Genomic DNA, 55520 nt, shown 5'->3' with positions numbered 1-55520 from the left:
TTAAATATTTTTCTATATATACTGTAAATGAAGACCTAAAATGCTGCACTTTGACTTGAATCAGATAATTTTTTGTATCAGTTCATATACATTGTACATAAACCGCCCATATGAATTGATTTACTAAAATGAATCAGACTCTCCAATGCTATATATGAAAGATTGGTCAGTTTAGGAGAGCGCACATGATAACTGCTTCTGTTCCATAAAAAATGTGACAGTAAATCGCGATTCATGATATACTATAGGCTATACAGTGATATAGGGCTCTATTTACGTGAGTGTGCAAAGCGTAACACTACCACCGTCCGCAACATCTTATCCAATTTTAGTGAAAGCGCTAATTCTAAGTGCAATTTTCGTGCCAGCGCCAAACACAAATGGCCGTGGGTGGGAGTTTTTGCGCAATCTGTGGGTCAGTGCTAGAGAAACACCTTTGTCGTGTGGTAATTTAATTACCGTCCGAATCCACATCTCTGAGTTTATAATACAAAAGCAGTTTTGGAAATCCTTTTTGACCACTGCTAAGTGCCGTACGTTTGCGCTGCGCATGGTAACAGCTCTGGCAGTAATGAACATTTGTGAAAGTTGGAGAATTGTGTAAGACATTTTTGAAATAATTCACAATAATCAAATTACATTGTTGCTCCACCACAGTGAGTGGGAACTCTTAAGTAGAAGGGAAAGAAAAACAAGAGCCAGATCACATAAACATTTGAAATGGTCCATTATTATGGCAGCAATGTAATAAAATTGTAATATATCACATTTAAAGTAAAAACGTTTACTAAATACATTTATACATAGGTCTTGCATGACTACTCATTTACATGGGTCGAGCAGTCCCAGAAAAGTTGCAAGGTTAATGTCTATCTTATTTAAAAGGTTTAATTTCCACCTCCACTTTTTAAACACTGACAGATAATTCCAAATTATGTCCATCATTTTGACAAATAAAACATAAGAAAACCATTTTTTACCATAGCTCCTCAAATTTAATTTTAACTATCTTTACTGTCATTGATGAGTGTGGCTTCTATATCTCCTTGCAGGTGCATAGGAGTGAGCGCACAAGTGGCGCAACTGAGGCGATGTGGGTGATGAAACATGCGTACCCCCACTGACAGATTTATTTGATAAACAGTCTTGTCCATGCAGTTTCTTGATACGTTTAATTGCTCTTTGCAAGAATTTTGGCTTCTCCATATGTACAAATGTACACTGTAAATGTCCGCTGCACTTTACTGCGTGGTTCCCTCATGCTTTAAAAAATGTTGTTTCACTTTAGCGTAATTCCAAACATATATAAATGCAAATACAGAGGACACAGTTTGTGGATTGATGAATTGTCCATATAACAAGCACAACTGCAATCATGTGATCGACAAAAAGTCTCGCTCGTCCCCCGTGATTTAATTGTCATCCGAACGCATGAGTTTTATCACAGAGGAGCCGTGAAAATGTAATTTTACAGGCGTCACCCTGAGAAACAATTGCCGTCCGAATAGGGCAATAGAGTGATTTTTAAGTCACTGTAAAAGGGCCCGGGGGAAGAAGTTGGAGAGTGTAACATTTTAGGATTTGGCATGATTTTTTTGACCACTTCATTATTTTGAATATATTTTTGTTTTGTTTGAAGTGTAATTTGAATTCAGAAATATCTTCGGTTTAATTTTTTCGTGTTTCAATAAATGAAGTTAATTTTTCAAAATCAAAATCCACTAAGTGAAGTGCATGCCGATACATCACTGTTAATACTAGCCATGATGTGTGTGTCAGTAGATGAAAATGAATGTAATTTTCAATTCTCCTAATTCATTGCATACAGTCCATTTACATGGCCAACTTCTTATGAATGTGCTGTCTTTGTTTATATTGCTGGTGCTTGACAGGGAATGGACTATATAAAATAACCGGAGAAAACCTCAAATTCCACTTGACCCAGCCCATTAGCGCGTTGCGCGCACGATTTCACTGGACCCACTTGCGTCTAGACTTAGCGCATGCTTGCACGAAAATATCAAAACTTTATTGCCCTGCCCACAGACTTTGGGCATATGACTTTTGGCATAGCACTGCACTTGCGCTCTTAAAATAGGGCCCATAGCGTTTTGTCACGCTACACTGCCCTTTTTAGAAAAAGTTACTTTTTCTTTAAAAGCTACACTATTTCGAAAACAACTGAGCTACTGTCATGCTACTTAAAAATGTAATTAGCAGCTTTGCTACTTTCTGTAAATTACTCCCAACTCTGGTTATAAACTGAGACTCACAAACGCCGCCAGTTGCAAAAGAGTTAAAGATCTGTTGTATGCTCAGTGCAAAGTGAATAACCTTTGTGAATTATTTAGTTTATTGAGCTCTGAACGGTCGTTTCCTGCTGGCAGAGAGAGCAACAGCTGGTTTTAAGGTGACACACTCAAGGTTGCACATTTCACTTCGGTTTATAATGCATTTGTCAGTTGGTGTGGATGAGGGTAACAAATCGTTCACTTGATTAGCACTACCAATAAGGTCTGGCAAAGACAATAAAAAAACACAGCGCGCGCGCGCACACACACACACACACACACACACACAATTCTTGTTTTATTGTTCAGAGATGAAGGTTAAAATGGCCGAAGAACCTGGGCGCAGGAGACTGGCTGTGTTGGATCGAGGCAATTCGAGGCAACACTTAGTTTTGACTACATTTGGGACATACCTGTCACGATTTTACAGGGTTTCTCCCGATTTTCCACCCCTCCTCCCTCTGTACTCCCGATTTACAATTTCTTCCGATAAATTATTTTCTGCACCCACACTTCGCACATACGGGATCGTCCCTTATTTAAATATGAAATGCTACATCCCGTATCGAATCAATACGGGACGCGATGTGTCCCGTAAGCTGGTCAGATGGAGTCACGGCGAAATCGTTGCAGATCGTTTATTTAACAATGGTATTAGTTGGATTTAAGGGGTCATCTGAAAAGTCCACACATTGTGCTGAAAGGTGCTAATTCTGTGGAATGTGTGGTAAGGGACCGTCTGAAAAGTCCACATATTGTGCTAAAACTGGATTTAAAAACAAACAAACAGAAGGTTCAATATACACTACTGGTCAAAAGTTTTGAAACACTTACTCATTCTTTATATATATATATATATATATATGTATGTATTTGTTTTTTCTTCACATTTTAGAATAATAGTAAAGTCATCAAAACTATGGAATAACATAAATGGAACTATGGGAATTATGTTGTGACTACACAAAATCCAAAATAAATCAAAACTGTGTTATATTTTAGCATCTTCAAAGTAGTCACCCTTTGCCTAGAATTTGCAGACATGTACTCGACATTTTCTCAACCAACTTCTTGAGGTATCACCCTGGGATGCTTTTTAATCAGTATTGAAGGAGTTCCCATCTATATGCTGTGCACTTATTGGCTGCTTTTCTTTATTATTTGGTCCAAGACATCAATTTCAAAAACTTTTTTTTTTAATTAAATTTTTGTTTTATAATGAAATAAATTAATATGGTGGCACAATTATATTTTGTCTACAAAACTCATTTCAAACATTTAAGCATACGCCTTCAGATAAAACTAATTTTAAGATCACGAGAAACATTTCAGTCAAGTTTTTCAAAACTTTTGACCGGTAGTGAAAATATTTAATAAGATGTACAAAATTACACAGATCCAACAATGTATGAATACAATCACTGAGTCATAAAGACAAGAAGTACAGGTGAATAAAATAAAAATAAAAAGTAAAAGAAATAATAACAAATTACATTAAAAAAAATACATATAAACCAACACAGATGTATACATAAATAAGATAAAGAAGACAATTAATCACAGAAAATATTATTTATAAGTCATGGGTCAGAAAAGTTCTCAGCATATAAGAAAGGATATACACTTTTTATTATTAATAACCCAAAAAGCATTTATTGCTAAAACTGTGAAGGATGTGGTAAGGGACCATCTGAATACAAGGTCAATTTCTTGGTATTATTATTCATCTTCAATATAGTATTACTGACTGGTACTGTTGCTTCCTATATGTCTGCGTGGTTTATCTATTCCCTCCGGTGGCACCATCTTACACTAGGGGGGCACCAAAAACTCCACCAGCTGCTGGGGCGCCACAGGGGCTCTGTGCCTCTCAGAGGGGTGAAAGTGGTGCTAATTCCTGACCAAGCTGTCACACATAATCATGGAAGAAAGCTATGAGCCTTATTAGCACCAATATTTTGGCATGATGAGGTGCTGCTTTGAGAGAAAGCCTGGATGAATAATAAATGCATAAGGAGGAGATTGAGGGCCATTGCAGTGGGTTTTGTAATTAGGCTGTTAGCCTAGATGGGATTGACATGTCATAATGGACAGATTAAATCTTTAAGACCTTTCAAAATTCAAAGAGTTTTATTATTGATTGCATTATATTAAACACTAATAATGGAAAATCTATGCTGTGCAGAGCAATAAGAGTGTCTGTCCTCTGTATGCTGGGCTTGATCTGCAAAGGTTATAGCAAGGTCATATACAGAACATCAGCTAATGAGATGATAACGATCATCACACACATAAACACCAACATGTAAAAGTCATTTGTGCCGTTAACCCTGAGCCTTCTCCTGAGAAACTAAGAGAGCCAAGAGGGTTGAAAATGACCTGAATGATTTTTATAAACTGTCTATGGACATTAATGATACCTCAAATCACCTGGTGGACACTAAAAGTGTAAAAAAAACATAGACTAACAAATAAGTAGAAACTTGAGCAATATCTAGCTAAATATCTCTCTAAAAACCACCCAGAACACCTTAGCAAACACATAGCAATGCCTTGGCAACCAGTCGCAACACCCAAGTGGCATCTCTAGGAAATGTAAAAATCTAATTGAGTTGAGTTGAATTGATTTGCGTAGTCATCTCCGCCTTATAAACTCATTGCACACAGACTCTTGATGGATCTCTTGAGGGAAGCAGATCCAGTCTCGACATGGGGCATGCAGTAAAGGTCACTCAGCTGGAGAATGAGCTCTTACCGTGAGCTGAACTCGACTGCAGTTTGATTCATGAGCTCACTGAGACATTTGATTTATTTGGGAGAAGACCTTTACAGAATGTAGAATTATTATTTTAATATATTCAATTTTTATGGGCTCCAATGTTTAATTGTACCGTCAAATTGGCAATACTTTCTTAATAAATGTGCCCGGTTTCATTGTGCATGATTCATCTTTTCTGAGGAAAACAAAAATATTTGTCTTCACAAACTTTATCAAAATGTAATGACTTTCTATAGCTCTGACATTACCTTTCTTTTTTGCTGATGCAACCAAGACGGTGTGTGTGAGGAAAAATTATTTTAACTAAAAATATCATAGCCCACTTTTTTATGATCCAATCAAATACAGATGGATAAAATCAAGTCCGGCCCTACAAAATTTCCCACTACATTTTCAATTTCTTTAGTAAATATGTAGTATTTTGCAAGTTACATGCATTGCAAATTCAGTTTCTTGTTGTCTTGTTATCAGATAATTCCTTTAACCTTTGTTGCCTGAAACATAGGGCAGCTGCTAATAACTGGCCATGCGAACCAAACCATTTCCAGCACAAATACAGACTTAGAGAACAGTAAATGTGCACTAAACAGTTTTTAGTAGTGTCTATAATGATTGTGTTGAATCTTCAGAGCTTCCTTGAGTGCAGAAGACAGCTGTAATGGAAACTGTTGACCTTTATTAAACTAAACTTCTGCAGGTTGCTCTGCTTCGACATGTTTTTCCAAGCAACTCTGTCTCAGACCTCATTTGCAACCAGACAGCCTATTCTAATAGCAAAGAAAACTGTATTGATTTTGCCACTAACAGTGTGGTGACTCCCATTGATCAGGATTAAACACTTATTATTCAAGCTGACACAGACTGCATGTCTCACTTATGGGGTCTGACTAGTAGGGCTGAGTTTCGATACAGATTTCCCACTTTTATTAGATTTTGATTTCAGTATGATTTGATTAGATTCTGATTCATTTGGGTATATTTTCACTTGAATGTCCATTTTGCATACATATAAAATTACAGTTAATGCTGTAAATTAAACAGGAAACATTCTAACTTGGTACATTAAGAAAATATTAATTAAAAAATTAATAACAGGGCCCACATTATGCTATTTAGTTAACTGATATGATAATCAACGCAAATAAAAAACTGAAGTAAACTTTAAAGTTAAAGATCGATCTTGGGATTTTAAGAATCAATATCAGGATCGTTCAAATAAAGATTAAGATTAATCAGAGAATCTACTGTATATTTTCCCAGTGCTACTGACCAACCCTAGGAGGAAACTAAAGAACAGTTGTGAATAATTAATAATGTCTTTAAGCTGCACTACGCAACTTTGTGCTCTCTAGTGACATCTGTGGTTGAAATGTAAAACTGCAAGCAATTTGTGGAAGAAAACTTTACATCCGTCGTGTTTGGACACTGCTGTTCTGGCGGATGATTCTCATGATTTGGAAGTACCTGAACATCGCCTGTGTGTGATCATGACTGGAAGAAATTCAGAGCCGAAGTCATAATGTGCTATTTTCATGTTGATATTATTATGATATACGATTAAACATTTAAAAATGAAATATTACTTGCTTTTAATTTTAAACTATAAAGATTTACCGTACTTTTAAAAGTTTTATTCAACATTAATATTAGACCTTTCTCACCTACATTTGTGATGAGACAGGAGAGGAATGAGGATCTAAAAGCAGCTTTTTAATAAAACAAAAGTAAACCATAACAAAACAAAACAAAACACAGGGAACAAAGCACAGTATAATACAGATGAAAACTGACAAAGAAACCAGGGGAAAACAAGGGCTTAAATACACAAGGGAAAACAAGGGAATGAGGAACACCTGGGGAAACAATCAGGGGAAAACCAATCATGAAAAGAAACTACAAAAGGACTACAAAACTAACAGGAAACAGGAACAGGGAACTAAACCAGAATTTCAACATAAAAGTCAAGACAAAAACAGGGAATATGTGGCAGAGCCCCCCTTTTAAGAAACAAAACAAAAACAAATTGTCCATGGGGTGTGGGGGAAAACAGGTACTTCAAGGGGGCACAAGGGGCAAGGGGAGCAGAGGAACAAGGCAAAGTCATGGAGGCTTGAAACCAAGGCGGAGCCGGAAGGATGGAGAGCAGGCTCGGAGGACCAAGTAGACCAGAGCAAATCAGGCGGATGGCCAGGAGACCAGGGAGACCAGAGCAGATATGGCAGACGGCCAGGAGAACAGGGAGACCAGAGCAGATCAGGTGGACGGCCAGGAGACCAAGAAGACCAGAGCAGATCTGGCAGACAGCCAGGAGACCTGGGAGACCAGAGCAGATCAGGCGGACGGCCAGGAGACCAGGGAGACCAGAGCAGATCTGGTGGACAGCCAGGAGACCAGGGAGACCAGAGCAGATCTGGCGGACAGCCAGGAGACCAGGGAGACCAGAGCAGATTAGGCAGACGGCCAGGAGACCAAGGAGACCAGAGCAGATCAGGCGGACGGCCAGGAGACCAGAGCAGATCAGGCAGATGGCCAGGAGACCAGAGCAGATCAGGCAGACGGCCAGGAGACCAAGGAGATGACCTCAAGGTGGGGACTTGGTCAGGAGGCCTGGGAGGTGGCCGCAGGGCCGAGACAGGGTCAGGAGGCCTGGGAGGCGGCCACAGGACAGGGACAGGATCAGGCGGCGGAGCCGCTGTAGGAGGAGTCTCTGGGGGAGTGGGCGGAGCCGCAGGAGGAATAGTCTCTGGGGGAGGAGTCGTGGAAGACTCTGGGCGTGGAGCCGTGGGAGGCTCGAGGGACCAAGCCGTGGAAGGCGGAGCCATGGAAGGCTCGAGGCAAAGAGTCCTGGATGAATGGGAAATGACCTCCATGGTCACGAACATGGGAAGAGACTCGGGAATGACCTCTGTGGTCATGGGCATGGGCAGAGACTTGGAAATGACCTCCGTGGTTATGAACATGGGATGAAACTTGGGAATGACCTCTGTAGTCACGGGCATGGACAGAAACTTGGAAATGACCTCCGTGGTCGTGAACAGGGGCAGAGACTCAGGAACGACCTCCGTGGTCGTGGGCATAGGCAGAGACTCGGAAACAACCTCTGTGGTCGTGAACATGGGATGAGACTCGGGAACGACCTCTGTGGTCGTGGGCATGGACAGAGACTCAGAAACGACCTCCGTTGTTGTGTACATGGGAAGAGACTTGGGAACGACCTCTATGGTCGTGGGCATGGGAGGAGACTCGGAAATGACCTCCATGGTCGTGTACATGGGATGAGACTTGGGAACGACCTCTGTGGTCGTGGGCATGGGCAGAGATTTGGAAACACCCTCCGTGGTCATGAACATGGGATGAGACTCGGGAACGACCTCCGTAGTCGTGGGCATGGACAGAGACTTGGAAACGACCTTCGTGGTCGTGTACATGGGAAGAGACTTGGGAACGACCTCTGTGGTCGTGAACATGGGCAGAGACTCGGGAATGACCTCCGTGGTCGTGGGCATGGGCAGAGACTCGGAAACGACCTCCATGGTCGTGAACATGGGATGAGACTCGGGAACGACCTCCGTGGTTGTGGGCATGGGCAGAGACTCAGAAACGACCTCCATGTTCGTGTCCATGGGATGAGACTCGGGAACGACCTCTGTGGTTATCCACTTACTCTGAGTAAACTTATCTGGGTAAGTCGCTTAACCTGCTTTCTGGAATACCCCCCACCCCCCGGTATTTTTTCCTGTGTTTACAGACATGATATAATGATGCAAGGAGGAACGACATAAGCCAGCGATTTCGTGCCAAATCCGTCCCGACAGCTCAAGATACAAATAATTTTTTAGACTTATCGAAGTGAATCAGGGTAAGGTAAGGACATTGTTTTGAATACTGATTGTTTATGTACTTAATCAGTAATGGCAATTTGGTCATTTTTAAACAAATCTTACAGAGTGCAGCTTTAATGATAATGGAAAGAGGGATAGGAAATGTAATTAACAACATACAACACAATATTTAAACAATAGAAGTCATTTTAAAATCTGCTCCATAATAAAAAATAATAATAAATTTTTTTTTGTACAAAAATGTATGTATGTGATAAATATAAAATATTCCAAGGGTTTCTCCTGTCCAACTTCAGTACTCTGTTGGTCAGCTGATTATTTCTGCCAACAGTGTGCTTGCAAGCAACAAAATCAATGTGCCAGAGTAAAATCACTCTGTGGAATACATGAGACAGCCTCAGGCCCTCGAGCTTACCTGAGCTCCATTTCATGCATCAGCAGCCTTAACACAAACATAGGTAACTTACACACGCACACACACAGCCTCAACAACACTGGCAGAGTTCTCTACAGCTGTGACCAGTTCTGGCCTGGAGGGAATCTCCCAGTGCACACAAGAGCAGCAGGAAGTTGAGTTATCCTCACACACACACACACACACACACACACACAGACTCTCATATGCAAAGCATTTTATTGACAGTCAACTCTTGTCTCAGATTGTCCTGCAAACAAACACAAAAAAGTGCTGTCTGTTCCACACCGCTCTCTCTGACCGCCCAGTGTCAGCTGTGCAAGGACTATACAGGAAGCCAATGAGACAACAGCAATAAAACCATCCAAATAAGGCATAAACCTAGACCTAGATTAATCCCTTAAATGACAGACTGATCTCACTGTGAATTTGGCAACAGTAGGTTTGAAAGTTCTTCAGCTAATCTTATTCTGTGCTTATCAAAATTTGAACCACTGCCCCCCGTGGCCGAAGCGGGTAGTGCTTTTGGTAACACTTCACAAAAAGGTTCCATTTGTCCTTTCATTAGTTAAACATTATTAGTTCAAGGTGCGCTCAGTAATTTTTTCCTCATTAAAAAAGTTTTACTCCTAAAAAAAAACTTAAATTTTGAAACATATATATAAAATCATGAGCACTCCAGTCACATCAGTTACCTTACAAAAGCAGTTTTATTCTACATGGGGAGGGTCTCCTCATGGGGGCTGCCATGTTAGAAGCACATGACCAGCCAAACTCTACTCACTTAATCTCAGTAACCGCCCTGTTATTGGACACACCACTCTTGTATTAAATGAATCATGGCTGACTGTGAACAGTAAATGTCTAAAATGCCATCTGTAATCGAAAACTATTGATTTTGAATGATGCTGCATCCACACTGCTAGGTGTCAGTGGATGACCAAGATGACAAAAACACAAAAGTTACTGAGTGCACCTTTAACATGAACTAACAATGAACAATACCTTTACAACATTTATTCATATTGGTTAATGTTAACTTCACCATGTACTAATACATTTTTAAAATCAAAAGTTTTATGTGTTAACATAAGTTAATGCACCATGAACTAACATGAACGAACAATTGTGTTTTTACTAAATGTCCTATTAAGTTCAGTTAGGTAACTCTTCATGGTGCAGACCGATAAGTTCAGTTTCCGACACGCCTCTAGGTAAACCAGTCAGACAATTACACCCTTCTCTCAAAATGTTTAAAAGTGGTACTCACCTCAACGGCTTTGACTCAAGTTCAGCAGCGCAGCTTTGCATAGCTTTGGCCCTATTACTACCCAGCTCCACATGTCAAGATCTGCTTTACGTAGGGGATTAAATTATTTTGTTCAGTATCAGCAGAATGTCTCTCATCTCAGATGAAGCATGTTTCCAACAGCAGCAGCATATTGACTTACGGTATGTCAAGCAGCAGCATGTGTAAAGCAGATCTAGTCCACCAAGACCAAACCTACTCTCATTTACATTTATAAAATATTTTGTAAACTACTCCAAGGGTTGTCCTAACTCATTTAACATTAAAAAAGATTAATAAATGCTGTAATATATATATATATATATATATATATATATATTGTCATTGTTTTTTCATGAGACCTAATACATTCAAGGAATAGCCTAGTTCACCCAAAGATGAAAATGTTCTCATCATTTACTCACCCTCATATCATCCCAGATGTGTATGACTTTCTTTCTTTTGCTAAACATAAAAGAATCTCCAAAAAGCACATGAAGTCAGCATAAAAATAAATCCATATGACTCTAGTGGTTAAATCCATGTCTCTAGAAGCGATATGATAGGTGTGGTTGAGAAATAGATTAACATTTAAGTAATTTTTTACTATAAATTCTCCTCCCTGCTCAGTAGGTGGTGATACGCATGAAGAACGTGAATCGCCAAAAACAAAAGAAGAAGAATGTGGACGTGAAAGTGGACATTTATAGTAAAACTTAAATATTTATCTGTTTCTCACCCACACCTATCATATTGCTTTTGAAGACATGGATTTAACCACTGGAGTCATATGGATTTATTTTTATGCTGACTTCTTGTGCTTTTTGTAGATTCAGGTTTCTGGTCACCATTCACTTGCATTGTATGGAACTACCGAGCTGAAATATTCTTCTAAAAATCAAACACGTCTGCAATGGCATGAGAGTGAATAAATGAGAGAATTAAAATTTTTGGGTGAGCTCCAGTTTCCAGGTAAAATGTCCACAAAGGAGTTCCAAATGTTAGTTGTAATGTGAGTGGTTTTTAGTTGTAAAGGATGTGATACAGTAAAGAGAAAAACATATTTTATTAACTCTACCCCCAAAACCAAACCCCAACCCTAAACCTAACCATCACTGGGCTCAAAATATTATTTTAGAGTGAAAAATGGAACCAATGCACCAACTCGTCATTGATTATGTGAACACGATTACTTCCTGGTTTCAGCATGGGAGGAAAATACATGTCTCTGAGGCTGTTGTTGTCAGGGTACTGGAACATTTGGTAGCAACATGTCAACTTCCTGTGTGATCATGTTGCACGTGACTATCTCTGCCAGTGTTGGATATACAAAAACTCAATCATCTCCACTTTAGAGTCAAACACAATGAGTCTTATTCACTAACTGTACGTATGCACATATTTGTGCGTAAAACCTGTGCAAACATTTTCACATTATAGTTTTTGTTTTTCTAAATTTAGGGTCAAATTTAGAGCCAAAGCAAATACAATTCACAGACTCCTGGTGGCTTTAGAAACGTGGAATTTATTTAGCCAATTTTTTTAAATGTATAATTATTATAATTAGAGATTGAATTTTGCATCCCCATGATAAGTGTTATTTCAAAGTGACAAAAATGGTTATGCTTTAAAGTTGCATCTGGGATAGGTTCTGTATAGAAATGCAGCAGATCTTGTGTTGTTTAGGCCTGAATAATATATATATATATATATATATATATATATATATATATATATATATATATATATATATATATATATATATAATATATATGTTTGCTAAGAGTGACGAATAGCTGACAGCTGAGGTTGGCAGGAAAGCCCTTATATAAGCCCTTGCAACCACCATAGACATTGACACCAATATTCAGATTAGTGGTCAACCAATATTTGTTTTTCAATGGTTGATTTTTAAATTATTACATCCTCCCAATCCTGATTATGTGGTCACATTCTTGTCCAATAACATGTCAGTTAGGGAGAAGAAAAAAATCACAAATGAGATATCTCAATTGCTTTTCCTAGAGAGAAATGACATTAAATGGATAACAAACTGAGACTTCAGTTTTACCTTTTAACTGAGAAGGACTAGTCAGATATACACTATATTGCCAAAGGTATTCGCTCATCTGCCTTTAGACGCATATGAACTTAAGTGACATCCCATTCTTAATCCATAGGGTTTAATATGATGTCGGCCCACCCTTTGCAGCTATAACAGCTTCAACTCTTCTGGGAAGGCTTTCCACAAGGTTTAGGAGTGTGTTTATGGGAATCTTTGACCATTCTTCCAGAAGCGCATTTGTGAGGTCAGACACTGATGTTGGACGAGAAGGCCTGGCTCGCAGTCTTCGCTCTAATTCATCCCAAAGGTGCTCTATCGGGTTGAGGTCAGGACTCTGTGCAGGCCAGTCAAGTTCTTCCACACCAAACTCGCTCATCCATGTCTTTATGGACCTTGCTTTGTGCACTGGTGCACAGTCATGTTGGAACAGGAAGGGGCCATCCCCAAACTGTTCCCACAAAGTTGGGAGCATGGAATTGTCCAAAATCTCTTGGTATGCTGAAGCATTCAGAGTTCCTTTCATTGGAACTAAGGGGCCAAGCCCAGCTCCTGAAAAACAACCCCACACCATAATCCCCCTCCACCAAACTTCACAGTTGGCACAATGCAGTCAGACAAGTACCGTTCTCCTGGCAACCGCCAAACCCAGACTCATCCATCAGATTGCCAGATGGAGAAGCGTGATTCGTCACTCCAGAGAACACGTCTCCAGTGCTCTAGAGTCCAGTGGCGGCGTGCTTTACACCACTGCATCCGACGCTTTGCATTGCACTTGGTGATGTATGGCTTGGATGCAGCTGCTCGGCCATGGAAACCCATTCCATGAAGCTCTCTACGCACTGTTCTTGAGCTAATCTGAAGGCCACATGAACTTTGGAGGTCTGTAGCGATTGACTCTGCAGAAAGTTGACGACATCTGCGCACTATGCGCCTCAGCATCCGCTGACCCCGCTCTGTCATTTTACGTGGCCTACCACTTTGTGGCTGAGTTGCTGTCATTCCCAATCACTTCCACTTTGTTATAATACCACTGACAGTTGACTGTGGAATATTTAGTAGCGAGGAAATTTCACGACTGGACTTGTTGCACAGGTGGCATCCTATCACAGTACCACGCTGGAATTCACTAGCTGAGCGGCCCATTCTTTCACAAATGTTTGTAGAAGCAGTCTGCATGCCTAGGTGCTTCATTTTATACACCTGTGGCCATGGAAGTGATTGGAACACCTGAATTCAATTATTTGGATGGGTGAGCGAATACTTTTGGCTATATAGTGTATGTCTTAAGAAAAAGTATCTCCTCTCAAATTTCAAAAGCGATCTTAACAATATCTCAAACTATGCTGTTCAGTTTTGCCAAGATACTAATGTAAGCCTTCGAAAGTCAGATATTTCAATATGAAATCATTTTCCTTACCAAAACCAGATTATCTGGGTAGGGGCTGAGCATACCCTAAATGAAATCCTACTTGGAGGCCCCCTGCAATAACCCCCCCCCCCCCCCCCATTTCATTACATCCATGCTTATACCACTTACTAGAAACGGCCTGTATCTCGGCTAAGCAATATACATACTGTAAATTTTATAGCAACCTCTGAGCAATCGAATTTTCAGCAGTTGAGGAGAGGAATCCACTTTGCTTTACATTCTAAACAGAGTCCTTTTCAAATATTTAAATTCTCTCTAATGATTTATGGAAAATAATGTCTTGACTCATTTGAACTTCCCCTCTAAATTTACCTGTGAATTATCTGCTCGAGACAGACGAGTAAAATCGAGTTTAATGAGACAAAGCGATTCATTTACATGAACTATTAGTAAGCCACAGTGTCCTTAACTCAACAACAGTGTATATGTACTTCTGTCTGTCTGTCTGTCTGTCTGTCTGTCTATCTATCTATCTGTCTGTCTGTATTAATGATATGAATCTCACAGATGTAGAATTTGTATATCTGTTGTTTCTCTCCAGTATAGGTAGGAACAAACCCCTTCATGCCTGGCCACAGCTGTGTGAGTTCATGTGTGTGTTGGGGTCACAGTAGGGGATAATAGCCTGCCACGGGTGGCTATTTGTTAGCCAATTGTAAAATGCAAATGCATGTATTCTCACAAGCACTGTACTAACAAAAGACCCATGTGAGAGGTCATCCATGCTGTCAGGGAGAGGGCAGCAAGCTCTGTTTTTAAGAAAGCATAGATGCCATTGTAACCTATCAACTGGCAGAAACATCACCTGTTTTGATTATAGAGACACAGTTTTATGAGCCCAGTATGGAACATCAGTTACTGCTAGGCCCATTTTCTGAGCTGATTTTAAAAAAGAAGGCAAGAAAATGAGCAACCATTTGAGGTAGAATAAAAAAAAGTCTTTCTCTGAGCAGATTTAGAGGTTTTCATTGAATATCGGACAGAGCGAGCTTTTCAAAGACATTCTCTTCAGAATGTTAGCGTGTCCGTGTTTGTCAGAGTGGATCTGACACCATGCCCGACTGCTGACCGCAAAGATTACAAGGTGACCTGGTTTCCTTTCTCTTGGTTTTTGGCAAGAGATGTTTCTGTGCGGCACAGGGTCACTCTGATCTTTGACAAGTTTCTCTCCTCCTTCTTTGTCTTCTCCTCCCTCCTCCTCGGCTGTGTTTGTGTTCTCTTATCTCTCTCCGGCTCTGCTGTCCCCTGAAGCTGTCTAAGCCATCGCTTTGTCCTTGTGCTGCCAAAAAGAAAGCTGAAGGATTGGCTGGCACTTTTTACTGTCTGCAAAACTCCTACAATGGTAAGTAGGACACTGACCAATGGCATCTGATAATGTCTGATTATGAACTGGAGCTTCACCATTATAACCACCTCAGTTGTTTGTGAAATGACAATAAAAATAAGAGAGATAAATCATAATTAGGTGAAAAGATTCATTTTTAAGGCTCTTGAAGGAAGTCAGTTCAATAAAAGTTTATGTTCCTTTACATGCATGAATGAATCACTCCTTTGTGATAGTTCTTATTAATGATTTGGTTGAACTGATTTGCAAAGAGTTAGTGAATTACTCAAATTACATTGAACTTTATTTGAAAACATATTGTTCAAACAGGACTAAAAAATGTTATTTATCTGAAACGAAAATCAGATTCTCAATTGTGATGACTAGGGCTGGGCGATGTACCGGTTAAATTGATATACAGGTAGAAATGTTTCAACCGATATCGTGGTTATGCAAAATGTCACCGAATGGTAGGGAATGCGCATTCCAATCAGAGGTTGCACTACAAATTCAGTTGTGGCCAAAAATATTGGCACCCTTGGTTAATATAAGAAGGCTGTATCCTTTTGGTCTTTCATTCAAAATATTTACAAAAATATATCCTTAAATAGATATCAAACAATTCCAAACACAACACAAGTTTTATCAAAAAACAAATATTTTTGTAAAATATATTTGTGACACAATTATTGGCACCCTTGTATTCAATACTTTGTGCAACCTCCCTTTGCCAAGCTAGCAGCTCTGAGTCTTCTCCTATAATGCCTAATGAGATTGGAGAACACATGGCAAATGATCTGAGACCATTCCTCCATACCAAATCTCTCCAGATCCTTCAGATTCAGAGGTCCACACTGGTGGTCTCGTCTCTTTAGTTCACCCCACAGGTTTTCTATGGGGTTCAGGCCAGGGGACTGGGATGGCCATGGCAGAACCTTGATTTTGTGGTCAGTGAACTATTTTTGTGTTGATTCTTATGTGTGTTTTGGATCATTGTCCTGCTGGAAGATCCAACCACAGCCCATTTTAAGATTTCTGGCAGAGGCAATCAGGTTTTGATTTTTTATCAGATGGTATTTGATAGAGTCCATGATGCCATGTATCTGAACAAGATGTCCAGGACCTCTAGCATAAAAAGAGCCCCACAACATTAAAGATCCACCACCATATTTAACCGTGGGCATGAGGTACTTTTCCAAATGTCTACCTCTCTGTGTGCACCAAATTCATCTCTGGTATTTACTGCCAAAAAGCTCTGTTTTTATTTTATCCGACCATAAACCCATCCCATTTGAAGTTCCAGTAGTGTCTGGCAAACTGAAGATGCTTGAGTTTGTTGTTGGATGAGAGCAGAGGCTTTTTTCTTGAAACCCTCCCAAACAACATTATGTGTGATGTAGGTGACGTCTGATTGTAGTTTGAGACTTTCTGAACCCAAGACCCAACTAATTCCTACAATTCTCCAGCTGTGATCCTTGGAGAATTTTTGCTCATTCTAACCATCCTCCTTACCGTGCGTGGAGACAATATAGACACAAGTTCTCTTTCAGGCCAATTCGTAACATCTCCAGTTGATTGGCACTTCTTAATTATTGCCATGATGGTGGAAATGAGTATTTTCAATGCTTTAGCTATTTTCTTATAGCCACTTCCCTTTTTGTGAAGCTCAACAACATTTTGCTGCATATCATAACTTTATTCTTTGGTCTTACCTATTGTGATGGATAACTAAGGCTGTGTCTCGTTTGGAAGGCTGCATGCTAGTTTGGATGCGTCCTTTGAAGGCTGCAGTATACCGAGCGTCCTCCTTTAAACAAGTCACGTTTAAACAAGACTATGACAGCACACCACTTTTTAACAAGCGCGAGCGCTTTGAGTGAGAAGGGAACAAAGTCCCTTTAGAAGGGAATGTATGAGGTAAAATTTAGGAGAGTTATAATGATGTAAAGAGAAAAGAAAATAGATTTTACAGGTGTAGTTATAGTCTAATATTTCATTTTAATTATATATGAATATAATTATACATATTATATGTTCTGCACCCATCTACTGAGGTACTTCAACATGGGAATTAACATTACTTGCGTTTGAACATCATATTTATGGGCAAATTAGCGTACATTTTTTTAGATATTTCCGTTGAAGCAAAGAATTGTGGGTTGTGAGTGCCCACGAAGGATACACCTCATGCATCCTCCGAATTCCTGTGAAAGAAGGTCGCATTCAAAGGCTGCATTAGAAGAGTCCTACACACTTTTCTGAAATGAGACAGCCTCGATGACGTATGCGGCCGACAAATGCGAACTCCGGAGGACGCAGCCTTCCAAATGAGACACAGCCTTAGAGAATTTGGCCTGTGTGTTACCTCATATTTATACCCATGTGAAACAGGAAGTCATGGTGGAACAATTTCATGTTCCTAGTCACCCAGGTGCACTAAATAATGTAAAATATGAATGGGAATATACTTCAGATATATTTTACTCATAAGAATTTCTAGGGGTACCAATAATTGTGGCAAACGTGTTTTGGAGAAAAATATTTATTTACTTATGAGATTTTTCCCAACTTTCAATTACTTCAATTAAAGGTTAGATTTTTGTGAATATTTTGAATGAAAGATCAAAAGGATAAACAACAAAGACATATTTTTCACAGACTTTTTTGCTCATATTTACCAAGGGCACCAATATTTTTGGCCAATACTGTAATCATTTATTATGATTATTTCTGTAGATTTTAATCATTATATAATTTTTTTTCTCTCATTAGTTACTTTTACGTTATATTGCATTTGTAAGGGGCCTTTTCCTTACTGCCTTCCAGTATGAGAGTGCGATGAGAAGCAATCACACTCAGTTCCTCTTAGGAATTATTAAACAACACCTTTGTCTTCTGTGCATTTATATCCAGTATATTGTTTCTAAAATGTTTCTAGTATCCAATGCAAGGCTAAATCCAAAACAAATATGTGACGAAGGGGTTTGCTTCAGAAACAAAGCAAACGCTTTAATGTTCAACTAAAAAGAGAGAACCCTTATTTTTTGCTTGGTTGAAAAATTATGCATATAATAGATAAATACATACAGTAACTAGTCATTCAAAATAATATTTTATTTATTTATAATTTGTTTCATTGCAATGAACATGACATGTCTAGCATTAATATGATGAATCACTTTCAATAAAAATTTGAATATTGTGATACAATATTCACAATATTCAGTATATCATACAGTATATCATTATTGACCATAAATTTTAAGAATATTGCAATACAATTTTTTTCTTAAATTGCCCACCCCTAATGGTGACCGTACCCATCTGCAACAAATACATTTACATTAAATAAACTAATAAAAGTGATAAACAGCAGTATTTATCAATATTTAATTAATTACAAAAATTAACATGCAAATTTTATACAGGGAGCAATAACTCAATAAAACAAATCAGTTAATTGTTTTTATGAACCGTTCATGATAATGAACCATCTGAACAAACAGAATTATTAAATTGCATCAGACTTCTCAATTCTAGTCAATGCACACTCACATTGAAGGATGTTTTAAGAGAGTTTCTTATTACTGATGAAGTGTATTTCCTAGCCAAAGATAGATAAGATATTATACCTCGGCAATGTGCAAAAATAACAATAAACATGACTTTGAGGACTATATCCATGTAGGGACATTGTTGCATTGCTACACATCCACTGCCATCAAGTTCAGTTCATAAAAAAATTCACTGTTTACATGCTTGATCAGACATCACAAAAATAACAGCTTTGAGAAACATGAACGCCAGCTCAACCCACACGGAAAGGTGATGGAGAGAGAGAGAGCAAAACCTGCTCATCCTCAGGAGAGCTTTAAAAATGTATGTGCCCTTTTGGCTTTGCTGGCGCTGACCTCACATCAGACATAGAGTGATGGCTGCAGTTTTACAGCACGTCCAAGGCCCAACCACCTGAGTTTGAGCAATTATCATGGATCCCACAGAGGGCATTTAACTTGGATGCTGCCCAGAAACTAATCCTGAAGCTTGTTTTGTCTGAAGGTTACCTCATGATTTTTTACTAGCGCTAGACAGATTAAAGCACAATTAACTCTTGAAGGTATCAAACAAAGAGGCATTTTGGGAAATCCGCACCTTCTAAAACTATTCCTTCCTCGATAGAAGCAAAGAGAGCCTTTATCTATCGCATGCCTGGGAATAATTCTTTTTTTTTTTTTCGCCATTTCGTTGTTAGCTGATAATAACTGTGGTCTCTGGTGAATTCTTATTAGGGTGTGTTGATCTAGAGAAGGCACACGCACCACTAACATCTTTTCTAAGAGCGGAACATGCTTCTAGAATCCTTCTCGCTTCATCTGCTTGCACTAACTGAAGCAGAAAAACCAGTGGATGTTCTGAGAGTACGGGTAAAAAAGGAATTTTATGAGATGTCTCCAAATACTCCCCCTCCAGCGTTTATTCCCCACAGACTAAACTCCATGCTGGACTTCATTCACCGATTCTAGCCTGTGCGCTTTAAAAATTCACTACATGGCCATCTAGCTGCCTACCTCCATCTCTATGGACATCACGGATAAACAAAATCAATATAAGTCAGGTCTACTCTTTTTCCTCTTGAGTAAATATGCAACAAAGTAACCTATTCCTTGGAGACTACAAAAGATAACAAGAAGACATCCATCGCTTGCAAAACAAAATTTTCACGTTGAGCTAGCTGAAGCAGTGTGTTCTCATTTCGCATCAGTGAGGAGCTTTCTACTGAATCACACTGTATAAGTAAGAATGAGTCTTTTATCCCCACTGGTGTTTGAGGATTCTACAATACACCGTTGATGCCAAATATGCCAGCGGAATAAACACATGTACAACTTATAACTGAAGAACCAATGCAGAATTCCGACATGACCACTACTAAGACCCTTTTCCGCTAGCTTTCCAAATTCTTGAGAAGAATGGTTCTGTGTTGACCAGAAAATAGGTTTACCAGCCAATCCCATTAAAGTACACATGGAGACAATTACGGTATGCAGTTGGAGACTGACCGTAGAGGAATCACTAATACTAGTGCAATAATACACATTCTGGGAATTTGACCCAGTAGTAGCATACTGTGCATCAACTCTCTTTTGTTGAAGGTTCGGATATTACCCTGCCCTCTGACTGATGGGTCCTAATTTCAGCCTGGCTTCACAATAACAGACCTGATACTCTTTAGATCTTAGTGAATCTAACCTTATTACTATTTGTCTCAAAAGCCCTGCTGAGACTTCTTATTGACAGCAATATTCACATTGGTATCAACCATTCAGTATTTTATGCTCACGTACACAGGTCTGACTGCTTCAAACACTCACAAAAATGCACCATGGCATTATCATGTTTTTGGTACATAAGAATGCATGGTACATTTACCATGGTAATACCACCTATTCTTATAGCATGATTTTCTTTGACGTACCTTGGAGTACCAGGTAAATATCATGGTAAATCATTGCATACAATGGTATATATCAAAGTACCGTAGTATTACCATCTGGAACCACAATATTGTGTTCTAGGGGTCATTGACAAATAAGGTTACCTAAAATCTAGTTTATAACACACGTGTTATGTTCACAGAAATTAAATCTTTGTGTCCAATTTGGTTTCATACATTAAAAAACAAACAAACAGGTAAAGCATTTCCTACATAAAAAAAAAAAAAAAAAAATAAAAAAAAAGATTAAATGTCAAATGATGTAACCATCTGTAAAAGGTACTAAAATGCTTTCCTTGCATACACAGCTATACACACACACAAAAATTAAACATTTTTCAAGGTAAAAAAATATGTTTTACAATGAGTTTTTGAGACAAGAACATCCAGAAGTTTTCTCAGCACATTTGGTCGACAAACATTTTTCAAATATTAATAATATTTTAAAGCAAAATTGTTTCTCTGCTTATATTTTAAAGAAATATTTATATTAGACTATTCTGCACTACTCATGGCAACACTTCCTTTTTCAAAAATGTCAGCTTTTAATGAGACTGATATTTTTTTGTTTTGCTCCCTCTCTCTGGACGGTTACACCACACAACATTTTTTACCTCAAGTCTCAGAAAACAAAATTTGCAATTTAAAACATGTTCATCCTAGAAGAATATTCAAGTAATTGCTTTGTGCAAATTGCATTTGTAATGTATATTTGAATAACTTAAAGGTGCACTTAGTAAAGTTTTACTCCTCAAGAAATTAAGTCATTTTGAAACATGTATAAAATCATGAGCACTCACATGAGATGAGGACTCTAGTCATATCAGTAACCTTATAAAAGCGCTTTTATTCTACATGGAGAGGGTCCCCCACATGGGAGCAGCCATGTTAGGATCACATGACCAGTCAAATACTACTCGCTTAATCTCAGTAACTGCCTTGTTATTGGACACTCTAACTCATGGATTAAAATTAATCATGGCTAACTCTAAATAGTGAATTTCTACAATGGCAACAGTAACTGAAAACTACAGTTTGAATTATGCTGCATTCACATCACTAGGTGTCAAGATGACACAATCAAAAAAGTTACTAAGTGCACCTTTATTAAATCCGGACCAAAAAAACAAATATGAGCGTACTGTCCCCCAAGACAAAAGTTGAGCATGTCCATATAATCCTGTCAATCACAACACTAGGGTATAAAAAGCTGCTTCCCTAATTCTGTAACATTGTTGGCAAAGACAGGCTGATGAAGACGATGAAGTTAGAAACCAGGTGCAGTTTATTTACATAAGTTAAATCCAACAATCGTAAATCCAAACGTAAAACAAACATAAACGCGACTTAAACAATCCAACAATGTTACACTTACAACAATACATGCAAACAATACTCGACAATGGACAATGGCAAACATGAGGGTTAAATACTTGGACATGGGAGAACACATGACAAAGATAACCAATGAACCCTAAGATAACAAGACTGCTAACAACCTAATGAACCAATGCGGACAAGACACAAGAACATGGGAAACACATGACCAGATCACATGACAAGGAAACAGGAACAAAAACACATACAGTCCTGTGACCATTCTCTCTCCACCTCCCCAACTCCATCTCTACTTCTATTAATTTCTACTAGTTATTAAATGTTTTATAATCTTTATTAATTATGTAGTCCAGAGGAGAATTTAGCGCCGATATCAAGTCTTAAGCATGCTTGAGGCCTCCATCACAGACAACAGCCTAAATATGCTTATTTTTTATCAAGGATTATATAAAAATATAAACTCTTAAAACATTTTTGTAAGGAATTCTACAAATCCTTTTCTGGCAAGAAAGTCCATTCCAGATGTATTTTGTTCTCTGTGCCACTGCCACCAGAATATGATATTAAACTCCAAACACTAAATGTACCAGCATCTACATATTCTGATAATGACATGCTGCTTAAAGTAGAAGAGAAGAAGAGAAATAAATAAATAAACCTCTATAAAAGTCTTTAAAATACACAAAGAAAGGAGCCTCAAGCCTCTTACATGGATACTTTCTTGTAAAACGGGAAACAACTGGCAAAAATAGACCAATTAAAGGAGAACAGACATTGCATGCACTTTGTCATCATTAAACGAGAACAGTTTTACGGTGCCTGTTTGCACCCTCTGGATTTAGCCTTACTGTCACCAGCCTTCTGGGAATGAAAGGGCAACTCACAGCTCAGGGTCACTAGAGTTCATGGGCCACCCAAAGGGCAGTGAGAATCCTGCGGACATGCGCACACATGCACAGTCAAGCACCTTTATTAACAGCTTCACATGATCTGTGTGACTGCATGGTGATATCATGGATGCTGAAGTAGTCTTGTGAAGTCTCTGAAATTTTCCAAAATTTTCTACTCTTTCTTATTTTATTTTAAAGCCACACGAAACTAAAGCTGGTTAGCTGGTGTCCTAGCCTGGTCATGCTGTTCTGTTGGCTGGTTTTAGAGAGGTTTTGTCCACCTTACCACTGGTCAGGCTGGGAGACAAGCTTAAACCAGCTAAGACCTGCAAACAATTAAATGTGATGTGATCACATGCATTTGTGACTACCTCTGGACAACATTAAACATTTATCCTTTAAACCATATTTGCACCTGTATTTAGCGCTGGCCACTTGTAATCGGACCACTTGAGATGGATGTTAATAGTAGGTGTTAACGGGGTCATAAATGACTTTTAAAACCAATAAAATACAGCAAAAAACATCAAAGCACAACCTACAACTTTAAATGAAATGGAGTGTGAAAACGCTGATCATAAACTGACAGTCATTCTGTCTTTGGCTTGATTGGGGTGAATGCAGGCCAGAGGCCAGATGCTGTTGACTGACATTTGAGTGTGGAATGACGTGTGTGTCCCACCCTTTGGCAGAGTCACCACGGCGACCGCAACTGTCAGATGCGCGTCACACTCTGCATGCCATGCTGAGATACAGGGCCCTCTCTGAGAAACACATATGAGGTCTACACTTACCCAAGCAGAGCTTAAGCTTTTATGGAGCCAAAGGTTTGACCCCTGTGGGGCAGGTGACGTGTCAGAGCAGGTCAGCACTCTGTGGTCTTTTAACGCTACAGTGAAAGAATTACTCACACAATGGTGATAGAAATGTGTTGCCGTAACACACCTCCCCCCAAAACACACCTTATCTAATTAGAGGTTCCTCTTCAACACGGACAGTTCCAGCAGTTTGAAATCATCTCCAACTGAGAGCAGGATCGCAGAAAAAACTGGATTGAGCCCTGATGGAAAATGCTTAGCATCATGCTTACTGCATTCGGCACAGTACACACTTAATGCTGCCTGTTATTTCTGATTTTATAAAAAAAAAAATTGTATGTGAAACAGTATGCCTTATGCCACAGTAAAAATTTCACATCACACATTTAATTCAAAGTGGTATCAGAGGAACAAATATCCATTTTTCCGAGGATGTATGCGATGACTACATTGGATCCACCCTATCGCTTTCCGGAGGGAGTCCCCCTTGAATGTTTTTACCTTCTTAACACGTTAAACTCTGATGCATTTTTGGGCTGCCGTCTGCAATTTTTCACACTCAAATTTAAAAGCTCACCATTCACATACTTTGTGGACTAAATGCAAAATATTTGTCTCATTTTTTCAGAAAACCACCAAAAATAAAAATATTATTAATATAATAATATTGTATGTTTCTAATCTTATTATAAACAGAATTTTTTTTCAATCTTTTTCTATTTTTATTTATTATAATTTATTTTTTTACTACAAATTTGTAAGCGTGTAATTCTGGTTCTATTCACTCTATCTCACTTTGAAAAGTCTTTTTTTGTTCCACTGGCAGCATGTACTAGAAAAAAGATTTGTCTCTCTATCACATTCGATTACAATATACAGAACTGAACTGTAGGTGGTGCTCTAATGCATTTTAGCCCTTACAGATTTGCTCGTCCCTAGACATTCAGTCTAATTTTCAGTTTATGCATCACCCTCATTATTTCATTGAATATCTCAGCCTCTGAGTGGACTAGAATCTCAGTCTAGGTGTCATTAGAAAGCTGAGATCCTCATTGTTGCACTGATATATAATTGTTTCATCAATAGTCAAAAACATATTTTTATGATGATTTGTTTAGCATACTTTTCCTGCTGGATGGCATATTTTGTTCTGGACGTTTAAGATATAACACTGGATAATTCAGCCAAGCAAGGCTAATTAGCATGGCTAATTTTTTAGACAACTGCCTAAGTAAAGTTTTAAGCTATTTGGGGCTTACAGCAGCAATAATCGGTGCATACAAGAGATGTATGTATTTGATGACTTACAGAAGACATGCGCACTGCCCTGGCAGCTTTCACTTTGCTTTCGCAAAACCAGCTAAGATTCCGGCTGAACGCACTTAGATGTGATATACAATATGGAACAGCCTTTCTGTAGAGAAATTCACTATTTACACCTAGCCATGATTAATTTAATCCATGAGCGAATGTATCCAATAACAGGGTGGTTAATGAGATTACGCGAGTAGTATTCGTCATGTGATTTTAAAATGGCAGCTCCCATGAGGGGGACCCTCTCCATCTAAAATAAAACAGCTTTAATGAGGTTACTGATATGACTGGAGTCCTCATTTCATGTGGTGGTCATGATTTTATTTATATGTTTCAAAATGACAATTAATTACTTTAGGAGTAAAACTTTTTAATAAGGAAAAAGTACTCAGTGTACCTTTAAACAAAAAAAACCCTAAAACAATTCAGAATATGATTCAACAAAAATGAGAGTGCCTTCGCGTATTGTGCTAATAAAAGCAGATCTCAACTTTGACTGCAACATTTTAACTGAATTTGAATTCTTTGAAGAACTTAAACTTCAAGATAAGAGCTGCAATGCAGCTAACACTATTCTGTCTAATGTGCTGATGGACAATTCTCATTCTGTGAGTGTAATAACAGGTCGAGCTATTAAAGGCCACACCAGGTCAATGCACTCTCATAATTTAGCAAGACGAGAAGGGCCAAGAGGTTGCAAGGTGCGGAGGCAATCCGTTTCACTTTTTGACTAAAGGGTGTCAGACATTCAGAGGGTCAGAAGGGAAGGCAGTAGGTCATGGCCTCAGGGTTCAGATTCCAAGCATACCAGGGTTCAAAGGTCAGCACAGGCATGTGAGGGGCTGGGGGAGTGATGTGACCCCCCCCCAATTCCACTCACTTTACGCACCTCTGGAACGGTTATCAGGACAGAAGCCTCAATACGCTCTAAATCTTTCCCTCCAACAGAGTGTGATGCCCTTGAGGTAATAGATGATGTTGTTTCTCAAAAATATTGATGATGGATTGATGTTTTTTCTTTCTCTCGCACAGCCCGGCTCACGAACGACAGCTTGAATCATCCGCGCCCATGAATCTTTTTGACACAAGTGCAGATCAAACTGCGGTCTGTGTCTCCTTTTGAAACCATTACTGGTCCATCAGGATTCAGCTAGACTGCATAACCCTTCATCACAGAGTGCCTAAATACTGGAATGGCGTCTCAGAGACATACTGACACCAGAGGCAGGATAAAAGAATGGAAATGTAAACATTGTTATAGAACAGTGGTTCTTAACTGGTGGGTCACGACCCAAACATTTGTATGTTCTGATAGGGTCACGGATAGCAGGAAAAAATTTATGCAAAATGCAAATAACAAAATGCAACTAACCATATGATCATGTATAGTTATGAAAGCAAAATAAATGTGCTTATAGCGAAGAACTGCATATGAGCTGCATTAACTAGAGCTCAACCATATGTAACTGGTGTTGCCTGTGTTGTGTGTTTGATGGAAAAATGGCTACTAAAATACAAAATAAAACAAGTCTTAAAACTGGGTGTGTGTTCACTCTTTGTAACTTTTCTCTCCCATACAGCAAACAAAACCGAAAGGGAGGAGGAACTAAGACAAGAAATTATTGTTGAGCACAGACTTGCAGTCAGAAAATTAAAAGGGTAGAGACACATATAAACAGACAGGCACATCAGTAATTCAACATATGAGAAATACATGTGTGTGTAAAATATACTTTCATACCTGTTACACACAATCATGTCTCACCACCTTTATTTATCATTAACTTATCTTTAATCTTGAAAATATAACTCAGAGTCCACATGACCGTCTTCATCATTTGAGAGATAGAGTGAGAGAGATAGAGAAACAGGCTTTTTCTCAGTTCATATTGAAGTCAAGGCTGCAGGGTAATGAGAAAAGCAAAGGCCAGTCAGAACAATTTACAAATTCTCAGCAAGGGCAGACAAAATCAATGCTATGGCAGATCTGCACATCATCTGTGGCTGTGGGACCTCACGCTTGGGTGCATATATCAAACTCCAGAGGTCCTCTCCTTTCATTGACCTGTTTCACTCCCTCCCATCTGTGATTTTTGCTATCTCTTTGGGAGAGCGACACATATAGCTACTTGACCAGAAGATTCTACCTCCTATTACTCTATTTTGGAATATAGTTACATTTTGCACAAATAATTGCCAAATACAACTCAATAAATATCAAACACGAGTAAAACCATGTTATCGGATGTTATTGTATCAAAAGCAATCATTATATATATTTGAAACACAAAACATAGCATTTTTTTATTTGTGAAATTACATCACATTGACAGTATTGTGACAAATTGCATGTTCACAAAATTTCAGATACATATCGGTATAGAGATTACAGAATAATACTGTTTAACTTGAGGAAGAGAGGAAGAACAAATAATAAATAAATCAATAAAATAATTTCTCCCTGTGTGTACAATTAAAGGGGCAAATATATGATACAAATACATATTTCAATGCATTATATCACGGGGTTTGATAACCCTTATTGGTGCAGTACAATGTTAAAATTTTAGTCATAGCAACAGCGCCCTCAAGTGGAAAGGAAGGGTATAAAAACACCCGAGAATTTGCAATGGTTTCTCTCTCTCTCTCTCTCTCTCTCTCTCTCTCTCTCTCTCTCTCTCTCTCTCTCTCTCTCTCTCTCTCTTTTTCTCCTCACAGTCCCACCACTAGAGAAACTTACAATTTCACTGTTTTGTTAAATAGTGGATAGATAAAAATTTAATTAAATGAACCTTCTGTTATTGGGGCTACATTATGTTCTTATTTATTTTATACATACAATACTTTCTGTGTTGCAAATTAATAGAAAGTGGCATTTAAAACATCCCAAAAAAAAATGAAAAAATAAAAAAGTAACAGTGAACATTCTCCATCCTTTCTCTCCCTTATGTCACTTCAAACCTGCATGCTTTTTTCATGCATGGAAACCAAACGGAAATGGATAAGGGATGTCGATAGTGACTGTCAAGCTCCAAAAAGCCAATAAAAGCGCAATGAAAGAAGTGCATACGACCAGAGACTATTTAGCCAGAGACAGAGCACTTGTATTAAAATGAATGGGAGAAATTGGAACACCCAATATGGTGGACTTAGAAAAGAAAGTCCCATCTTACAGGTAAAAGAGCCAATAATCATCTTTTATATACAGACATCACCATTTCAGTCAACTTGAAAACTTGCATGAACATTAGCTGGAGCAGCCTGGAAAATGGCGTTTTTAGCATGATCTGAGCTAAAGATGCATTGTTGTTAGATTTGACTGTAGAGCTGATGTTCTTTAATCGTAATCTTGAACAACGGTTTTGGAGATTTCGGTCTTTCTCTTTCAAGAAGACAGAAGCCGTCCTTTCATGCACATGTTTACATTAATTATAGCTGCTTGGGAGTGTTCCCAAGATAGCGGCCGAGTGGACTGACTTGCCTTGAAAGATACTTTGATACGACTCGTCAGCTATATTCCAAGTTTTCTGAAGACATACCAACAATTTAAGTCTTGATGTAGGCCCTACCTAAAATATTTCCTTCCGCCATTCAGACCTGCCGTATTCATGACTTAAACATTGGTTCTCGTGTATGTCAGTGTCGAATATTTAAAATCTGAAGTGTGGCATTTCTTCATTATCTTATTTATTTTATTTTATTTCTTTATTTATTATTTTTATTTTTTTTTTGTATTTTCCTTAGACACCCTTCATATCCAGCAGGGGGCGCAGACAGATCAATCACCACACATTCAATGAACATGGTCTCACCCAGCCTGATGACCACATAACCTTTTTAAGAAGAGAGTTAATTTAAATTGGGTAACCACAACTAACTCTGTGACCTTGTTTACACTGAGGCAGGAAGCAATTGTTTTACACATTCTGTGAGCTGTTTCTGTCTAGGCACCTCTCACTGCAATCACTGATTACTTTCACACATAGACTAATACACATACTGTATGTGCAGGAAACATAGATAAATACGCTGCCTTTTGAGAAATATTTACTCCTACATTCTGTCCACTCGCTTTCTCTCTTAATCTAAAGAAACTAATTTAACCCTGAAACTTTTCCAGGATGAGCAGGACAAGAAAATCACTTTTAATTCCTCTGTCAGAAATAGACATGCTGGATCAAACTAGTCAAACAGAGCTAAAGGTATTCACTTCATTAAAGGTAGCTATAACAAAAGAGACTACCAGGTTTTTAAACAATGGCAATATTATATTTTTGGACCATGTACCATGGTATTATGGCATTTATATTTCTTTGAAGTACCTTATGTAAATACAATGGTACATATGGTAATTATTAAGTACCATGGTATAAATATAAAGTTAGTATTGTATTTTCATCTATTTCCATTACTGTATCATAGTATAGCTAGCCAGGGCCATAGCTAATGGGGTGAAAGGTGGTAACGATTCTAGGGGCCCACAGGTCCAGGGGGCCCACAACAAATTTTAAACATATTTTTTGATACAAAAGGGTTACGGCCCTGTAACTAGCCTACTTTTTTGCAAGCAGAAGTCACCCTGAAACTTTGTTCTCATTATGTTAAATAATCTCTAAATATTAATTGTGAAAGCAAATGTTTACTTTTCAATACAGGACTTGAATAATACAACTAAAAACAATGAGGATTCAATCTCTGCCATGTGTCCTGTCACCTGCTGACGGCATGTGGACGGCACGTTTGTTTTGATGTGGGGACACTAGGGGTATTTGCGGCTCATTAGCAGGCAGAGCCGGGGCTGAGAGAGAGAGAGGGCCACCTAGAGAGTGATGGCCCACTGCCGCTATTGGATTATGAAAGGGATTTTCAACTTGCATTAATCTGTGAGGCCGCAGACAGCCAACAGCCACTCAGTCCCAACATTCAATGTGCCTGGGAGCTCACACACACACAATCACACACGTACTCTCCAGTAAGATTATGTGAAGGAAACAGACTCAAAGTACTGAAAATGAACCTCTTCTGCTTCACTCTGGTAAGAGAAACTTTTCTCATTTGCTCATTTTTATACATTGATATAATGGAGGAGAAAGGATATGAATGCTGTTTATCAGAAACAACAGAGTCTGATTCATCAGCTTTTTGAGAAGATTAACAGAAATAGACATGGCATATCTTGATCTGAATTGATTTACCCTGACATTGAATGCAATATCACATTGAACTGATTATCTGCATCTCTGCCGGTAAAAGAACAAGATTAGATCCTTGATTCCACTGGTATTGGTTTAACTTGAGCCATATCTATACATTGTAATACAGCAGTAGCTTAAAGAAAAATTCCGGGTTCAATACAGGTTAAGCTCAATCGACAGTATTTGTGACATAATGTTGATTACCACATAAATTAATTTCAACTTGTCCCTCCTTTTCTTTAAAAAGCAAAAATCTAGGTTCTAGTGAGGCATTTACAATAGAAATGAATGGGGCCAATCTGTAAACGTTAAAATACTCACAATATGCGTGTTAACATGATTTTAATGTGATAAAATCGCTTGCTAACCTTTTCTGTGTTAATTTATATCCAATTATACAATTGTGTTGCCATGACGACGTAAGACAGTAATCCCTAACATCCTAAAACGATTGTAAAACAATAATTTAAACAACTTTACAGCTCAAATAATACACTAGTTTTAACAGAAGAATTAATGCAAGTCATTTTATAAGATTATAAGCTTCACATTCCTGCCTTTAAACCCTCCAAAAATTGGCCCCATTCACTTCAGTTGTAATTGCCTCACTGTAATCCAGACTTTAATTTTAGTGGTAATCAACATTATGCCACAAATGATGTCCAGTGAACTTAACTTGTATTGAACCCGGAATATTCCTTTATAGGATAGTTTACCGCATAATTAAAATTATGTCAATCTTTCCAGTCCTCACTCTCATGTTGTATGACTTTTCTTCTTCCATGGAACACCAAAGGGAGCCTGTCAGAGACTGAGATCCTCAGTCACCATTCACTTTCATTCAATCTTTTTGTCTTCACAAAAGTGAAAACTGACTGAAGCTTCAGTCACTAACATTATATCTAACATCTCGTTTTGTGTTTCACATGTTTGGAATAATATAAGGCTGAGTCAGTGTTGATGATGTCCCTTTAACATGTTTAATCAAGCACTGATCTTCCAAGAAAAGTGTAATAAAATAAATTGCATGTTGATTTCTATACTGATTATACCACTAAGCTTTTGATGTTGATTAAGACACTGTATCCGAGAGAGAGAAAAAGGCAAAGAGAAAGTGAGAGGGATGGATTTGGCTGGCATTGGGCTTATATGGAAACGTTGAGCAGAGTTAAGAATTGGATTATCGTGAGACAGACAGCTCCTTACAGTTGATCACGGATCAGATGTTTGTGCAGAGAGGAAAGTTTCCTATTCATGGATCAGGAGCAGGTGATCAACCTTTGCAGGGCTTCAGCAGCCACTGCATTTCTCTGCATCTAGATACACTGCCTGTAGCCCCTGCACTTCATTTTTTGTGAACACTGATTTTAAGATTAAAGATCAAACAGAGATATTTTGTTCATTCAGATGGGCAAAAAAGTCTCTGTTTTGAAAAAGAATTGTGACGTGTTACCATTGACCTGTCATGCATGACCTCTTTAACTCCTTTTTTTGTGGAAAAAATTCCTAACAACCGGCAGAGAACAGTAGATACCCTTTTGATTATAATAGGCTTATAATAGTAGCATTTCTTGAAGTAGCAGTAGTAGTATTGTTTTAAAGTAGATATACTGTATAAACCCTTCATTTTGAATAAAAAAACAATTAATTGGATTACATACACATTGTATCTGTTTGAAAGAAATACAGAGTCATGGTTTATATTCTAATTCTAATTCTAATATTTCTGAATATAAACGTCTGCCTGGAAGATGAAAAATGAGTGAAAAATCCCATAGACCAGTGAAAAGGTCCCCACACATACTCTTAGTAGTGATCAGGATATCATAAAGATTTGAGGATGGTCTTATTTGACTTTGGCTAGTAAGCAACCATTTACTAATGCCCTAGCAAATAGAGGTCAACCAAAATATCTGTTTTACCGATTAATCAGTGCCGATAGTTGCTTTCTGGAACTATCGTTATCAGCAAAAATCTACACCGTCGCCTGGAGAAGCTCCAGACACCCTTTAAAGGGGCCTCAAATATCCTATTTATGTACGCAAATAACCTCAAACTAGCCTCAAAGCCTTTTTATGATGGGGTTACTGAAGCAACCGTTGACAGTCCTCTTTCTGTCTCTCTTTTTTGCTCTCGTGTGTTTTATGCAGGATGGCTCGACAGACAGCCTGTACGAGCCTGCCCAATGTGACCAGAACAGCCAAGACTCTGGCTTATTACACAGAAGGCTATGCAGCCCTAGCTCTGTGAAAAAGAGTGTTTGGAGAGGTTCAGAGCCTTGCATCACCATGGTGAGTTTCATCACAGTCTTTTGCACGTGCATAGAAATGCAGGTGAATTCATGTGGCTTTATCAGTGACCGTAAGACTCATTTTGGCAGGCAATTATGTCGAATGTGACATTGAAAGGAATATTAATAAGCAAAAGTGCTGGCACCTGTATAACCGTTGATTAATCTTTGACTGACGTGTGTGTCATTAGGAAATGACCAAAATCCGAGCATTACTTTTGATCCAGATGAAATGCTGCATGAGCCAATGGATGTTTGACATATCATATTATGCATTGTCAATCGTAAAAATATCTGAATTATGTTCTTGTCTCTCTCCTTCTAGAAGCTTCCAGAGTCAAATAAGGCTCATTTGGAAAAGGCAAAGAGAAAGTAAGTTCTAAATCTTTTGGCCTGTAACAATTCCTTTTGCATGTGTGTGTTTGTGTGTTCCCTTTTAAGTTTCATTGCATCTGTTTTGAAATAGCAACACTGTTTTCTCCGTTATGTGAAATCCAAAGACTTCAAGACCTATCACCCATAATTAGGGTAAATTTCATCACATAAAGCAATACATTTATTGCTAAATGTGATCTTTTGATCAGACATTTTGCAGGATTGTTTACTGTTTTTTGGAATCGACACTCTGAATTATAAAAGCATGTAACATAGCTGAATCCTTTATGAGAACGATAACATGAACTGAATTTCTGAATGCCACTTTTCTGAATTACTAGCAGAGCTCCAGACAGACAGTCTCCCATGAGCACAGTTCTGTCTGCGTCAGGGCCACCCATTAGATCATGATGTGCCGTATGCTGTGTTTTATGAGAGAATGAGAGAGCTGGATTAGGATTATATTAATTGGGACAAGTGTGAGGGATTAAATCACTGTTCCAACCCACCTGCTTAAACCAAGGTCAGACGTGTCCCTGCTGCAGCATCACATGTTGGTCGTGATCTGCATTCAGAATAATAACAGTTCAGTTATGACCAGAAGAAATCAGGTAATATATAAGCTTTAGAGCTTTTAACTGTGTTCTTAACAGCCCTCTTAAAGGGATAATTTAACCAAAAATGAAAATTCTCAAAAATACTCTAACCAGTCCATCTGGCACCAACAATCATCCATGCGATTATCTAATCAGCCAATCGTGTGGCAGCAGTGCAGTGCATAAATCATGCAGATATGGGTCAGAAGCTTATGTTAATGTTCACATCAACCATCAGAATGGTGAAAAAATTTAATCTCAGTGATTTGGACCGTGGCATGATTGTTGGTGCCAGACGGGCTGGTTTGAGTATTTCTGTAACTACTGATCTCCTGGGATTTTCACGCACAGTAGTCTCTAGAATTTACTCCAAATGGTGCCAGAAACAAAAAAACATCCACTGAGCAGCAGTTCTGCGGACAGAAATGCCTTGTTAATGAGAGAGGTCAACAGAGAATGGCCAGACTGGTTTGAACTGACAAAGTCTACAGTAACTCTCAGAATCTCAGAATGCTATTCTGAGATGTGGGTTGGCGCTGTTGGCAGCACGAGAGGGACCTACACAATATTAGGCAGGTGGTTTTAATGTTGTGGCGGATCATATTGTTAAACACCATCAACTTTTTTATCAGTGCTAAAATGATATTATAATGAACAAAACTAATCAGATTTATTCTAATCCACAATCCAGTCCAGTTTGTCATAAATTGTTTTGCTCTTGTACCCAGTTTTTATGTATTTTCTCTTTTACTCAACAGGTCCCAAATAGTTTTTGAAGATGAGACTACAGGTTTGTCAGCTTGTTACTATTAAACAATAATTTTTGAATGAATATTCAGAATTCCTTACTGATTGCACTCACTGATCACAGAGTTCATTCGAAAGTTCAGCACAGTCTAACTTAAAGGAATAGTTCACCCAAAAATGCAAATTCTCTCATCATTTACTCACCCTCATGTCATCCATGATGTTTATGACTGTCTTTCTTCAACAGAACATAAATGAAGATTTTTTTGAAAAATGTTGATGCTCTGTAGGTCCTTATAATGTAAGTAAATGGGTGTCATCAGGCTGCTGGCTATTTGACAGTCCAAAAGTCATATTTAGGCAGCATAAAAGTAATCCACATGACTCCAGTCGATCAATTAATGTCTTCTGAAGCAAATCAATTGGTTGGTGTAAGAAACAAATCGATAATTAAACTTTAAATCATTGCTTCCGTCCATCACTGTATTTCTGTTTGAAATGAACTGACTCTCGCGTGACGTTTGTTCCTCTGTTGTATACAAAGCGTGCACTTCCGACTTCGCGCATGAACGCGCCACAGCGATTGTGTCACTGATACGTGGACTGCTGGCAGGAAGCGATTTTTTAAAAGTTAATAAAGTTTTAATTGTCGATTTGTTTCTTACACCAACATATTGATTTGCTTCAGAAGAAATTAAATGACCGACTGGAGTCGTGTGGATTACTTTTATGCTGCCTAAATATGCCTTTTGGACCTTCAAATAGTCAGCAGCCTGATGGCACCCATTTACATGCATTATAAGGACCTACAGAGCTGCAACATGTTTCTAAAAATCTTAATTTGTGTTCTGCTGAAGAAAGACATTCATACACATCTGTGATGGCATCAGTGTAAGTGAATAATGAGAGGACTTTCATTTTTCTGTGAACTATTCCTTTAAACCACATGCCTAATACGAATACTGCTACTAGTCATGCGTGCAATGAGTGTCATAGAGTTTAAAAGTCTGTGGTCTGTAAAATTCATAATCCGAGGGTCAGTTGGTCTGTCCAGGACTTCATTGGGTGAATTGTCTGGAATCATAGCATTAAGCTTTATTCGTCTAAATTTATGCTGTGTTTCAGGATTAAGGATTGAACTTTAAAAAAAGAAAATGAGCTGATTTTGCCTTTGACCCACTGAATGCCAGCAAAGCTCCTCTGCCTTATATTTTTGAGTACAGTTACCCAAAGCCAGTCCTGCTGACCTATATGGCAACAGCCTCTCTCAATAACATTTCAATTTCATTTTCCTTGCCATGTTATGCTCTTAAAGGGACAGTTCACCCAAAAATGAAAATTCCAAACCCAAATTACTTTCTTTCTTGTGTGGAACACAAAAGGAATATATATAGCAGAATGTCTAAGCTGCTCTTTTCCATACAATGCGGAATATCTCCTTTTCTGTTTCATGTAAAAAAAGAACATTTAACAGGTTTGGGATTGCATGAGGTGTAAATGATGAGAGAAACTACATTTTTATGTGAACTTTAAATCACTTTAAAACAACCCCTTTTATTCTCTTTCCTATTATGTAGAGTCTAATAATGCCCACGGGCCCTCCACCAAGAAAAACGATGGATCGGTGCACGGCAAGAACAATTCCAACACAGGTAACTGGTCTAAAGAGGCTGCAGTGCATGTGTTTGTTAGCAGAGGCAGTGGGGTGGGGTGGGCTCGGGGTCAGAGAAAGCCGTGATTGTCAAACAGTCTTAGTGGATTAGAAGAGTGACGACACAAAGCAATTTCTAAAGCCCCTGTGAAGCGGAGGATTTGATTTGTGTACAAATTGATACAGTGGCAGTCAGATAAAAGGTCTCTTTCCAAGACTTCTAAAGTTTCTATATAAATATAAAAGTCTGGATTGTCATAAATCCAGGGCTTGATCTAAATCCAGGGCTGATTTTATTTATTTTTATTTATTTATTTTTATCTAGAGATGGTCAAAGATCACAACCGGACAAAACAATTTACAAGGGAGGAGAAAGAGCAACAAGAGAGTTTGGAGAAAACAGAGGAAAATTCCTGTGTTCAGGTAAATAAGTTTTGTGAAAGAAAAAAATCTATTCATGTTGCTACAAGCCATTGTCCTTAAAGCATATTTTCCACTATATTATGTATTTCCAAAAGCATCTCCTGACTCTTTTTAAGTGACAAAAACAGACTCTGTCTAAAAAAAGTTACATTTCTGTCAAATTCTCCTTTACATTATTGTGGTTCATTTACAGTATCTGTGTAATATTGCACTTTTATCAATCTTTACTCTGAAAAATTCATCCCAAACTGATTCAGTATTAATGTTTTTATTCACAGGGTGTGAATTTTGAATCCTGGAATCCCAATAGAGAAAACTCTGAAGGCAGACAACAACACGTGGTGAGTTTTTCTCTGATAACACTGTAATTACTTCAAGGTTGACTGGCTCAAACCTAGAACTTTTAATTAGTTATTGAACTTTGTTCAATTTCCATTATGATTTATGTGCTGTATATGTCTTTACATATGTCTAATCTGAATCTAAAGACTTTTTCACATTTTCTGAGAAAGAATGAAAGGACATCAAGTGGCAATGCACATGCACAAGAACTAAAAGAACATTATTTCTTTGCTGCAGTTTATCATCAGTGTAAGAATGCACATCTGTGAAAGGCTTCTAAAAGGGTCAGAGCCTTAGTATTACGCAGAAGCCTCAGCAATGAGTGGAATCTCATAGACCCCGTTTCCACCAGGTATTAAGATGCGTCTCGGGTGTTCAGATCACATGTAGTGCGCTTTTTCTCCCTGATGCAGCTGAAATGTACTCTGAGCACAAAATGAACATTTCGAGCAGAATTGTCAGTTATTTTAGTGGATTAGTTGTAATAACCTGAGCTGCAGATGTTTGTGTTTCTCATCTGTATTTCTGCATGTTGATATCAAACACATTGTTTGAAGTTCTCATGCTTGTGTGTGTATCCGCTTTTTAAAATTGTTTTCCTTTTAAAGCTGCTCATAACCAGCAAAGTTTAAACTCTTGTTTTAGTGCAGCGGTTGATTGACAGGTGAGGGGATGCCGGGACACATACAGGATGGATTAGCATTTCCACCTCAAATGTGATGGGTTCAGATGTGTTTTTGACCACATACGTACAGTATGTGGTTTTTGTGATTCAATCACAAAATGTTTTAGACCCTGTTTAGACCTGTATTTAGCTCTGACCACATGTGATCCGATCACCAAAAATGCATCTTAATACCAGGTGGAAATGGGGTCATACTGTAGTTGAGAGAAAATGTGTGTTGAGCAGTGAAGGGGCTTGAGGCAGATCAACTGAGTTCAACTGTACAGAGCATTCCTGATCCTCCTTACATGTTATAATTATCCCAATACTCCTCCATCTCAGACCAGGAGGGCAGAGGGTGAGGAGGAGGCGCAAGGAACATTGAAGAGGATCCAGAAATTGGTGGGAGTGAAGAAGGGGGGTCAAAGCAGCACTGAGGAACCGTACAGGAACAGCACAGACACTGGCGGTGAGAAACTTCATATTACGGATGATATCTTCATGCATGCTGTACATTTCCTAAAGGAATTTTTTCTGCGTTCAATTGCTCAGTAAGCTCAATCGACAGCATTTGTGGCATAATGTTGCTTAGCACAAAAGTTATTTCAATTAGTCACTCCGTTTCTTTAACAAAAGAACAAATCTGGGTTACAGTGAGACCCTTACAATGAATGGGGCCAATCCGTAAACATTAAAATACTCAGTTTCAAAAGTATTGTTAAGGGTTAGCTATTGTAAAAGTAAGTTAGGGTTAAGATTTTTTTTTTCTTTTTTAAAGAAAAGTATGGACGAGTCAAAATTTTTTGGTAATCAACATGGATTGATCTTAACTAGTATTGAATCCAGATTTAATATTTCTTTAAAGAAATGTTCCTTGTTCTCTGTGCAAAGTTATTTACAACTCCTGCCATGACTATGTAAAGCCACTAAACACAGTATCTTTCACATGTATATGCATGGATACCAGAAACGGACGTGAATTTAATTCACTTAGAGCAGTAGTCCCAATATAAAAGGATGAATGAGACAACTGTACAACTTAAATAAATAAAAAAATTATGTAAGAATTAATATAACTGCTTCAGCAAAAATATCAGCTTCACATACCGGAACACCTTGCCCTATAATACTTTCATTGTAATTGTATTACCCTAAACGTGTATTATTATACATAATATTGATAATAATACACAAAAATACATAAAGCTGCATAATCCACATGACTTCCTTTAGATCATTTGCCAGAATCAGAGAGAAAAGACCACAGTCCAGTCATTACCTGCATCACTCTGACCAAAAAAACTGAGAAAACGTTTGCGAGGAGGTCGACATTGCAACCACCGCAATCCCAGCAGCCCCCACTGGAGAAGGAGGTGGAAATAATGGAAACAGAAGGTTCTTGGAGTCAAGGGCTCTTTCAGGAGTACTGGAACCCCTTGAGCTACTCTACAGCCTGGGAATCTTCCAGTCACACCTGCCACAGGTCAACGGCCGAACAGGTCATGTACAACTTCAACTTTACCCTACCCAGAGACACAGACTGGGACAAGTACGAACAGCTCTTCCACCGACTGGACCCCTACAAACGAGACCAGCAGGCCAGATGGATCACCCACTCCGTCATGGACCTGGACATCCCTGACACCTTGGTGAGTTACTTATCAGACCTGATCTAGGCCAGTTTAGACTAGCATGCTGGTCCAGACTGGTTTGGCTTTGTTCACAATGGTGGAAAACCTTAGCCATGCTGCTTACCAGCTGGTGAAGTTGGCAGACCTGCATTTTTTCTCATGAAACTGGTTAATTAATTAGTGAAACCTAGTAAGAACATCAGCACACCATCATCCAAAACAGATGTGCTGGTCGTCAGCTAAACAGTAAAACTATGAGCATTAGCATAATTTATTCATACCGCAGGGAGCTGATGTGCGGTTTTCTGAATAATGCTCACACCTGATAAAAATGCAGAAAATAAGTCATGAAAAATATTACTTTGTGGCTAATTGAGTCTTTGAGGCTTACTTTGTTTAAAGGATAGCAGACGCAGCGCTTGTCAAAGCATTGGGGTTTTCACTTTTTCTCAAGAATAATCTGGGGAAGGAATTAAAACTGCAGATATAAAGATGAAACATATATATATATATATATATATATATATATATATATATATATATATATATTTTTTTTTTTTTTAAACAAACATTTACACATAGTATTGTGGGTAACTGACATGAAATTTTGTCCTACTGTGTGAAACTTTCTTCATCTAACTATTTTAAACAACATTTTATGATCTTGTACAGCTATATATACATATATAATATATTATTATTATACATGTTTTTCCACAACCTCATATTAACTAAGACAATAGTTTATTTGCACTTCTGGAAAAAAGTTGAATGGGGATTAAGGTCTTTAAAAACTTTGAAGAAATGCTGACTTGTCACAGCACCTAAAATACACACTTTCCCTTGTACTTTCATGTACATCTTAACCTAACATCTGTATGTTGGGAAAAAAATGTTTTTGTACATGTCATTTGTGTGAACTATAAAGTGCTTATTTTAGTGCTTTCTCTAAAAAAAATCCACTCATCACATTTACAGCAGTTTAAAAGTTTTGACAATTTTTGCACTGGTGGAGCCCGTTGTCATGACTAGCAGTCAATAGAAATGTTTTTATTTATTTATTTATTTATTTATTTTTGGCCACTGGGGGCAGTGTTTCAAATTTCTGTAAGCACACACCGAAAAAATTAAAATCATTTTATACCTGGATTTACTTGATTTACTTACCTTTAAGCCATCCCAGAAGTGTATGACTTTCCTTCTTCAGCACAACCGAAGTGAAGATTTTATAAGCAGATTTCAGCACAGTTTATCCATACAATGCATGTAAATGTGCTGCTGGCTGTATGATGGTCCAAAAGGCATATTTAGGCAGCATAAAAGTAGTCCACATGACTCCAGTCAATCAATTAATGTCTTCTGAAGCAAATCAATATGTTGGTGTAAGAAACAAATCGACAATTAAAACTTTATTAACTTTTAAAAAGGTCACGGTGATGTAAACGCTGTGGCACATTCATGCGAGAAGTCAGAATTGCACGTTTTGTACACAGTGATGGGCAGTAGCTTCGCTACCTACATTTCTGAGTAGGGAGATGGTAGCTTCGCTAGTTTTTAAATCAAGTAGCTTTTCAGTAGCAAAGCTATATTTTTGACATGGTTGCAGCACAGCGTTGACAAAAGCTATACTGCTACATCATGCCTTGGCTTGTACCTGGTGTTTACTAATGCCAGATTTGAATCAGAACTAAAGATGTCCGATCACAAATGATTTGAGTCGGTTCTTTACAATGAATTGGTCACACGTGGTGGTAAAGTGGTCTGAATCGGTTCGCGATTCAATATAAATGACTCAGAAAGCTGCTAAATCATTTGGCGCATGCTCTCACTTGTCCACAAGCTCATGGAATATTTAATAACACTGCAAATACAGATAATGCTGGTTGCAGTGGATCTACAATCAATCAATGGAAACCAAACATGCAAATACATCCTATCGTTTGCCAGTGATGAATAAAGTCTTTAATAAGTTCAATACGTGTGCAGCTTGTGAACGACTTCTGCAGGTAAAGACATTTTTCAACCAAAAGAGTATCAAAACACTTATTAGCCTACACAAAAACACTTAAAACATTACCAAGTTTTTTGGACATGTATGACTAAAAAATTAAGTAGTTTAAATGTAGCAAGCTACTTTAGCATGTAGCTTGTAGTGTAACTTGCTACTTTCTCTGAAGTGTAGCTTTTAGCTAAGCTTAACTAATTTTTATGTTGAGTAGTTGGTGGCTTAGCTAGCTACATTTTTTTAGTAGCTTGCCCAACACTGTTTGTACACAACAGCGGAAGCAACGATTTAAAGTTAAAAACTTTTTCATTCTCGATTTGTTTCTTATATCAACCTATTGGTTTGCTACAGAAGACATTAGGTAAAAATAAACCATTCAATTTCCTTGCACCTTTTTCTATAAATGGAAAAATACATGAATCTTTTTCCATTCACGGAAGAAAGAAAGTCCTATGGGCAGGGTTGGGAGGGTTACTTTTTAAATGTATTCCACTACAGATTACAGAATACATGCTGTAAAATGTAATTTGTAACGTATTCCGTTAAATTACTCAAGGTCAGTAATGTATTCTAAATACTTTGGATTACTTCTTCAGCACTGGCAGATTTTTTCACTTGTTTTGACTATAAAAACTCTGCCAGTACAGTAAGACAAAATACACGTTAAAAATAAATTCTCTGAAAAACGTAATATCTTATGCAGTGTTGTTTCTAAAACAAGATAAATTAAATTGATCTTAGATATTTTTACAGGAAAACAATAAAAAAATTATTATCAAGAATACGATTTTTGCCCTAATATCAAAGGTCTTACTAGAAAAAAAAAAGAAATTATGATCCAACGTGAATTTTCTTGATAAAAAAATATGATAGTGCCTGGTAACGTGCATGTAAAATGGCTAGAAATAGCATTTTAGCTTAGCCTAAAGCTGACAATTTACACAAGGTTTATTTCTATTTCTTCCGCTCCAAACTTACTTCAAACTTACTTCTCTGTCTGCTCGTATGAATGTAACACATCATAAGAAAGTGTTTCACTGCTGTTCAAATGCACTTTGGATTGCATAATTTATATGTATACATTTTTCCATCTGAAAGGACTAAATATTAAATGAAACAAATGACAACAAAATGCAAAGTAATCTCTTCAGTAATCAAAATACTTTTTGAATGTAACTGTATTCTAATTACCAATGATTTAAATTGTAACAGTAGTGGAATACAGTTACTTATATTTTGTATTTTAAATACGTAATCCCGTTACATGTATTTTGTTACTCCCCAACCCTGCCTATGGGTTTGGATCAAGATAAAGTTGAGTGAATAATGACAGAATAAAAAAACCTTGTAATCGATGTTGATACATGGCACTCTTTTGTCTCTTTACCTCATCAGTGCTGTTTATAATGAGGGCAGTCTAGCAGTTTGAGAGGTTCTACTTCCTCCATATAGCCCTTTAAAGTAGATGATTCTTAGTAGAATTAAAATGCTTCAAGTAAGTTTTGTGGTCTCCACTGGCCACCGCAATATCGAGCAAAGCCTCAAAAATCACACAAGTTTCGCTCTGTGCTGTCCCAGAGCTCTGGTGGTCTATCTCTGGATCACGCTACGCTGATGTGCGCTGCGACGGTTCGCGTAAAACATAAATTTTCACTGGTGTGGAAAAAATACACTCAACACCACTCATCACGCCAGAGAGCTGCCTCTTTGGGGCGTGTTTGTAATATGCTAAGCTAGTTTGTGTCATCTATTGTATATTGTTTTCAATACATTTATATATACACGATTACTTTCGGAAAGATGCCAGTGTAACGGGAGCCAGCTGGTAGATAGCTGTGCAATGTATATAAACCTCACTCTCCTGACCTCAAGAGGTGCACTAGCGACTGACGCTAGAGGCTGTAGCCTTTAGCCTTCTTCTTAGCGCACCCGCCTGCCATGCCAGAGACACCGGTTCGAGTCCCGTACATAATGGGTAGAACAGCAGCATCACAATGGTGCCGTGACCCGGATGGGAATGAGGTTTAGGGGGGTGAGTGTAACAGGAGCCAGCTGATAGATAGCTGTGCAATGTGTATAAACCTCACTCTCCTGACCTCAAGAGGTGCACTAGCGACTGACACTAGAGGCTGTAGCCTTTAGCCTCCTTGTTAGTGCACCCACCTGCCATGCCAGAGACGCCGGTTCAAGTTCCGTACGTAGCGGGTAGAACTGGAGCATCACAATGGTGCCGTGACCCAGATGGGAGTGAGTGTAACGGGAGCCAGCTGATAGATAGCTGTGCAATGTGTATAAACCTCACTCTCCTGACCTCAAGAGATGCACTAGCGACTGATGCTAGAAGCTGTAGCCTTTAGCCTCCTCGTTAGTGCACCCACCTCCCATGCCGTAGACACTGATTCAAGTCCCGTACGAAGCGGGTAGAACAGGAGCGTCACACCAGCTTCATCTCCGAATGCCCACAATGTACAACAGTGGAGTGGTGGTGGTGTAGTGGACTAAAGCACTGAACTGGTAAGCAAAAGATTGTTGGTTCAATCCCCACAGCCACCACCATTGCGTCCTTGAGCAAGGCACTTAACTCCAGGTTGCTCCAGGGGGATTGTCCCTGTAATAAGGGCACTGTAAGTCGCTTTGGATAAAAGTGTCTGCCAAATGTGTTGATTTGTTACACTTTTGCTTAGCTCAGTATTGCCACAATGAATGCATGCAATCATCATTTGAAGTCTGTTTGAAGTCAGAAATATACATGATGATGTGATTAAAGCACTGAATCCAGCAGAAACTCCAGAATTAAAGGCATATTTTAAGCGCTTATGACAGACGTCGCTGCTTTCAGCTCACAGTAATTGGCTGCCGCCCACCGTTTTTCATTCCTTATTTGAATAAAGCTGAGAAATCTCAACTTTTTGATGCTCTCGACCACTCTCAATGCTTTTTCCGTACCGCTGTTAATCCCACAATGCACCTCGTGAGCATGGTGCTTGATTTCCATAGGAATGAATTGAAAATGTTCGCTCACCTTTGCTCAAAACACGCCTGTGGAAACGTACGGTTTTTTGCCCCTCTGAGATGCGCATGTCAGATATGAGAGGCATATTTATTGCTTATAATGCACTGAACGCAAAATGAATACAATTAAAACTGCCAATATATATACAGTATCCTCCAGTTTTAACTTCCAGTTAAAGTTACTTTGGCATTACTTTACAGTAAGATTTTATTTGTTAACATTATTCAACTACATTAGTTAGCATGAATTAACAAGAACAATACTTTTACACCACTTATCTTGATTAAGGTTAATTTCAACATATACAAATACATTTTAAAATTTGAAGTTGTGTATGTTAACATTACTTCAAGCAATATGAACTAACATAAACTAACAATGAACAATTGTCTTTTCATAAATTTGCATAAACCAAGATTAATAAATGCTGTAAAAATATACTGTTTATTGTTGTTAGATCATGATATCTGACGCAGTTACTAATGTTAGCAAATACAACCTAATTGTAAAGTGTTTCTGTTACTTCTTATTTCTCACAGAAATGACATAAGTGTGGCACTCTAAATGCATATTATTCTGCTATAGAGCGCATTATTTTCCTCTGAAGAACACTTTAAAGCCTTAATTACAGATGTCAGAGTAGACGCTCACATCCTGTGTGGGGTTGAGGAAGTGTGTTTAGGCACAGCTTGTGTGAGCTGCTTCAGGGCAGTGCTGTTGCTGCTGTTGTGTTCAATAAGAGTCGAGCTTCTGTCTCTCTGGAGAACTTAAGAGATCAACATCTGACATTTAATTGACAAAATGCTTCAAAGGAAACCATCCAATGTCTCAGACAAACCAAAGAATAAACCAAAGGTAAAACAAGATTTTTTAAGCAATTTCCAAAAACCAAAAGCTTTGTCCATCTGTTGTGATGAAATCATACATTACTCAAGTACTGTGACTGCTCAGCTAACTGTTAACTTAGAATGATTCTGTTTAGAGCTGTGGTTAATGTAAATACAGCATTGAGTATGTTTGCAAAGAGAAAAAGAGAAAACGTGTGAATGTGACACCTTGTAGATCATCAAAGATGTGTCCTGTCACCACAGCAGCAGAAGGTGTAAAACTACAGACACCTTCACAGTTGTTGACCAATGTTAACATGTTTATTTATGTCATTTTATTTACAGCGTTCCACCAGTTTTGGGATTTTTGACAGGCAGCAGCCCACCCAAGTCAAGACAGAAGAAAAAGGAGATAGTTTGGTGAATGTTTCTCTTTGTAATAATAATGCACATATGCTGTACACACAAAATATGCAAGTTTGTATAGTAGCTGAAACCTTCATTAAACTTAAAGTGTGTTTGTATAGCCCACAGAAGCAGAGTCTCCTGAGGTGGATCCCGGTAAAACAGGAGGTCTTGGGAAGAGGATGAAGACCATCTCTCTGACCATGCGTAAGAAGATGGGCAGGAAATACACTAAAGCCCTGTCAGAGGAAATGGTGAGTTTGCATGAAAGTTCTGCATCTTTAAGCTTCAACAAAACATCAAACCTTGACAGCCATTGATGTTACACTCTTAAAAGGTTCTTCAAAGGTTGTTTGCAACAAAGATCTCTTGTCTTGCTCTTACAAAAAAGTATGGTATGTATGGTAGTGTTTACATTAGCTGGTAATGCCCTGGTACTTCGATATATACTTTGATCCTGAATAATTACCATATTCAAAAACAGTAACATGGTATTTACATAGTACTCAAAAACATGGTTATAACATTATCATTATACATCTTTTTTAGTGTATCAAAAAGCCTGTATTTTTACCGGATAATTCTTGAATTGGCTTTATGGTCTTTGGAGGTTTAAAAATGTTCTTGATGTGACATTAAAGATTCTTCAGGTTCTCTAAGGAATAGTTCTCCCAAAAATGAAAATTCTGTGATTTACCCACCCTCATGTCATTCCAAACCATTAAGACTTTCTTTTTTCCATAGAGCACACAAGTAGATTAGCCTCAGTCAACATTCACTTTCATTGCATCTGTTCCATACATTGAAAGTAAATGGTGATGACTGACGCTAGCATTTTGTCCAACATATTCCTTTGTGTTCCACAGAAGAAAGAAAGTTATATGGATTTGGAACGACATGAGGGAGAGAAAATAAATTAAATTTTTTAACATTTTGTTTAATCACCAGTATATAAATGGGTTTCTCAAGAATTACAGCATAAAAATTTCTTAATGAACAAAGAACGGTTCTCGTACACAATCAAGCTGTAAAACATTTTTTGGTTCCTATTTGAACAGTTGTTTTTTAAGAGCATAAACATGGACATGCACAAACTTAGTACTAATAAGACCTACGCAGTAACAGATACCATGTTTAACGTGTTAACATGTTTGACATTCTAAACCAATAGAAAACAAAACCGTGAACCATCCCAGATTTCCTAATTTATTTAGATCTTCTTTATAAAGCACTGTGCCTTTATTTGCCACTGTACTATAAAGAGCTTGTGATGAGCGCTTGTGGGCGGATTACATGCAGCTCTCATGTCCGAGGTAAAAATGGCAATGCAGCTCTCGCGGATTAAAGACTTTGCTCCCTAGAGTGGGGCCGTGGCCTTGCACAACTTAGGATGCTGAGCTACTTTGGTACCTGAAGTCACGTATCAGCTATGGTTGGGACTCTTACCTGGGACTCTTCACAATACAACTAAAACACAGTTGTTGCTGTTTTTTTGTTTTGTTTTTTTTTACAGGGAGAGGAAAATGATCCTGTGGCAACCAAAGAGGGAAACGGTGGAAGTTCTTTAGCTAAAGGTTGCTCCCATTCCAGTAATTCCGTGGAGAGTTTGTTCAGTTTGCACAGCGGACAGAGCTCATCCAGTAAGATTTCAGCCAAACATCCATAATATCAAACATCAGTAAACTTTCTTAAAGGGAAAGTTCGCCCACAAATAAAAATGCTTTCATTATTTACTCACTCATTCATGGTGATCAGACCTTTTTAGCTCCAAAACACTGGAGTAATATGGATTACTTTTATGTTTTCTTTATGTGATTTTTGGAGCTACAAATGTCTGATCACCATTCACTTGCACTGTATGGACCTACAGAGCTAAGATATTCTTCTAAAAATCTTTGTTTGTGTTCTGCTAAATAAAGAAATTCATACTACCACACCTGGAGTCACGAGTTCAAATCCAGGGTGTGCTGAGTGACTCAAGCCAGGACTCCTAAGCAACCAAACTGGCCTGGTTGCTAGGGAGGGTATAGTCACATGGGGTAACCTCCTCGTGGTCGCTATAATATGGTTCTCACTCTCAGTGGGGCGTGTGGTGAGTTGTGCGTGGATGCCTCGGAGAATAGCATGAAGCCTCCACACGCGCTATATCTCCGCGGTAACACGCTCAACAAGCCATGTGATAAGATGCACGGATTGACTGTCTCAGACGCGGAGGAAACTGAGATTCATCCTCCGCCGAGTCACTATGCCACCACGAGGATTTAGAGCGCATTGGGAATTGGGCATGCCAAAATTGGGGAGAAAAAAGAAAAAAAGATTATAAAAGTATCATAAAAGTAGTACTCTTTTTACTGAATTTATGTTTTTAGCATAGATGTGCTCTTGACATTTTGAGCATGTGGTTGGCATTTCACTGGTTGTGTTTCCTGATGTTTCAGGTGGTGTGACCAGTGGCTCGGAGGGTTATAGTATCAGGGACAGTCTGCGTCTAGAAGAAGACATGCCGTACACGGGCCAGTTCTGTGGGAGAGCCAAAGTCCACACCGACTTTGTTCCCAGTCCGTATGACACAGAATCTCTCAAACTCAAGGTAAAACCAACCTGAGATATTAAGTACATAAAAATGGCAAGAAATCCACTCAACCAACCTGGTCTTATAGAATCATGTTACTATACCTACATTTTTGAAAAGAAAAAAAAAATTAATAAAAATATTTTTTCGTGGTTTCGGCAGTTTCCTAGTGAAATAAACACTAGAGGCTCTACAACAACAATAACTTTTATTCCCTTTCACACAAACCAAGAGTAAAACAGCAGATTATCTCACCCTGTTCGTCAAAAAATGCTATCTTATGACATAAAAAGAGTTTTACTATGGCATATAGTGTTTAACTTTTGCATTACATAATAACCAAACACATTTCTAAGCTTGTTCAGGTGCGATCAAATTGTGCAGTATCTCAACTGATAAAGCGCTGCACTTATGATGCAAAGGACTGGGGTATGTGTTCTGAAGAGCTTGTCAACATGTGAGCCAAAAGTGTCATAGAAGAACCACAAAATGACATGGTTGCTTTATCAATTCCATTTTTCATGTCAAATTTGCTTTTAATGACACTATCGGTTAGATTTAGGTTTAAGGTTTGGGTAGGAAGGTAGGTGTTGTTGATTTTAATACTCTATAAAAACCTTATATGTTTGGGAGGACATTTAACTTGCTTTTAGCGCCACACAGTAGACATTTCACCTCGGAACTGCCGCAATACGTGTGATGAACCACGTAATGTCATTTTGCAAAAATGTCACCACAGTCACGTAATTTTATTGAGATAAGGCTGCACTCAACTCAGCATGTTTACCCATACTCTGTTTTTTGGTTTGTAAGGTAGGAGATGTTATTGATATCATCAGTAAACCTGCGATGGGAATCTGGACTGGGATGTTGAAAGGCAAAGTGGGAAACTTTAAGTTCATCTATGTTGATGTGCTGGTGGAGGAAAGGGCTCCAGAACCAAGGATCCGTTCTCACAGGAGGAGCAGAAGACCTCGACCCAAAACGTTGCAGGAACTTCTTGAGAGACTAAACCTAGAGGTGCTTTAACTGTAATGATCATGAGATAAAATCACAATCAACCTTCAGATCAGCTTCAAATGTTCAGGTTAAAACATCTAAAAACAGGATGCTAGGTTAAATCTGATGTTGTCTGGTAAAGTTGGCTGGTCAAGAGTATGGCATGAAAAAATGTAGATACAACATTGTCAAACACCAATTTAATTGACAACTGTTACTGCAGGAGCACATTTCATCTCTTCTGCTGAACGGTTATCAGACGGTGGAAGATCTTCGAGATCTTAAGGAGCAGCATCTCATAGAGCTGAACGTAACCGACCCTGAACACAGACACCGACTGCTAGCGGCAGCAGAAAGACTTCAGGACACAGAATGTAAGTGGTGTAACACACACACACACAAAATCCACTTATGAATGCAGATTTAAACATGTTAACACTATCGAAAATCTTGCTTGTTAATGAAATCTTGTCTTGATTGCAAGCTCTTGTTCAGAACTTATTCATGAGCAATTATGAAACAACATACAGATACTGTCTTTGCTTTCCAAGACATATTTTTCATTTTATCATTGATATAAAACCACTCATAGTTAAAGAAGTGCTGATCTAGGATTACAGCTCCTCAGTGCTCTGATCATACGGTGTTTTAGAAGCTCTGGTTTTGTGCTCAAAATCAAACCTCATCAAAGCCACACTGGTGAAATGACAGGTCGAAATTGTTTTCACACATTTTCACTCAGATAAAAAACTATTTCCACTCTGAATGCGTCATAACCACATTTACATAAAAATATTGCAATCAAAAATTAATACAAATCTCCTTAACTAGCCAATTTGATGCCAAGTTCTTCAAACTCTTTAGCCCGTGTTCATGTGTGGAGATATTGTTTTGTTCGGTGTAATTATGAAAAATTATGTAATAACACAATAATTACAATATTATTATATAGTAACAACTGTAACACCTGCACAATGTAAAGTTATTCTTCTCAGAAATGTAAAATTTCTCTAAATCTGTCCATTAAAATTTTTTATTAAAGCATGAGTTCTTTTTTTTACTTGGACATTAAAAGAAAATACTGAATGTTCACAAGAGAAAAAAGTGAATGTCATTGGGGCCATTGCCTGCATGTGATGAAATACCAACAGGAAGTGTGTTCAGAAGCAAGTCTGTGTGGGCTAGGGCCTATCCACGCATAATTTCAGAAGTACAGCCACACTTCAAAAACTGCATCAAACACTGCAATAAACACGAAGCTCATTGCATCTTTTAAAAGTGCATGATTAATGTGTTTCTGCAGAATCATTTGATGACGTTATCTTTGCGTGAGTGTGTGCAAGATCAGAGCTGACTTTGTTGTGAAACTTGTTTTTCTGAAACAGATAATAATCAGAGCCATGGTGAGGCTGACGAGGAGCCCAAATCTCCCTCCGCGCAAATTAAAACAGAGCTGAATGACTTTCCCAGAGACTCGGGCTGTTACATCGGATCTGACTGTTCAGATAACAGTAAAGAGGACACTGAAAACCAGATGGCAAGTCTGAGCCCACCAGCAGCTGAAACCTAACCACAACACCTCCAGGCCTGCATAACACTGTGTTTAAACCCTCGCCCTGCCTCTGGCTGGTGCAAGGACGTCTGCTGGCCACAAAATAGTTTGGCCGAAATTTTAACAGTGTATTGAAGACTTCCTGTCTGTTTGGGTAAATTGAGACCTGTTGCATTAAAGTGTTTTGTCCAGTGTTGTGCTGTGACGACATCGGGGAAACTGTGGAAACATGACGGTAATTTAGATATTACAGATGACATGTAAATAAACTGTAAATATTATGTGGTACAAAACTTTGCTCTTGTAAACCGCTTAAACATTGCCTTGCAGCTGTAAGACAAAAGAGAAAAACCATTTTATGCAATAAAAAAGTTCTTCAAATCATACAAATTCATGTTATTTTACGTAGCTAGTCATTTTCTGATAGATAGCAGATATACTGCTTTTTGGAGGGACTCCAGCCCTTAAGTGGTGAGACTGAAGTGCTAAAAAGTATTTACCATCAGTAATGATCTTATGCATTCACACATCTTATGCCTTCAACACTTGTTTTACCCAGATGACATTTGGCCATTACACATTAAAAGTGTAAGTTAGTTGGTTATGCAAGGTGCTCTTGACTCTTTGCTGCCCTCTAGTGTGAGCACTTACTACATTCAGAAAAAAATAAGCACATTTAAATACATTTGACAGATTTTGCTTAAGAAAATGTATAATGTCATCTTAATGACTTAAACTGTGTTCCTTTATCAGGGTAAGGTCATGAACGGATTAAGCAAAAGCCACAAGTAGATGTTTGCCCGTTACACCGATTTTGCGTAAACACCTTTACTGTCTGTTCTTACCAGCTTATCCAGTGGGTGCTAGTGTTGTGCGCATGCCTGTTCTTTAGAATCTCATGTTAACGCGGTATTTTGCGTTATCAAGCCCTGTTGCTGCATCCGAATATCCATACTTCCCTACTATATAGTATGCCAAAAACAGTATGCCAATGGAGTAGCATGTCTGAATCCACAGTATTCATGAAGCAGTAAGCAAGAAGAACCCAGAAAACCTACTATTTCCGGTGAGATTCTGAAGTGCGGATTGACTGGACACTTTACGATCCCATAATCCCTCGGGAGCTGAGGCGACATCACGTTCAAAACGCTGGATTTAAAAGAAAGGCGGTGAATTGCGAGTCGGACTGCTCTTCTCAAAAGTAAGTGCTACATATACCAAAATAATTGTTCCCTGTGCTTAAATGGTGTTTGTTCAACAAAACCTGAGCAGATAGTTTTCGCAGTTGTTGTTCTTATATAATATATTCAGGTCACGAGACAATGCCCACATACAGTACCTGGAGGAAGTATGTCCGAAATCTATTCATACTACTCGCATGCTTACCTAAAAGAACGTACTGTTTTGCCGGCAGATAAGTGCATCCTTCATCAAATACAGTACATTCTGTGACGGTACAAAGTTTCAGACGTAACATGTCTCAATCAGCTCCCTGTGTCGTGAAACAGTATATCGTGAACATGAATTCGGGCACTGGCAAGAGTGTTCATCCACTGAACATTGGGACACTTATGACTCAATCACCTGCCACACGTTAACGAGCTCTCGCATTGAAGCGCAGCTGTTATTAATCAGCACCATCGCTGTACAAATTACACTGGGTGCCTCTCATTTCTGAAATTGTGCTTCCTCGTTTCCTTTCCTTGCTTCCTAACTCCACCCTCTTAGAAAATTAGAAAAGGATGGAAGGAAATGAGGACAGAGGAATCGAAGCAAGACATTTGTTAAATGAAACGTCCTTGCTCACTCGCACGTGACTTCAGAGTGCACGTTTTTGCACAGCTGCAGTACCTCGTTATACTTGCATTTATGTTATTGAAACTTTATTAATATATTCATAATAAATACAAATAATTCAAGATGCTTTGTTGATGTATGTGGCAACTATGGTTTATTTAAACGCAAAGGTAAAACATGAATTAAAACTGTTGTGTGAGATGTGAAGGGGAGGAGCTTCGACCAAAAAAGCCTTCCGCATAGGATGCTCTGATGTTTCCTCCATAAGCTTCCTCCATCCTCGATCCTCGCGGTGTATTTAGAGAATTGCTACGTCCATAATGATGGCCTACTTCGATCGGTTTCCGGGTCACGGGCTCGAGGACGGAAGAGCGAGGAAACGAGGATGCACCATTTAGGAAATGAGAAGCACCGACTTTTTGGTTCCTGGGTAGTAAGTGTTATTTCCTAATTGCTTATGCCTCAAAAGAATAGAGAATGGCTATTATTCCCTACAAACTTTGCTTTTGTGACAAGGACAGTGATATTTTGAAATTTACCTATTTTCCAGAACATTCCAGATAGATTCAGTGCTGAGTAAACTTGGAGTAACTTCTAGAACTTTCTAGAACTTTCCAGTAATATAGGGGCCTTAAGCCCACCAGTTCAGTTTAGTTCCAGCTGCCTAAGTGGATACATGTCTGCATTTTTCTGAGATGGCATCATGAGGCTGCAAGCATCCGGCAAACACATTTTGCTGTGTCTGCGGCCAATTTATCAAGACAAGAGTCGAAAAAGTACTCCATGGAAGCATCTGCTAAGATGTGTGAGGCCTACAAGGCATATTTCGGCATGCCTGTCGGGGATCAAGACAAACCTGGGCACCTCATTTCACCTGTGAACACTGCAAAAAAACTCTGGAAGGTAAGATGGACAATTGTTGCTTGTAATTTTATGTTATAAAATTTGTTAATTTTTAAAATTGTACAAGTTTTTAATTTTAAAATGTTTTACAATTTTCAATGTTATTGAAAAAATATATCATATATGAAAAATCTCTTACACATTAGTCATGGGTGAAATAAATGTATTTTTGTAGGATGGTACAGAGGGGAAAAGAGAGCTGTGAAGTTCGCTATCCCAAGAATTTTGCGGGAACCCACAGACCACTCAAGCAACTGCTACTTCTGCATGGTGGTCACTTCCAAATGTTGGACTGGCAAGAATACACCTGCTATCACGTATCCGGACCTTCCTTCATCCATCGCCCCGGTGCTACACTGCCATGAGCTCCCTATACCCACTCCTCCAGAGAGAGAGAGCAGCTGCCTATAGAAGAGAGCAGCAAGTCAGAGAGCGAGGAAGACGTTGTAGATCCAGATGAAAATTTCAGAGGTGGAGCTGAGGAGAGAAGCCCATACTACCCCAACGACTTGATTAGAGATCTTGGTCTCACCAAGTCCAATGCTGCGCTTTTGACATCTAAGCTCAAGCAGTGGAACTTGTTGGATGAAAGTGTGCAAGTCGCAGATCAGAAGAAGCGTCACCAACATTTTTCCAGCTTCTTCACCCGTCAAGATGGGCTCTGCTTCTGCCACAATGTGACCAGTCTGTTCGAGGCAATCGGAATCGCCTATAACCAGAATGAGTGGCGCCTCTTCATTGACAGCTCATCCAGGAGCCTCAAAGCCGTGCTGGTCCATATTGGTAACAAGTACCCGTCTCTTCCCCTGGCTCACTCGGTGCACCTCAAAGAGGATTACAACAGCATCAAGACCATGCTAGACGCCTTGAAGTATGATGAGTACAGTATATTCGTAAATCTCGAAAAACTACTCCTAAATCTTTTGTAGTCATTTTTGTATTACTTTAGTATAAATACATGTTAATTTGGATTCATACGTTGTTGTTTTTCTGACTTTATGTTAACGAAAAGACACAAATTCGCCCGTTTTCTCATTGGAAATAGGTTAATTTCAAAATATCACTCTCCTGGTCACAAAAGCAAAGTTTGTGGGGAATAATAACCATTTTCTATACTTTTGAGGCATAAGTATTAGGAAATAACACTTACTACCCAGGAATAAAAATTGTGTTACATAGTGCTATCGTTCATTTTCGTTGAAGATATTCAAATGTATAGTGATATTTTAACAGATAGATGGCATAAATAAAGAAATAAATATAGGCCTGTAGGATATAGGAGTGTACTTTAAAAATTATTTTAACAACTTAAATATTTAAAAGATTGTTTTACTTTCATGGTAATTATGAATGAAAGACATTACAAACAACTTCTTTTTTTAAAGAGAAAATAAGGCTTAGACTTCATAGTTTTACACTTGTGCTCGTCTTCTAACCACAAGGGAACATAGGGTGTTTTCCAAACTGCATTTTTGCGCCCTTGAAAGGCACTTCAAGAAGGGGACGCCACTTGAAGGGTCATTCCAAGAAAAAGTAAGAAAGTTATTTTATTTGTATTTATTTTTTCACAAAGGGCCCTTTCACAAGACTTTTAGTGAAGGGTACATTCAAACTGTAATGCCATGCTCGCGTCAGAGTGCCCACATCTAGAGCTCTGTCCTTCGTAGTGATTAGGACATAGGGATGATCTCCTAGTGAGCAATGATGCTCCCTGGTTTTTACGGTGCATTGTGGGATTTTTTTTATGGAACGAACATTTCAGTGCACTGCAACGATTTTGCGATTCAGACAGCCCTAAAAATGGCCGACTCACTGATCAGTGCCCTGACTACTGAACTAGGGAGCTGATTGAGACGCACCCAGAGTTTTTGAATAAGATTAATGTACATGTGAATGCACTCAATGAGCAAACTGTATCCTTAAAGTGATAGTTCACCCAAAAATGAAAATTCTCTCATCATTTACTCACCCTCTTGTCATACCAGATGTGTATGACTTTCTTTCTTCTGCAGAACACAAACGAAGATTTTTAGAAGAATATTTCAGCTCTGTAGGTCCTCACGATGCAAGTGAATTGATTAATTGTACACTGCCTTTATATGCTTTTGGAGCTTTAAAATTTTTGCTACCCATTCACTTGCATTGTGTGGACCTGAATTATTCTTCTAAAAATCTTTGTGTTCAGCAGAAGAAAGAAAACCATACACATACACATCTGGGATGGCATGTGGGTGAGTAAATGATGA

At 38.4% G+C, this 55520-nt stretch overlaps 1 protein-coding gene across 1 annotated transcript; it reads left to right on the top strand.

Moving 5' to 3' along the window:
• The first annotated feature begins 30215 nt into the window (after window positions 1-30215).
• On the top strand, window positions 30216-50954 carry LOC127433123 (uncharacterized). Its single transcript, XM_051684791.1, has 16 exons — window positions 30216-30322; window positions 32633-32773; window positions 33098-33144; window positions 34502-34533; window positions 36068-36142; window positions 36467-36564; window positions 36843-36905; window positions 37913-38039; window positions 38804-39219; window positions 45392-45466; window positions 45574-45705; window positions 46965-47091; window positions 47890-48041; window positions 48837-49043; window positions 49246-49396; window positions 50408-50954. The coding sequence occupies exons 1-16, from the start codon at window positions 30299-30301 to the stop codon at window positions 50590-50592; spliced, it is 2052 nt and encodes a 683-aa protein (XP_051540751.1). The 5' UTR covers window positions 30216-30298; the 3' UTR covers window positions 50593-50954.
• The last annotated feature ends 4566 nt before the right edge of the window (window positions 50955-55520 follow it).

The sequence above is a fragment of the Myxocyprinus asiaticus genome, chromosome 42, assembly GCF_019703515.2.
Source record: "Myxocyprinus asiaticus isolate MX2 ecotype Aquarium Trade chromosome 42, UBuf_Myxa_2, whole genome shotgun sequence".
Taxonomy (NCBI): Eukaryota; Metazoa; Chordata; class Actinopteri; order Cypriniformes; family Catostomidae; genus Myxocyprinus; species Myxocyprinus asiaticus.
Note: the sequence above shows the minus strand (reverse complement) of the source record. Positions and strands in the feature narration are given on the sequence as shown.

What these genes read in the sequence shown, in the direction of transcription:
- LOC127433123 (XM_051684791.1), top strand. Translation starts at nt 30,299, where the DNA reads ATGAACCTCTTCTGCTTCACTCTG. An exon ending in AGGAAAATTCCTGTGTTCAG is followed by an intron (nt 36,565 to 36,842) that starts GTAAATAAGTTT and finishes TTTTATTCACAG; the next exon opens with GGTGTGAATTTTGAATCCTG. An exon ending in GAACAGCACAGACACTGGCG is followed by an intron (nt 38,040 to 38,803) that starts GTGAGAAACTTC and finishes GACTTCCTTTAG; the next exon opens with ATCATTTGCCAGAATCAGAG.